Raw genomic sequence first — 72,089 nt, forward strand, 5'->3', positions numbered from 1 at the left:
CAAATCATCTCAGGATGAAACCAAAGAGGATATCTACCTCATCTCGTAGTGCTCTAATTTCTCCCAGAAAAAAGTGAGGCCCAAGGTGTGGATGTCCATCTGCTGCTCTGACCTGGTTCTGGCCTTGGTTCAGAAAGGACGTTGGCATGTTCCAGACTTCCACACTGAAGCTCCTCAGAGACCATTGGGACCGATGTGAGATGAGACTTGGGCTGAGGACATTAACTGCACATGCAAAAAACAGTGACTGAAAAATTATGATAAAATGTGATGACTGTGATAATATGATACAATTATGATAAAGTGATCTTAAAAAGCAGTTATAAATGCTGTCCTTCAAGAGTGAAACAAACGGTTCAGTCACAATTCATCAGCTATTCCTAGGAGACATCTTAAACTGGATGTTGACAAAATATCAGTAATATGGTTATTCTCAGTGACTAGCAGAGACCCTGACAGAAGATTATTTTTGGCCATCTGGTTTGTCTATTGGAAAAAAATTAGGAGATAATTTTATCTCTATTACTTTGACAGACCACTGGTTTGTTTTTTATATAATTAATATTGGCTCAGCACCAGTGAAGCTTTATTAAATTTTGGGGAAAAAAATTCTTCTGGCTTAAGACCCTGAAAACCAGTTAAGAATCAGGACCTACAGTTATTATATTGGGATTTTCTATCATTGGCTACAAGCACAGAATAGAATAAAAATATTTATACATATGGATTCCAGTGTGTAGTGAAATTCAAACCAGAAGAATTCCTGAGTGTCTTCCCCTGCCTTTTAAATACTTAATTCAGAGCATCTGAGCAAAAAGAATGCTTTTATAAAAACAAAAGCCCTCTAAAAAGAATAGGAAGAAGCAAACTGTGGGCATTCTCACCATATAAGTTAGTTTAGTTTTAAAAAGGTAATTTAAAATGGAGGCTGTTTGTCCAAGGTTTTCTACGTTGTGAGTGGGAAAGACTCCTCCAAAGAGTGAGTCCAAATATTTAATGTAAGTTTCTGCCTGGAAGTACCTCCACAGTGGCTTCACTCTCCTCTTTGGCTATGGAGGAAACCAAAGGATATTCACCTTGTTAAACTTCATGTGTACCCCTCTCTTTCTCTCTTTTACCTTTATAGGAAGCTGAGGTAGAATAGCCTTTACAATGTTAGAATTCAAGAATCTGCTGCTATAAGTACTTCCCAAGAATTCCACGAGTCTTCCAAGTAATTACTTGCAAATAGCCAACTTTTATTTGGTGTTCCGCAGACAGAACTCCTACTAGCCTTCCCATGGGAAGAACTTGTGGGAATAGAAATCCTGTCTTTTTTTTTTTTGTTGTTGTTGTTGCAAGACTCTGAACTCAAGGAATTTTGTAGCAAAGTCAGATTCTTAGATTGCTGACTTAAAGTGTCAGTTGAAATTTTGATTGCGCAAGAAATATGTTTTTCCCTTCATTCTACTGCTGTTATCTCCTTCTCCTTTGGCAATATTAAGCTCATATCAGAAAATTTGATATGAAGAGTAAATGAAAATTATGATTAGTTACAAAAGGCTAAACCAGCTGTCAGGAAGAGCAAGAAACTATGAGCAAAGATAGTCTAGGGATTACCAAAGTAATGATCAAGGTTCCCAACCTGCAAAAATCCCATCAAACTAAGTGGGCTACCTAGGAAAAGGCCTGTGTATGTTGGTAAAAAGAGAGACTGGGGCCCATATCCTGCCAAATACCAAGTGGAGTGTAAGTCACAGCTCATCTGGAAGAAAAAACAAAACTGGTTCCAGTCTTCAGAGACAACTAAACTATTAGTTGGAGCTGCAAGCTCCCAGTTGACAAGGAATAAATTTTTGATTTAGATTCAGATGTATGAATTTTGTGAATTTCATAATGCTAATTACTAATTACTGACACTGATTCCTTTAATTACACAGATTGTTAAGGATTAGAGTTTAGAAAGAAATGGAAGATTTTTCCTGGCCATCTAACACACACAATGATGCCACATTACTGTGCTCTTGAAAGACCTGTACTGTTATTACTACAGCTAGCTACTGCTTGCTTCCACGGGCTATTTTATAGCGATATAATAGTATCTGTTGGCAGTAGGTGCGTGTGTATCAATGGAACAAGGATGAGAAACAGATACTTCTAGCTAGCTGCTGTAAATATAAATTCTAAATAAAAAGAAATTCAAGTGGGAATGCAATTAAATTACCTTTATTATTAAATGACATGTATGAATCTGTTCTTCTAATTATGTTCAGGCTCACATAGATGAAAGGATAACAGCAGGGATGATTGTGAACGAAGAAAACTGATTTCACACTAGACTGGGGAAAAATTCTGAGAAGGAATCGTAAAGAAGGTCTTGACACATCCTTATAAGTGAGAATTTTCACTGAGGAGAAGAGTTTTACCTGCAATATTAAAAAAACCTCGAGGGTTCTTCACTGAGCAGCTCACCTGATTTTGCCCTAGGTAGTTTAAACTGCTGTTATAAAATGATGTCTCCTTACTCACATGAGATCTGCTGTCCCTCTACATTCTCAACAGAAATGGTTTAATTAATTGCTAGAAAGATGACATTTTAATTAAAGATGGAAATTCTGGGATTGGGTTTTCTAGAAAAATTTTAATCTTCTTTGTGATAGGCTTTATGAAAAAATTACAGCTAGAATAACAAATGAATAAAAACCACTGGAATGAGGAAGGACAATATAAACATATCTGAGGCCTGGATTTTTTTTTTTCCCCACAGGCACAAAGCAGAGCTCATCTTCAAACAGAAAAAAGAAACATTTCTGGACAAATCTTAGAGGTAAAGCCTGCTGTCACATCACCTTTGTTACATAAATCATGGTCAACTATCTGAGCTTTCCATGTCCTTCACAGTCAGTTTCCATCCTACTTTCCATCCTCAGCAGTAAGATGATGACTTTTGTCTCGAGTCAAACAATAAGGCCTTACCCACCATTTAGTCTTTTTGGAAACAAGCATTTGCGCTTTCTCCTTCACGCACACTATGGTGAGGAAGAAATTCTCATTCCTTGCTTTTCAATATCTCTATGGAGTGTTCTTGTGCTAGAATCCAGGTTTTCTCCTGCCCATGTCCTTTATATGTTCTTTGGGGCAGGGAGCATCTTTTCCTGGGTGTAGGCGAAGTGCAGAGCACATCAGGAGCCTGTGTCTGAAAACGTACCTTTCTGTTTCAGATTTTGGTTTCATGATCCTTTTGACAAAACAAGTTCAAGAGGCTTCTGCTGCCTGAAGGACTACAGCTATATGGTTCTGGTATTGAAAGTTTTTTACTTACAGCCGCCTCAGCCATAAGTACAGGCATGGTTTTAGATAGCAGCATGGACATACTTCAAGACAAACAATTATATACAGTAATAGCTGAATGCATCAACAGTAAAAACCTTGCTGCTGTAGAAGGCCTCAGTAGCTTTTATTGATGGTGTTTCGTTTCAGGGGTGTGGGAAAATAAATGAAAATCTCTAAACATCAAAAACGAGGGAAGGAACTGGAAAGAACAAGAGGAAGTAATGCTCATATTGGTTTTCACAGACACCAGCAGACACTGCCTAAATGCCTAAAGATCTATTTTAATTATTTTTATATTTCTAGCAGTTTCCTGTTTCTAAAAAGCTGTTATTACAATGATATCTTTTATGTAGCTACAGCTACAGTTGATTTCCAACAAGCTGAAAGCCCCTGAGCTTAACGTTACTGACTTAAAGGCAATGACACCAGTTCATGAAATAGAGATATGAATTAGCTGCAGACAGATATTGATAAGTAGATATGCATATGCCTGTAGAAAACCCAGAGATTATTTTCTCAGTGCATTCTTCTCAGATAGTATAAATCTATTTTCATCCTTTAATGTTTTACTCACTTAAGTACATGCACACTGGTGACTTTTGCATTATCATGAGATATTCCATGGCTATCTTGGGAGCTGCAAGTAATGCTAAGTGAACCCTTTCAAATTCCTCAACAGCTTACTCAAGCTGTTTGAGAATGAAAACAAGTGTTCTTTCTGTATTGCAAAAATACTGTCACATTGCCCTACATTCAACCTAACTTTGGCATTTCCTGACTTTCAGAGCCAAAATCTGTTGGTGTAATTCAACTGGTTTCAGTGGGATTGTGTCAGCAGAAAATATGGTCCTCAGTGCTTCGTGCTGCAACTTCCACCTTGTTTTAAAATACTCTGTTACATTTAACTTCTTAGATATTTTAAAGGCAAGAAAGAGAGTAAAACACATCAGCACTGCATGGCTGAAATGCTTTGTGACTTCTGTCCGCAACTTCAATCCTCCAAAGTTTTCAGAGGTGTTTGCCATACCAGTGGTTCACTGTTTTCTGTATACTGGGCCAGCTTTGCCACATCATACCTTTGACCCCTCATTTAATCGGGTTTACCTTCCATGCTACAAAATATTCTCAAAACTTTTTATCCATCAGTATACTCTCAAAACTTTGTCCTTTGTTTTTTGCTTTTTTAGAGTCAACCTTTCTATATAAATAAACCTCATTCAGTATGGCATAGCACCATTTAGCCATCCCTAGATGTTCAGACATTAAGGGCTGGAGCCTGTTCCACTGCGCTCCCCTTTCCCTTCTCCTATCTTCAGAACTGAAGTTTGAGAAAGCTCATATTACCAGAAATGTACTAATTATTAACTAATACTGCTTTCATTTTATTTTTTAAATTGCATTGATTTGTATCCAAACCTCCTTCTGTGGGGTCAGAAATGAATGACAATACATAGATCTTGACTTTAATTTCTTTTTTTTTTTTTTTTGGATGAGGACAGCATTGGTATTTTTAAGGGTTCATGTCATCATGAAAAAAAAATCTCAGCTTTAACCTAGTTTGAGATTTTCTTGCTTTCTCTTGGTCCAAAAAATGTCAAATCTTTTTTTTTTTTTTTTTCCTTCTATGTCCACCTCCCCTCCCCCAGCTAAAGCCTGATTTGGACAAGACCTAAAAGAAAGTCTCTGAATTCTTACTACTTCCTTGAGGCAACATGTTTTCTAAGCTGAAGTGTTCTATTAGATCAGAAGATTTCTCCAAGCCTTTTGATTACAACGACATTCAGCACTTAGGATGCTATAGCATATGCCGAGGTGAAGAGCAGGTAAGCTGATTGCTGTAACTACACAGTCCGCAAAATAAAAATTGGACAATTTGCTGTAATTTAGAAAGATGAATGTGATGCACAAAATTATATATTTTATTTGAAGGCCAGATTGCACGACTCTAATCAGGATTTAAAATCTGAATGAGAAGAAATTGTACCATAATTACTTTCCCATAAGAGAACAAAGAGGTTGTAAAAGCACCTAATATATCTCTTTGAAGATTTTGAGAAACTCCAAGTAAATAGCTGCAGACTAGCAAGGGAAAGCTACTGCTCTACTGCTACCATTCACCTCAGTCTTGTTAAAATAAAAATAATTATACAGTTCACTGAATGCTTTTTTCTCGCAAAAATAAAAGAAGCCAAATGTTTCCATATGCAAATGTTTCGGGTGCAATTTACCTTCAGTATATGTCTTAGGGCTTCAGTGAAGTTGGAACTAGATGATCTTTGAGGTCCCTTCCAACTCAAACCATTCTATGATTCTAGAACGTTGTCCTTAGTCTTTTCAGTTTCTACACACGTCCTTTTATCAACTTTAATTTCAAGCTTTTAATTAAAAGAAATTTTATTAGTTTTATGTATCAATGGGAGACAAGCCGTTACAAACCAATACTCATAGGCCTAGGTGGCATTAATGAAGCATATATAAAAAGAATGAAATGTGTACTGTGTGGAGCTTTCTGCTTTATCTGCCAAAGACTCCGACAATGCTCTGAATTGATTCACAGAGAAAGAAAAGGAATTTTTTCTTCTCGCTCCAACTGTCATTGTGTTATTGGAGAACTCACTTCTCTGTTTTCCTTTCTCTTCTGACTTTTTTTCTGACTTTTCCTATTTGATTGAAATATAATTGCTTATCTTCATTATTTCTTTTCTTGCCACATGCAATACATTTGCACATTGAACTAGTGGAAGACCAACACATAAAAATGTTACCATTTGAGTCAGAGTCCAGCAACAACTCATTCAGACAGGCAAGATCTTCAAGTAGTCCTTGATCATTTTATGCATTGGATTAGCCTGCAGCACACTGGGACTCTTACAGCTATTACAGTAAAATATAATCATGAATAACAAATAAAATACAATAACAATTATGAAAAAGCTTGTTTGACACGTCATCAAGATCCTTTGCCTTTTTTTTTCTTTCTTTCTTTTTCCTACATTGTGATAAACTGTTGAGTACTGGGAAGTGCCAGCTGGTGCTGTTGTTTGTGTTTGGAGCAGTCCTTGGTAGGAGTTATTTGATGAAAGCATTTTTTTTTCCTCTGCTCTTTCATTAGAACAGTCCTCGTAGCAGCCTTGCTCTCTGATCTCAGGAGTCCTAAGGAAAACATGATAGACTGGAATGATCTTCGTGACTTTTATTTTGTTCTTGGACTGATGCTTATAGGTATATGAGTCAATTTCCTCTTACATATGCGCAGTGAGATCACATTGCTAAGTTCATGCTTGGCTTATATGTGACATCTTCCATCACTGATCTTCTCCTTTGGAAAACTGAACTGCAAGCTCCTGATAGTCCTTGCCAGAGCTGTTTTTAGGAAGATTAAATGTCTGTAATAATTTATCTGGCAGAGAAGTCTAGCTAGTCCAGAAGTTCATTATTGTTTCTCTTCCTTTAAAAGGCAGAATGCCAGTTTTGGAGAGGAGCAGGACTCTAAGAGAGGAACACTCCATACAACTCTCCCCCTGCACTCCTCTTTAACACACTTACAGAGCTGGAGAGAACAAATTCTCCTCCATGGCCTGACCTTGTGAAACCGCCATGAAATGCACATGTATAATCCTTAAACAGAATTCTATGGACATACATTATTGGCCTGCAGACAGGATCCATTGAGGCAAAATTCTCCTTACTCAAACCACTTCAGGGACAGTAGGGACCTTCCTGTTTGCAGGAGGAGAACCCTGAGGTATTTTATACTTGCATTGAGTCTCTGCAGTTTTCCTATTCAAAGGAAAAAATGCATATACCCTGCAGCCCAGATGAAGGCAATGTCGATGTATCTTTTTCTGTGAGAAAGCAGACAGAGGCCTTGAAAATTTAATTTTGAGAGAAAACCTTACCTTCTGACTATTTTCACAAAGTAAGTCCTATTTAATCATCCTGCAAACATTTGAAAGGGAAAAAAAATGTCTTTAAGGTTATTGTGACATTTTCCACATCACTTTATAAATAGATGGTGGCACTTGTTCAAAAACAGTATCTCTGACTTTAAGCAAATCAAATCTGATTGACTTCATCAGCCACTGAGGTGCTTAAGCTGGGGATGTGCTAAAAGCCTTGCAGAAAGGATATTATCATTAGAAAGAAAATCATTTAGAAAAAATCTTGCATAGTGAAAATGGGGAGACAAAAAGATGGAAAGAAAATAGATGCATTATTTCTTTCTAGTTCTCCCTTCTGAGATTTATTTTTTTAACAAGAGAAAAAAATGTTTATATGAATGTTTTTGACACATGCATCCTTTTACAATAAGTTATTCTGTGAGGAACTGCAGACATACAGAGCCTTGTTCATACTCCTTTGTTGTTTCATACTTCTTTACAAGATGTTAATTTTCAGGAAGGAGTTATATGCACAGGGAGAGGGAAAAGAGCTGGAAATGTACATATGAGGCAATATCCAGTTGTCAGTGATATGACTGCGTCTCACAGAAGTGGACTCAGATTGGATGTAAATTTGAGTGTCTGAACTCCTGCCTCAATGCAGTGACTCCAGCAATGAGCTTGGGAGGGACCTGTCCACCAGGCACATATCAAGGCTGCCCTGCTACACATGCCAACTACTTTAAGCTGGCATGAGTTAATCTCTACAAGTTGTGCTGTGCTCTCAACTTCAGAAAGTTTTCTTCTTAGTGACATAATAAATAATATATTATAATGAAAGGAAAAAGGAATGTAGAGTCAGATTCCCTTTCAATTGCCAGGCACAAACCACTGCCAAATTTTCAGCTGAAAATTCATGAAAAATAAGAAGATATTCATTGGACGAAGTTAGTCAACCAGACTCTACATCAGCTGTCTGTCCCTCACCAGAAGATAAGGCACTATGATGGGGGTACAATGTGACAGAGCAAATCCCATAGAAATAAAATAGCAAAATCTAGGACAAGCCCCAAATCACTTTAGGAATTTATGACATTGACAATGGGCAGAACATGGCACCATGAGAAGAGAGAGATTTTCCTCATTGCTTGGCAGTCTCCACATCCTTCAGCAGTAAGTAGATTTCGAGTGAGAATCAAGGTCAAAACTTATTAAAAATATAACTCTTGGAAGTTACAAGCTGGACCAAAAAATAATGCACGAGTGATTGTTTTCAGATACAGCCATTTATATTGTTAGTGACAGGTCAGCATGTATATTGAGAACAAAAGACTAAACGAAAAATCAAATCAGTGTTTCATTCTTTTTCCACTGAGAATCTAAAGTTCAATTTTTGTTTTAACAAACTTATACTAATTATAAACAGTCTATTTAGAGTGTGACGCTAAGTGAATATCAAAATCATATAATTTCCTAAAGGAGGAAACTAGAGCAAATTGTAAGTACTGAAAAATCAAAAGGCGTTGAGTGATATATAAGACCTGATCCATCCTCCTCCCTGGTAAATGGGCCCAAAGGACAGATATTAACCAGTCGCAAGGGAGGTTTATCATCTCCAGTCTGCAAAGCACCCAGTGCCAAAAGAATCGCGGGGGGACCAATGAAAAAGACAAAACCAAACCAGATCAGAAATTGAGTGTTTATACTTCCTTGTCCCCTCCCCTTCCAGCTCCACAGTTGTCACAATGCAGGTTATCAAACCATCAAATATCACCTCTTCATCCCTCATTATTTCTGTGCTAGAATTGGTCATAAAACTCCCTTTTTTTCTGTTTTTATATTCTGAACTACTTAAGCCTAAGAAGCCATAGAACGTCCATTTCAGAAGGTGCCACACTTCAGTGTTTCTGCTTAAGCTTTTTGTAAACTAACTGAAATTGAAAATTGATCTTTTTCTATATGTATCTGTAACTTCTATTTTTCTTAATTTGACCGTTTTGGTTGAATTGTAATACTGGAGAGCCCTTACTCATTTGTCTTTTTGCTCAGTCTTCCAGAAAATGTCATGTCCTGCAAAAAATTATTTCATCAGTTCAAATAGTGAAAGCTCAGCAGCAAGAGGTGGATTTTCTCCCACCGGGTGCCGGAAAGCCTGTACAAGGTGTCACCTCCAGCATGAGGAACCATTTAATCAAGGTAGACTTTTAACTTAGGTGTGGAATACTTGATAATGAGGCTGAAATCATAATGGCGAATCATCTCAGAAAGACCATCTATGGAAATTGTCTCAGAAGGAGGATTTCTTTATGAAGGTTTGGAGAACGTGAGATTGAGACTGAGACTAAGCGTGCTGAGAAAGAGAAATATCTTGGAATCACTGAAAAGACACTTAAAACTCATAAACTGTTATCTGAACAGAGTAGAAACTTAAGCAAGAGTTCTAGGGCTGGTTTTGGTTTTCTCCACCCTTCCCCAGCAGATCTAAGGGTTTCTTCAGTTATTGAAGTCCGCCCTGTGTATGTCTGTGTGCACACACCATACTTGTCATCAAGAAGCAGCTAAGAGACAGCAACAATGGTCAGCAACTTTGATGTAAATCAGATGCAAAAAAGCCTACCATATTGCCTTTTTCTTTGGCAGCAAGTGTGCCAAGTACGTGGTTTGCTGCGCTAACAGGTCCAGATCCTCCCAGCCAGTACCTAAAATCTACCAGAGTCCAGCAAAGCCAAAGGCAACAAAAGAGTTTCAGTTTGAGTTTAGGGTAGCAGCTTGGGGTGGAAACTGGTTAAAGTTTGCAATAATAACCATTACACAGTTTTTCTTCAGCCATTTCTTCTACTATGGTAAAGTATAATTAAAATATTAGACAAATATGCTACATTTTTGACACAAATTCTGGAACTGTCGTAGTGCTTTTTCATTATCGTGGTTTTTTTTTTTTTTAATTAGCTTTGTCTACTAGATCTTTCTGAGTTGTTTTTTTTCTAAGTTCCATTAGATGTCAACTCTAACATTTTTCTATCTCGCTATTAAAAGAATGGAGTCTCTGTCACAATTGTTTTTCAGGCATGTTGGAAAAACAATATATCTGTTTTTTAAATTAATAATAAAAATACAATGACTTGTATATTCTGTAGTTGGGATGGAAATGTTGCTTGGGTTTCTAAACTCTGAGGAAAACCTATGTTTAATCATGAATAAAGATTGCTTTTTTGGGCATTAAAGGTGAATAGAAAAGCGAGGTCAACAGGATAGTGTTTTATTTAAAGAATTTTTTCCATTAAAGGAGAAAAGGAACTGACAAAAAATAATCCATTAAAGTTAACATTGAAATATTAAATTAATAAATTGAAATGATTGTAGCCAATTATATTTTTTTTCTCTACTGCATTTTACTTGGAATTCTGTAGACCTAAAGGAGTATCCATTTGAACATAGGCTAGGAGAACTTGAGTGTAATAAATTCAAGAGGCTGTAGAGTGAGTTACTACAAACAGAGCTTTTATGTATGGAGGATGAATCTATGAAGAAGATCACTGTCAGGATCTAAGATCGTTACTGGCAGCAAGCCTTTTAATAGATACTTAACATATGTATGAGAATTGCGAAGGCAAAGAAAATCCAAATTATATCCGTGAACAAAATTAAGTCAACAAAGGTTTACCTCAAAGAAAATGTCTTTCTTTCCTGTGTTTCACTAGGCTTCCTTAAAATTCAGTTGATACATTGGATTTATTTAATCGGTGTTAAAATGTATATTCTCAGTGCATGTACTGAAAATTATACGGATCTTTGGTTCCGATATGCTGCAGGAAAGGTAAAAAAAACCCTCTCTCTCTTCTACATTGCAGTGTATCTAGTCCTTAAGCATCTCTTTTTATGTAAGCTGGGACAGTATCAACCAGTGAGCAATTAAAAACTCCAAGAACATGAGTGTACAAACAAAGAAAAAGATCTGAGTCAAACTCAATTAGATTCTAAAGCAAAGGTTAAAGTGATATTTCTGGTAACTCACAGCTTGCATTTCACTATTTCTAATTTAGCTATTACTGTAGCAGTCATTCAAATTCTGTGAAAACTAGTGACTTGTGCCTGACCCGATTTTTCAACGCTAACTATGTAACCGTGTGAGATGATCAGTCAGGTGTGACTCTTTCTACTTTACGGTTGCTCAGACTGAGATGAATCACACCCTGCAAGCACTCTGCAGAGAGAGATGGGGGTGACCAGCGGAGATTCAGGCATCTCCACTGCAGTTACTGAAATGAATGACACCCCACATTGTGTTACACAAAAGGAGCAGGCAAAAGACATTGCTAAAATCTTCCAGGCTTCTACCATCAGTCAAAGGAATTTAAATCTTACTCTTCTGAAGTGAAGGTGCAGTGAGATTTTATGGCGTTTGAGGATAGTAATGTGCAAAATGGAGCAATTTTAGAGAAAATTTCTGTGCTTAATGGGCATTATGTAGCAGCCTGTGTTTACTGGGAACTCCGTTCAATGAGAGCAGACTCTTGCAGTATTGCACTTACGTACTCCTCTGAATAAAAAGATATTCTGCAGAACAAATCAAAATTATTTCTAGTTGCTCTGTAGGAAATGGTGAAGGAAGGGAAATGTGATGTAAAGGCAGCGATTTCCATCATACTCCTGCACTGATCACAGAGCTGGCAAGTTCTGGAAAGGAAAATACTGTCGCGTGTTGGGATATAACTTATTGAATTTGTTGAGTACAACTGTCTTCCCTTACGCACAGAAGAATCTGTTAAGCTTCCCTTCACTGTCCAGAAGATGAAAGAACAGCAGATTCACACAGAAGAGGGGTATACAAAACCGGCAACTCCCCTTTAAACTAGAGGGACCTGTGGAGGAGGTCAGCTTTCTGAAAAAAAAAAGGAGAACAAGCAGATATGGAGAAAAGAACTGATCCTTCATTGAGCCAGCAAGAAAAAGGGAAGAACAGGATTAATTCAGGAATAAAATCGTCTAGACCTTAACTTGACTAGAGAGAGATGGAGAGCAGAACAAAGTGAAGTATTCACTAAAATAAAAACAATGTTTAAAAAAAAGTAATTTAAAATCCAAATAGAAAAACTATTTTGTCCAGACTCAAAAGGCCATGACTTAAGAATCATTGGTATTTGTTTCTGCATACCACAAGACATTTATTTAATTAGAGAAACATGCTTTCATTGCATTCTGAGTCAATTAAATGGAAAAAAAACATGTTTTTGATATAATTTTGAGGGTTTTTAAAACCTCAACTCTCTCTGGATTCTCTGATCCTTAACCTTACTAATTATGTGCTTTGTTTTCATTACAAATACCATTTAAATTTCACAAACTCCCTTTACTCCTTCATTTCCAATGTCATGTGGCGCATGTGTGCAAATGTCCCACTGTTAGGAGTTCTTCAAAGCATCCCCTGCTCCGACTTCTGTCACATTAAGCCAGTAACTTTCTCTTGCACTCATCAGATAAATGAAGCCTTGTTGAATCAGGAAGAAAACCACAGTGGGCTGACTGTCTGCGAGGGGACATAGGCACCCCTTCTCATTGTTTTTCCTGCTTGACGTGGGGATGACCAAAGCTTCAGGCTGCCGCAGTACCTGCCTTGTGTCTTTTCTAGCAGAAACACCGCCAGCCCTCCCGAGCTTTGCAGGAAATGAAGGAACTAACTATACAGCCAATTTGCATGCGCCCATGCAGCATGAAGTCTTTCGAGCTTACAGGATAATTTAGTGAAACAAATGCCTGCCATTTTCTGTATCATAAATATAATATTTAATCTGCACTAGTTGCTCAAGACGGGTTTTATTATGTACTTTTCTTATACAAGGTTTTAATAGGCTATGGTGGAGAGTTGTACACAGTACTTAATGCATGCTCTGATGTGCGTAAAATCTAAGATCAGGGAACACAGTGTATATTTATAGCAGCGTCTGGGAGATTATATGTAATGAATATATTATACCACATATGCACCAGAGGCAGAGTTAAGGATGCACATGAATCCTGCAGTGTGGCATTTCCTAACTTCTGTGTGCTTAACCGTACAACCTTAACGTTCCCTGAACGTTCTCCGACGGAATATCTATCAGCCCACATAATCAGCTTGCAAGTTACTCCCACAGAGAAAGATATTTCAGATTGTCCTCTTCCAAGAGACATTAATTAATGCATTTTCATTTTGAAATGCACTACTTTCCAGCCAACACGTCCTGCTGAACGTATAAAGCTTTAAATCTTCGTGGAGAAAGGCTCCCCAGGAAGGTTAAAAAAAATACTATCTGCAGCCCTTTTTCTAGGGGCTTCTCTGTTTTGCCCTTGCACTGAAGCTATTATGCACAGCTTGAATTCTGGGAAGACATGATGCTGTGGAAATACAAGTAATTATACTATTCTCTCTCATTTCTACCAAATATTATTTCCATTTTTGCTCTTTCTTTCTTTCTCTTTTTTCCAGCTGTTTTTATCTGCTGCAAACATCACTTGCGGGTTATTACTTGCAGAGAAAATGCGAGCTGAAAATTGGTGATAGATTGGTGAGATGTAAATGATTGCATATTGGGAGCCCCAAATTACAAAATAGCTATTTGAGTAACCTATTTACTCTGAATTCTTGCATGCTGGGCAATTCCCAAGTATTTTAAAGGTTTTGTGCAAATCCCCTCTATGAAATTACACCTATAGTGCACCGTTCTTTATTAAAAGCAAAAGAATGTAAAGATGTAAAAAAATGTAGCGTCCTTGGTAAAGCTAGCAAGCGATTTTGGATGGCACCACAGACCTTGTAATAAAAGCTTACGATTGAGGAATTACAGTTAGAAGCTAGTTACCGGGTCAAATACAGCTGTGGAATAACCAAAGACAGATCCATTAGTTTTTAACACCTAGTCCACAAACCAGACCAAGAAGGCTCGCATATACGTTTATATAGTTGTATTTTATGTTATGAATGAATCTGGTTTTGTAGAATTATTTATGAGCATGTAGTTCTTCGAAACAGACAAATCAGTTTCCAGTGTAGTTTAGATTTTAGCTAAGCAATAAAAATCATAAAAGAACATTGTGTTGCCTTTTAATTGTTCTTTATCTAATAAAGGGAGTGCATAGCTGAAACCCTCTGTTTTCAGAAAAATGGCACTGGGGAGGATATAGTAGATGAAATGATGAACTAGCTTTATTTTTATGTTCAGTATTTATAGGTAAAAATGGCTCCAGCAAAAGAAGTTCAGCTGAGAAACTGTAATGTACACAAGTTTGCGGGCCAAATAGGGATCCAGGGAGTTACACAACAGATGAATTTGGCCACCTGTGTTCATAAAGCTTCCAAACCCTAACAAATACAAGTAGGTAATAAAATAAAGATTGACTATTGCAAGTCATAATGGCCTTAAGAGCAGCTCTCGAGGCTCGATGTAGCAAGCAACGTTGCTGCCTGTAGTAAGTCTCCATGCTGCTTTGACTGTGCAAAGGTACCCATGATGCCCAGCTGGGCAGAGATGAATGCCATCACTTATCCTGCAAGGGATGTGTGCCTCAGCCATGGTACCTCAAACAAACATCATCTGCTGTCACAGATGACATGATGTCAGTCTTCTAGCACGAGACCATCAGAGCTCATTGTTAGCAGTGTGGCTGTGCTTAAGATATTGTCTTAAAGGTGGACAATGATCAGTTAAGCTATTCGACAGCACTTGTGGGACCATTGAATAAAATGGGGCTGGCACAGACCAAGTGCAGAGGGGCAGGAACTGGGCAGATAAGGTTTCTGCCCTTTTCTGTCACAAGATCTGCCGTAATGTCTGGTATTATTATTTATCTTGAAGGCCACATTATTTCTCTTGCTTAGGGTGTTGGGTGTTCTTGGTGGGAAGTACAGGTTGATAGGACACCTCCTGTAATTGCCAAGAGACACTCCTCAGGGAAAAAATGTTTTGAGCATGTTCACATTTTCCTTTAAAGATGAATGTGTGTGATTGTTTTAAAAGGATTAAATTGATACCCTTTGATGTATCTTTACCAGGTTTTATGAATGCTTTGACCAAACAGTGCGGGTGATAAATTCATTATGGGTGATAAACTCATTATAGTGATAAACCTGGTATGGGTGATAAACTTGTTACAGAAGAGGCCCAGTATGATGAGGCTGACACAAGGCTTTCTATCACTGTCAGCAAAATTGCAAGCTATAAAACTTCTGCTCACATAAATGACGATCTTGGCACACACCCCTCTTCCATCTCCCCCTTTCAAAGGGTGAGCTTAGACACTTGCATAGTTTCAACTATTATCTTCGGCCCCACAACTCACAAATCCCTACCTATTCTTGTTAACCAGTCCAGGTTCTCAGCTGGTTTCTGACATTTCCTTGTTATCACCTAAATTCCAGAGTATGAGCAGGAATTCCTGTTTTCCCTTCCTACCCCAACCCTGCCCTTCCCACAGATATCCCCACCAGTCCCCCCTAGGTGCACAGTCTGAGTGAAAGAGTTTTCCTTCCTCCAGCCTTGCTTTTGAAAGTGCTGTTTTGTCCCACCTCATTCCGCCCAACGTCCTGTTGCTCCTGTTAATACAGTCTTCTGTATTAACCTTTGCTTAGAAAACAATCACACTCTTTCTTGACATACTTTACTCAAGATACGCTTTTCCACTAGCCTGGCAAGAAATTGCCACCTGTAATGATCCAGCTGAATGCTAAAATGAATTTCTTGCAACATAGCTTTGGCTATATGGGCTTCAAAAATTCCTCACCTGCTAGCGATGAAGATCTTTCCTTCCATATCTCCAGCACATGTAGGATGACATGAGAAGGACACATGCTGCAAGGAAGATCATATGAAGAAGTGTGAAGTCATATGAAGTCTTGACATAAATCTACATCTAGAAAAATTATTACTGAAAAGAACTCCTTTGAAAATATGGCCTTTCTAGATGGGACACTTACTGCAGACTGCATAGTTAAGTGACCTCCTGACTAATGAGTCAAGCATTTGTAGCTGGTGTCTTCAGCCAAGTCTCGTGTTCACTTCTATTCTCAATGTCTTTGCTCATCTGAGGCCTAGATGCTTCCTTGATCCCTGTCTTCAGGACTTCAGACCAGATATTTACTACAATGTACAGGCAATTGAATCATGAAGAAACCCTACTGTCAACTAAGAGCTAAGCCTTTTTAGCAGCTGCAGAATGCTTTATCTCTCTAACAAAGATAACAGAAGATACTCAGACAAGTAGATGAACCATCATATTTTTTAGCAAACATACACCATGTGGCAACTTTATCACTTGGTAATATAACAGAAGTATATTTGAACATGATTAAGGAGGTAAGATCGTGATGATTTTATTTCAGTGCCAAGGTGAGTTTTCTGAGGGAGAGTTCAGTGACTCTTGAATGACTGTGCCACAGAAAAATGTTCCCTGGTTCTGCTCATTGAGCTGTTTTCTGCTAAATTAGTTAATTGAATTGACTCAGTAAAAGGTCTCTCAGCAGAACTGTCACAAAGAAGGGATGGGACCCCACCTTTCCATCATAAGAGCAAGACAAGGAAGGCTACATGCACAGAGTAATGGAGAGCAGGCAGCCCCTTTCAACAGCTCTCTGTAGTGTTGAATCAGGCACCAAGGTACTCTATCGTAATGTGGAAATTTACATAGAAAAATTTAAAGAGAAAAACATTCAGAGTCAACAAGGTCTCATTATGGGGCAATATTTGGTCTCAAGGTGTTCTGTTTCTAAATGTTTTCACCTTAATTATTACTTTTGTGGTCATATTGCAACGATATTCACAATGATCCTGTTATGCAATATACTGTATAAATTCAGAAGGCTATTTCTGCTGTAGATGTCCTCAGCCCAAAGCCCTGAGTATGCAAATTACATATATGGGAGTGCAGTATCCATATATCTTTATATGCATCACTACAAGCTCTGAGTTGAATCCTTACTTACAAAAAATTAGAATTTCAAAAAGGAAGAGAAAATAGCACTTGCAATGGTATGGCCAGCTGGTGACTGTTTCATAACAAGGCCTTTTTTTCCCCTCCTTTAAATATAATTTACTGGAACTTTACTTAGAGATGCAACAAATTAGCAACTATTCATTTTATAATGAAGAAGGCCTCATGTAAATCTAAGCTGTGAATAGGCAATCAGAATTTATTTGGACATAAAGGGTTATTTGCCAGGCTAATATTTCAATATTGAACTGCATACTGCTATCAGTACCATTATAGACCATTTTATGAAGTTATTTTAAGTTCTTATGTCATTACATTGCCTCTGTTTGATTCCGCACGGTACCTGTAGCTATTACTAACCCCTGCATGAAAGACCAACAGAAAAAGACAAAATAGTTCTTGTTTGGATAATATATACATTTAACTCATCTCCTCCCAGGTCTGAACAAGCATTATAATGGAAGCTTTTGTTCTCTTGGAACAAAGTCAGTTCTGGGGATTCAACAATATGATTACATGCAAGCTTTACATAAGTTCAAACAACAGCAATTAAAAACACCAAATAATCCAGCATCGGTTTATTTAAAATAACTACAAAATGTGCACAGCTACATCAGTTCAAACTCCTAATCTGTGTGCCTTCTAACACCCAAATAATTTTACGCTTCAGTTCTGTCAGCTAATTTTCAGATGGGCCACCAATAGCTCATTGCAGTGATGTTTTCCAGTATGCCCAGCAAATGATTCCCATCTGGCAGAGTACAGATGATATTGGTAAAACAAAGTGCTAAGGGTGATGGATTGCAGGTTCTTGTTGCTACTGTGCCTCTCTTTTGCCCCTGAACTTCTTTCCCTGTGCAAGTTACCCCATTGTCTTGAAGAAATGGTGTCCGATTGGATGGGAAATTGGTTTGCGGTGACTGAGGTTTTCACAGTGGTTTTGGATGAAATGCATGTGACTGCAGAACACAGTGCATGTGGGCAGCAGGGACAGAAGGTCTGCTGTACTCATGGGCAGCCTGAGCACACACACCCAATCTGCTGGGAAAGCAGGTGTCCAGAATCCTGGACAATGGTATAAAACCTTCAAAATCCAGAAGGGAGCTTTTAATTACAATCTTTCTCTTGTTTCATAAAGAGGTGTCTGGAAAAATTTAGATGCATGAGAGCTCAAGAGCCTTTATGGTGTCTGTGTACATTCCTTCCTCTCTGAGGGTCATCTGTGCTTAATAAATTAGTGACTTTGTCTGCAAAGGTACTTAGCTGCCTAGTTTTGGATAAGCAAGATTTGAATTCCAAAATCTCAATTTGTATTAGGTCCCTAAAGGGGACCTATAACCAATGTAGGCATCTAAAAATTAGATATCTAGGTGTGAACTAATCACACAAAGCTCACTTAAGTCATTGTAGAAAAACTGATATTCCTCAGGGTTAGGAAACAGCTGTCCAACTAAATCTGGCAAATCTCTGGAAGTAAGCTTTTCTCTCCAATGCCTATAAATAAAGCCTTTGGTTACTAGTGCAATGGGGAAAGAAAGAAGTTATGTCCCTTTTCCCCTCTGTGCAACGTAGTCCAATGCACCTTAGTGCAAGAGAAAGAGCCGTGGTGCTCTGCAGCATTAGTCTGGCTGGGAAAAGCACAACTGGGTCAGCACAGAGCTCCAGTGGGTGATGAATTTTTCCCCAACATGTATTTTTATAAGTCTGAATAGCTCTGCATTTGCCTCCTTCTGTTTGTCTCCCGGCTGTAGTCGTAGCTTGTGATTCTCTATACTGATCTTTCATGGCAGAATGATTATTATGACTGTGCTGGAGTCATGAGGAAGAACCTACGTGGGTATTAGGTCATGCATTTTCTTAGCAAGTTGTACATGTTACGTGGGAATGTAACACATCCCCATGAGCATCAGCCTTACTTCTTACTTGTTTTAATTACTTAATAAATTAACTGTGAAAACAAAGCAATATCTTCAAGCAGTCAACATACCAGATCAGAGAAAATGTTCAGCAAGTATGAAGGAAGTGAAAATAAGTTGAGCATGTGCTTAAGTGTTTTGCCACTTTTGCTGAGATTGCTTTTCACAGCTACGTGTGTATATCACTCTTAATTCATCACCCTGCCCTCGCCCAGGGACTCAGGGTCCTCCACAATAAGAATAAAAGCCTTAAATCCCTGTCAGCCAGCCGAAGCTGTGCACCATATAACAAATTTCTTACGTCCCCAAAGGTGGCCTCAAACAATTTTAATAAATCTTTAGCGATGTATCTTCTGTATCTCAGATACATAAAGGTCAGACAGTGCTATTCTGACTGACCCTGACCTGTAGCTATTCCCTCCATGCCTGCAGCAGGACTGCTTGGGGCAAAATAGACAGCAGCTGTGACCGGGAGAGGCGTAGCCTGGATGTTGAAGACCAAGCAGTCCTTCTGCTGGTGCCAGGCAATGGCTGCTGCCTCCCCAGTCGCGCTGCATTTGTGGTGCCGGAGCCGGGGGAGAGGAGGCACCTTGCTCGCAGGCTGCAGCCCAGCCCTGCCTGAGCACGCTGCTGGCACCGGCTGTCTGCAGGTTTAATGGAGCTGCCTCTGTTTTATCCAGAGCTTCTTTAGTCCACTGCTTCCCCGCTCCCCCTCAGTGATTTCCTTGTTTGGTTTTAACATTTTAATTTTGCCAAAATGTTAAGGCAGCGCTTCACCTGCTGACCGGGTGTAACGGTGCTGCAGTGAACAGGGAAAAATAAAAAAGGTGCTTAGCTCAGCTGAACTCTCTCTCTCGCTGCCGTAAAATTAATTGTTATCATTATCTAGCTGCTTTCTGGAGACCATCATCTTACCTGCTACACAAACTGTAGCGGCAGTAACAGCAGCTGGACCTGACATACAGCCTTGCCCTTGGCGTATTAAATCATTCTGATGTAATGTCTAACAAACCACATGACTCACCTATTAAACCTTTTCAGGGGCATGTGCTCTGGCAGTAGGAGAGAGCTTGTAATGAGGCCAAACTCACAGAGGATAAAAGGAACATATTATGAAAACAAGCTATTGAAGGCGTGCATGCTAATTCGAGAGAATGCATTTGTACATGGAAGAGCTTTGCTGTTCCTGTGTAAAATGTTTCCAATTTCTTATTTCCCGTTGCAAAGCTGATTGAGTCAGCAGCAGCTTGCCGCTTGCGTTCCAGGTGGCGTGATATGTCTCCTCGTGCACTAACTCATATAGGTCATTAATATGCTAAATAAGTTGTAGCCAATTGGCTCCCATGGTGACAGCTCCAAAAGCTTCATGAATAATCAATGGAGCACCTGGAGGCATGAAATTTTCATACAAAGAGTTTCTAGACTTTTGCATTAAGCTCTGAGCAGGGACAGACAAGTGATAGACATGACTGGCACTTTGAGGAGTTTCAAAAATAAGAAGTGTTATTTTAAAAGAAAATAGCAATCTTATTAAAATAAGAACGAATCTGAAACTCCGTCTCCTGGAGCATTTCTAAGAAAGGCTCTTAAATTGATTCCCTTGCCATCTTTTGGACAGAAGCATGTTTTAGAGTTGGTGAGGGCGAGTGGGAATACTTCAGCTACTCTGTATGATCTCCAGTAAATTCATCACAGAATAGGAAGGATTCACTTATAGAATTAAATAGTTCCTTCTTTAGAAAATTAATAAACAGTTACTGTTTTTACCTGTTTTGTCTGCAAAAATGGATGTGCCTGTAGATTTTAGGAGTAAAAATCATGTGGTCTGAGTGACACTGGCAAGTATTAGGAGCAGGACGTCTGTTCACTGTCTTAAAAGCAGGTGCCTTTCTGACATTGTTTCCTTTTTAAGTACTGATGTATTATCTCATAGATCCTTTCAGACAACTTCATTACTGAAACAAGCAGACCACAGGCAGGAGATGTTTCACTATTTGATAGAGCAGACCAGAAGATTAGTTAGCCTCCCATAGGGACTACGAGGATCATCAGTGTGGTCCTGCCTCATGCTTTCCCCAAATAAGCTTGTGCCTCACATGTTCCCAGTGCTGGGAAAGAACAAACTGGAGATATGCTGGTCAGTCAGTATGTGTATAGCAATAATTGTAAGAAATGAGGCAGCTCCAGTATCTCCTCTTCCATGTCGAGCTGTTCTGTACGGGAGACTCTTGCAGAAGTATTAGTACCGGAGGAGTTGTGGAACCCTGCACCTCCAAAGCTTTGCCCACTGTCCAGTTCTCTGTTGTGAGCACTGATTTCTCATGTAGATGCGCCAGGAGGAGCAAGGAAAAGTGCCAGTACTTCATTCCTGCTTGACATAATTTTCACACAACTACTGAGAAGACAGCAGTGGCCCCAGCCGCTCCTTCTGGCATTACTATGGGCAGTTCTCCAATCCTTTTCTATAGAGCCTGCAAATTAAATGAACTTCATCTCAGCTGTGTTTGGGGTGTTTTGGATGAGATCCTTGGCAAAATATCTGTGCCCTTTGCCATCTAATCTGACATGTCATTCTGGGTCATCAATAAAAGCATTAGAGGGTTCAGGCTGTGGAAACACCACAAGCACCATCATGAAGACCTCATGTACCAAGAGTTTTGCTGGTGAGGAAAATGCACAGATGTTGGAGCTAATCAGAATTGGCATAGAATAAGTTAGAAATCTCCTTTTTTCCGCCTTGAACACTTCTATAAGCAGAAAAAAGGATGTAAATATATTACCAACATGGTTCCACATGAGCAGGGACAGCCCTTACTTTGAGATTAGTGGAGTCTATCAACACTAGAACTTTACAAAACTTGTTATAATCTTTCTTTGCTGTCTGTTTTAGCAACGACTTACAGTAACGGTGTAACACTAGAGAGGTAACCTATAGGTTTACTAGAAGGTAACATGTGAGAATTTATAATGAGTTTCCACAGTCATTTTTTTTCCCCTGCTGAGGTTTTACTGAATGCTCTACCGAGCTCCGGTTCGTTTGTGTGCCCACACGGCAGCGCTCTGCATTAATTGTGCTGACTGACCCAGGAATGGAGCAGTAGGTAAGGGTTGACTTAGGTCATCCATTAAAAAGGGATACATAAGAGAAAGTTCAAGGTCCTTTACAAGGTATTGGCAGTTTTTTAATGTTTTCTAGAGTAATAGCACTACATATTCTCATTTTTTAGTATTATCTTGATAATTAATAACTTACACTGTTCTTGATTTGTACAATGTTGCTCCCTTAAACACATTGCATTGTATGCTCTGGCATACAGAAAAAAGTCCCCCCACAAAAGCGCTCACAAACACCCTCACAAACACACACATACCAGTCTACCACACGATTTTATTTTGAGATCCACCAGCAGTTAAAAAGCGTTGAAGGTGTCCTGGCAAGTGTCTTGGCTTGTTCACAAATATCCTGATATTCTCTAGCACTTTCATTCACAAAGGAACAAAGCAGGGATTTTCCCTACCAATCCCTTAAGCAGAAAGTTAAAACATCTACCATCAGTAGAGTAATGACATTGACTTCTGAGGTGAAATGCGTCTTTTATTGGAGGGAGAGAAATTGCCATCAAAAAGCCGTAAAGCAAAGAATACTCTTTATAGACTACAACAATAATAATAAAAAAAATACATTCTTACTCTTGGATGGTGGGGTGAGAGGTGTGCTTTCCACCAAAGTGTGTTAGAAAGGTGGACGTCCACAGCTCAGCTCTCTAGGCTGTGAGAGTTTGCTCAAGTCCTCCAGAGAGAGGGATTTCCAAAGCAGAGCCCTCCTGCCGGGCTGATAAATCCTATTCTTAGTTAAGTGAAATTGTCTGATGAAGGGTACTAATTTGACTGGTGCCCACATTATGTTATTTCAAACTTCCTCCACACAGTGTTGTACTGTACTGTAGATAAAATTTGTGTCTACAGAATCACAGAATGTTAGGGATTGGAAGGGACCTCAAAGGATCATCTAGTCCAATCCCCCTGCCGGAGCAGGAGCACCTAGATCAGATCGTACAAGAATGTGTCCAGGCAGGTTTTGAACATCTCCATAGAAGGAGACTCCACAACCTCTCTGGGCAGCCTGTTCCAGTGTTCTGTTACCCTTACTGTGAATAAGTTCTTCATCATGTTTAAGCGGAACCTCCTATGTTCCAGCTTATATCCATTTCCCCTTGTCGTATCATGGGGTGCCACTGAGAAGAGACTGGCTCCATCATCATGACAGTCACCCTTTACATATTTATAAACATTAATGAGGTCCTCCCTCAGTCTCCTCTTCTCCAAGCTAAAGAGACCCTACGTCTTGGGTGAACAGAGTTTGAGGAAGGTGGGGACTGGGCAGGATCATGTCATCTCCCATTTGGCTTCACAAAAAGTGTGGCAAGTGTTAATTGTCCTCATTGAATGCCTCATGAGAGCTAGGGAATATGGCTGGTAAGTCACAGGGTCTCTATGCCTGTATTGGTTTTGGTTGGGATGGAGCTGATCTTCTACACATTAGCTAGTATGGGGCCGTGCTTTGGATTTGTGCTGGAAACAGTGTTGATAACACAGGGATGTTTTAGTTATTGCTGAGCAGTGCTCACACAGCATCAAGGCCTTTTCTGTTTCTCACACTGCCCTGACAGCAAGTAGGGGATGCTCAAGGAGTTGACAGGGGACCCAGCTGGGACAGCTGACCGCAACAGACCAAAGGGATATTCCAACCATATGATGTTGTGCTCAGCAATAAAAGCTTTGGGAAGAAGGAGGAAGGGGAGATGTTCAGACTTACGGTGTTTATCTTCCCAAGCAACCATTATGCATGATGGAGCCCTGCTTTCCTGGAGATGGCTGAACACCTGCCTGCCTGCCGATGGGAAGTGAATGAATTCCTTATGTTGCTTTGGTTGTGCGCATGGCTTTTGCTTTAACTTAAACTGTCTTTAACTCAATCCACAAGTTTTTGCAGTTTTGTCCTTCTGATTCTCTCCTCCATCCAGCTGTGGAGGGGGTCAGCAAATGGCTGTGTGGGCCTGAGCTGCCCACCAGGATTAAACCACAACACCACCATAGCTCAGGAACATCATAGGTGGCATTGGAAACCCGTGGTTCTGCAGATGGTTCAAGATTTTTGCCTCCTGGATTACAGTCCCCAGTTTTCCAGAGATCGGTGTTGAGGAGATAATCTTTAGAAAGATTTCTTCTCTCACATTTGCTTCCTCCACGTTTGTCTACATAAGATTTTCCTTTCTCCAGTTGGCTTTCAGAGTTCCGCACCCCAGATTTATTAAGCTTTGCAGCTTTGTTACCACATCCAGAATATACATTCGGAATCACACATTGATTGTCTGTTGAAGAAATGAAATGCCACACTGCATATAAATAACTTTCCATTTGAAAATAAAGTGCATGACTTAAAAGTAGGGGCAATCAATACTTGTGCTGACTGATGGAAAATTAGGGAAGTGGTGAAATTCGTGCATGGCTTGTTATGACTTCTGTACACGTTAAGCCTTACAAATACGTTACATGGAACAACATTCATAAAGTGTATTTACTTCTGTTTAAACTTAAACTCTATCTAGACTGTGGGAAAGAATTTCACATGAGATAATTATTAACAGGGATAAAAGCATGACTTTGACATTTTGAACATGCGTCTTTCTAAATTCTGTTAGAGTAATTTGTAGTATCTAAGCAGCTATAAAACAGATTGGTGGCATCTCTTCTGACATATTTTATGTGCACAAGTCCTCTATGCTATACAAATATCGCAGCTACTTGTGGTGTTTTAATGCCTCCCTGGATCACAGCTGAAAACTTGCCCTCATCAAAAAGGACAGAAATGCCATTGAATTTAGTTAGACCAGAATTTGTTCTCATATACTTGTAAAATCTCCTCTGATCGAGGGTTCAGTGGAAGTCTGAAGATAACCAGTGGTGATTAATCTGTCGATTTGACTGATATTTTAAAAATATGTCTGAGTTGAAGAATTTTCTTCCACACAAGAACAACAGAGAATATTAAATCAGGATCTCCTGTGCTCCGCTAAGCTTCAGTGCTGGGGTTGCCTTGGATTACAGAAGATGCAGTTACTGACTTGTACGCTGGAGATGGGACTTGCAACTGCAGCAGGATGAGGCCCAGCCATTCCCACCCAGGAGCCAGGAAGCACTCCAGCAAGTTCACCCACCTAAATGAGCAGAGGATCAAGACAGCACAACAGTGTAGAAGTAAGCAATATGGATCAACAATTTTGAAGATTAAGGTACTGCTGCTGACCCTGTCACTAAATCTGTGACTCATTTTCCCTACTATAAACCAAAAATTGCTTTGTCCCTTTCAGAGCTTTGAGAATTTTTGGATAAAAAGCACAGGAGAGTTAAAAAAAATTTTCTTTATAGTTTATACTGGAGAAATGCTTTTTTATCCTGAGGGCAATACGCCGTGTCCACTGGGTTTCACTGTCCTCATTGTTCCTTTTGGATCACTATTTAGACAGAAGCATATAAGTAAAAGAAGTGTGAAAAACCTCTAAGTGCTTTGTCTAAATTTCATTGTAAATTAATTGAAAGAGAATCTGTTAGTGAATAAAACATATCTGGCAGTCACAGGGGGCTTGCACTGCACAGTTACATTGTGTTTCATCATGAGGCTACTAAACACTGCAGCTACCACAGAGGATTGGAAGACTTTTCCTCCTTTTTTGTTGAAGATAATCTTCCCAGGGTGTAAATTAGGGGTTCTGGGGTCTTCCTGTGGCCAAAAGCTTCAGACATCCCTACCCACTTCCTGCAACAGAAGTTTCGTAGATCCGTAGATGTTTTCACTAATTACTTAGCTGACATTGTAGGTTCAGCTAATAAGAAAACCCACAGGCATATTTTATGTTATGAAAGTTGAGACATTACAAAACTGGCGAAACCATGTAGTCTCTATTCTCAAGTAGCCCTCAACCCATCATGCACCTTAGTTCACTGGATGGTATTGAGCTTTGACATGTTTCATTTTGATTAGAACCTCTCCTGGCTTGGAACAGGTTTCTACTTTGAGCTAGTACGATCATTGCTGCTGGTATAATGTCTGCCAAGTACTGCTTTTGTGAGTGTCACTAAGTAAATATTGCATTTTACATTCATTTGCACATTGTAAAGCATGTTTTTGTAGATATCTCACAGACCCAGTCCCACAAACAACTGTGAACTTTCATAGAACTTACAACCATGAACCACATTGTTATGGAAGTACACGAGATTGGATAAGTATTGGCTGTTTTCACATGGTCACTGTCTGCTGTACACATGCGGCATATATGTTGACATTTGAGCTATATTTCCTAGGCTCCTTTTAAATTCATGGAAGAAAAATAAGTATTTTGGGGGACCAATTAATTTGGTCTACCGCAGATACACGCTTAAGGACAAGATCAGTCATTCTTTAATTCATTTCCATTGCCTCAAAAGTGGCCAAGGGTGAATCGTTAAGATGTAGATGTCTACCCTATAAATGTCTACACATGAAGAGATGAATCCTCACTGTGGAGTCCAGCACACCTTGTTAATCAAATTCACGTAAAAATAGCTGTGAGATATGTGTACTGAGATGATATATGTACGTTATTTACAAGGTGGTTTCAAAACATCATCTTTCTTAATTGCTTAGATAATCATAGTAATGTTATGCTTTATTGTGATCTTTCCAAACATCACTGTAAATTATTGTGAAGCAATATCTGAGCTTCTCATAGCTATAGCAATTAAGTCAAGAAGAATTCTAAATTATAGAGGTACATTTACAAAAATTGACAAGAATATTTACTGCTTTGTCTACATCACGGGTTATTCCTAGATGTCAGCTTATCCAATGGCATAAATACTGTTTTACAACTGTCATTTGAAAAATCTTAGATATGCTTATCTAAGACTAAGTATTGTGTCAGATGTTTGTTTATCATCATTGACTGTTACAGTAAATGCTATTTAAAATCTACGAATTCTGGAAAATATTTATTCTCCTAAGCTTCAAAGGATAAATAATGTCCAATAAGAGGCATTAGAGATCCCGACCTTGGTAGTAGCTTCTCACAGAATCTCTCACTTCATTTTTTTTAACACCCATATCTGAAACAGGAAGAAATGGCCTGGATTAGTGGAAAGACCCTGAATAAGACATTGAACTGGTTTGATTCAGTCTGGTAGTTTGCATGTAGAACTTCAGCGTGTCATAAGCTTCAGAAATCAAAGCAATCACAGCCTGCTGTCTAATTTGGCCAAACTACCACCTGCATTTAGAATGATCTAATGTCACTATTCATCTTTAAGACACATGATAGTTCAGGAAGACATTTTTCAGTACTATCTTTCCCAAATTTGGTTCTTCCATTTATTAGTGGTTTTTGCTGCCTCTAAGCAGTAGTCATGGTTCTGCTCTGCACAGGTTGCTTTTTTTGCACATGGAAATGGAGGCCACCACAAACCCCTCTGCAGAAGGCCAGTTCACTGTCAGCTGCCTGCAGACAGATGGTCCCTCTATTCTCTCACTGGAGGAAGAGCCGTGTGTCAACTTCAAATAGACTGGCGCGGTGTGTGGCCACAGCTGGAGGAGCTGTTGGAAACAGCTTAGGTGCCAGGAGCTGCCTTTGCGCGAGGGCTGGGGGTCTGCTGCGTTGGTGTCCAGCCTGGGAGAGCAGCTGTGGGGGCTGTTTCACAGCCCCACCGTCTGCTCCCCCCCTGCCTGCATGTGAATACTTGGTCCTTCAACCTGTGTTTAGCTGCCTTGAAGTCTTTTCATTACATCTTGTGTTTCAAATGGTAATTTTTTACCTGTATGAATAACTGGGGCCATTTCATCAACATTTCCAAAAACGTGTACATTTTTCATAGATAGATTTCTAGGTTGGAAAAGACCTTAGAGATCATCGAGTCCAACCATCCCTAATCCCCATTAAACCATATCGCTAAGCAGATCATCCAGCCTATTCTTAAACACATCCAGGGATGGGGACTCAACCACCTCCCTGGGCAGCCTATTCCAGTGGCTGACAACCCTTTCAGAGAAGAAATACTTCCTAACATCCAACCTGAATCTCCCCTGACTAAGCTTATACCCATTTCCTCTTGTTCTATCACCCAACACCAATGTAAAGAGCCCTTCCCCTACCTCCCCACTATCTTTTCTCAAGTATTTGTAGGCTGTAATCAGGTCTCCCCTCAGCCTCCTCTTCTCCAGGCTAAACAGCCCCAACTCCCTCAGCTGCTCCTCATAAGTTTTATTTTCCAGCCCCTTGACCAGTTTAGTCGCCCTTCTTTGGACTCGCTCCAGGAGCTCAATATCTCTCTTAAAGTGAGGGGCCCAAAACTGGACACAATATTCCAGGTGCGGCCTCACCAGTGCCGAGTACAGGGGCAGGATCACTTCCCTATTCCTGCTGGTCACACTATTCTTGATACACGCCAGTATCCCATTGGCCTTTTTGGCCACCTGGGCACACTGCTGGCTCATATCAAGCCGGTAGTCAACCAACACCCCCAGGTCCTTCTCCGCCAGGCAGCTCTCCAGCCACTCTTCCCCGAGCCTATAGCGATGCTTGGGGTTTTTATACCCCAAGTGAAGGACTCTGCACTTGGCCTTATTAAAGGTCATGCCATTGGCCTCAGCCCAGTGATCCAGTCTGTTCAAATCCCTCTGAAGGGCCTCCCTACCCTCGAGCAGATCGACACAGCCTCCCAGCTTGGTGTCGTCCGCAAATTTACTGAGGGTACATTCAATCCCCTCATCCAGGTCATTGATAAAGATGTTAAACAGAACTGGACCCAGCACTGAGCCCTGGGGAACCCCACTGGTGACCGGCCTCCAGCCGGATTTAGCCCCATTTACCACCACTCTTTGGGCCCGGCCATCCAGCCAGTTTTTAACCCAAAGGAGGGTGTGCCTATCCAGGCCAGCAGTTATCAGTTTCTCAACCAGAATACTATGAGAAACTGTATCAAAGGCTTTACTGAGGTCAAGGAAAATTCTAAAATTGTAAAATCTTTTGTCAAAATGTTATCAATATGTTATTCAGATCACTGTCTCATCCTTCGGTGTGCAATGACTCTATATAATATTGTTGTGCATTCTCCAGACCCAGCTGTGAATTTAGGCCTTCCTTATTTTCTCCCAAGATTTCCAAAAGCGTAAAGTTATTGCTACCCTATGCAATCTGAGAGTGCCATGGTAGCTGTTGAGTTGTGCAGTAAAGGATGTTATTAGTCTCATTTTACAGAATGAGGAAGTGAGTCGTAGAGATTGGAGCACAAGGTTTACATTAATTTTGGTGTCCAGAGATGATGAGGACGTGAGGTTTCTTCCCAGTAGGTTTAGCATGGGATAGCAGCACTTGAGATGTTCAAAGCACAGCTTCGGCTGACTTTAATTCCAGGTCTGAAAGCACACTAGCCCACAAATCTGGGACCCAGGAGGAAAACACAGTTGTGATCACCTTTATGATCACTATGAGTTATGAGATGAAGACTACACACACAATGTTTCTTCCATTATGATGTATCAAGGGAGGAGAAAGCTGGGGCAGTGGATCCTTGTTTTGCACAGGACAACCATTACAGCAACAGGCAAGCCAAAAGCAATGGTCAATATGATTTGAACCAGTGATGATATCAGTACCAAAATAAATTTAGCACAACACCATCAACTGACACCTTTACTGCTCAGCCTCCTAGGCAAGGACCTACAAAGCCCACTAGAGAACCAGAGACTGGAAGGGGTTTATCGCCACACCAAGCACCTGTGCCCCACATAATTTACTCTCCCTGGAGTCTTGCCTATGGTCCTGGAAGATGAGATCTCATCCATAGAGGACCCGGCAATGCAAAATTATTGTGGGGCCTCTGGAACCCTCTTCTTCTCTGTTCTGCAGCACGCAACGCCTGCTCTCACTGCAGACCCTCTCTTGCCTACTTGCCCCCCAGGACTCTCTGATTTCCTCATATATGGCCTTGATTAGCTGGGAAGATGCTGCCAGTCAGGGGAGAAGGGTCACAGCCCGATTGCAGACCTCTGCACCTTCTGTACCTGGAGAGGAGAGACCAGTAGTGTTGTCCTTCCTGCACCAGAGAGAGACAAGTAAGCTGGAGGTCAAAGTAAAACAGGCCTTGACTCCCATGCAGTGAGTCAGTTCTATTGAGCTCTGCAAAATGGTTAGATTAAAAAAAAAATAGATAATGGCAAAGCTTTTTTTTCTGCATTTTCCTATCCAGCCATGCTTGTAGCTCTTGGTTAGAAGGGGAATATATTCCACCTTTCAGTAAGGAGGACACATAGACAGCCTATTCTCAACAAGAGCTGTGGGATGGTACACGTGCATAGCACACACTTGTGCAGGGGGAGCCCATGTTCACATGGTGACACTTTCCGGTCACCACTAAAGCAGCCTGGTCAAGCATGCTGAATTAAGGTATAATTTTCAGAAATATTTAGTTCCAGATTGTAACTGACCCGAGAGTTTTGCAGCCTTTTAGGATTTGCAAATATCTGATTGGCTTCCCATGGTGACAGTAAAGGTCACTTCTGTTTTACAAAGGTGGCCTCTTTGTCAAATCTCTGAATCGCAGTGGTGCAAGAGATGCTCACCAGTGATGTTCAGCGTGGGGAGCACAAGGTATTTCCCCCAGCCTTGTTCTCAAAAATGACTAAGGTCTGCTCTGACATTCACTCCTCCCTCACCCCGCTCCCTTCCAATGAAATGACCTACTGGAGTTTACCATTTTCTGCACTTGATGGGAACTGTCAAACAACCCTAAAATAGGCATTATTATTGAGAGTCATTATATCCACAGCAGCTTATTCCAGTAATGAATAAGTATCCATCCTCCTTCCACCCACAGATACACAGCTGCCATTAGTGACTATCACAACCCATGCGACATGTTCCTGTGGGCAGCACCGTAATTATCTCCCTCAGTTTCCCCTCATATCTGCTTAGAAAACTTGCCAGTATAATCAGTTATGGTTGAGTTGGAAGTCTGCTGATTTGGAAGGAAAGAGCTTGTTAAGGAGTCTGTTAAGAGATCGGGTGAGCTGCAGGTGTAGAGTTAAAATTAATGGCATCTACGCTGAGAGGTGCAGTAGCTGTGATAGCTGTGACAGATGTAGCGTGGCTGCATATTACACGGCGGTACAGTCACCCCATGTCACGTGTCCGGGGTGTGTGTCATCCTCAGCATGCTTCATCTGCGGAGAGAAAAAGGGCTGACAGTAAGCCAGTCCCAGCAGTCGCTTGAGGCAGATAGGATTGAGAGCCACCCTAAGGTAATACAGTTTTCTAGCAAAGTCTAGTTTACATTACAAGGAAGGAGAAAAAAAAAGCATTTCTTTAATATTTAGCAGTTCCCTTGAACTTGTCTAAGCACAGTGACTTCAGTGATTTTCTGGAGTGAGAAAGTATATTTTCTCTGGAGCTCATTACAGAGCTGGGCTATGTCAGAAACAAAGAAGTGGCTTTGTGTAAAGACTTGAAAGAAGAGAGGGCAGAGGGTTTGCAAGCCAGCTCAAGAAAGGCATTCAGGGCGAAGGGGCTGCTGAAGAAGAAGCTGCAGAGACAGTTGCAGGAGAATTTAGCACATGAAAATGTGTACGACGCTACACAGAGCATGTCTATGCAATATTCATAAGACTGTCTTTTAGATGCACTCTTCCTCTAGATTTTGAAGCTGTCTGAAATCTGCAGACTTTCAAACCACTTAAATATAATAAAGCCTGCACTGATTATATCATGATTGCTGACATTCGGTGTCTGTCAGTCTGAAATAACTTTTCCTCCTTGCTATAATTTCCTCTAAAAAGCAAAGCAGAGTCAGTGATTTTCCACAAAGCTTTCTCCAAACAACTCCTGCCTGAATGCCTTGGTGGCTTCTTTCTGAGGTCAAACACTATTGCCCAAAAGCTTTTATTTTCTCCCCAATTTTACTGCATTTGTTTGTCTGGTGTTTCTGTGTCTGATGCTCTTGACTGACAAACTGGAGTGCTACCTGTGTATAAAAGAATGTTATTAAAAAAATCTTAAAAAGATCCTATTAATATTTTATTAGCATTTCTTTTCTTCCTGAGACTGAATGACAGCTTACCCAAGATAGCTGATTTTAATTATTTTTTTCAACCTGTATTCCTCTTGTCACTGTCTCTTCCAGCATCAATCCAGTCAGATGTTGTTCTTTATTATTACCATAAGGCCTCAGCAGCCTATAATTACTCTAAAGAATTTCTTATCTTTTATTTCTGAAACTTAGATTTTTCCCTTCTTTTCATTTTCTTTTTTTCCTTTTTTATTTTTTTTTTAATATATTTTGGTAAGATCTGTAATTAACCTTGCAGCTGTTGATAGTCTGCTCGAGTCTATAACTATTACACTTTGTGTAGCTTCTTTCTGTCCCCACCCCCTCTTTTTCTGCTCGACTGTTCATGAAGGGCTGGGTGCAGTAATGATATTCCTGTCTTCAAAGAGATGAACAAAACATACACAACAAATTCCCTTTGGGATTGCTTTGCAGAATCCATTTTTAATGCTAAGATGATTAAAAGTCCCGCTCTTAATAGCACAGAGTGCACATTTCCAGACTTTTCCAACCTGCAGTTTCCTAGGATTTGCCGAGGATGGGCGATGCAGAGGAGATGGCTGCGTGGTGGTCTGCGTGCAGCAGCCTCTGCTGCCCTAGAAGGGAAGCAGCAGGAGCCCTGCACCGGCTTCTGTCTGGGAGGGCACCGTGCCTAAGCTGACAGAAATCAAATGCAGGTAATTGCATGGGTTACACAACTATACTGCTTTCCCTGGAAATGAGTCTGTGCCTTCCACTCGAGAGCTGGAATTACAGAAATAGGAGAGAAAATGTTTCACATCTGTGGTGAAAAATATATAATAAGGCTACTCTCGAGGTACATTGCCATGTCATTAGATATAAAAGGCTTCTTCCAGGATGCTGCATTATTTTCCCAGAGTTTTGACTTGTGAGTAGAGCTAAAGGCAGATGCAATGTTTCAATGATAATGGTCCTTATATTTTTACAGAGATACATCTGCCTTGAGTGGACTTATTGACATCACTGTGCTTGTAACATCTCTAAGAGCTTTCCTTTTGAAAAAAAGAAAACTACACCCAAACAGAATACATGAGAAATATATTTAATGAAGGTATTGTTTCAGCATTTTAAGACTTCGATTTAGCCTTTTCCATGGACTACTGAGGGAAAGTCGATCCCCTAGTGACTGAGAAACCAGATAGAGGTTGTTATAGACAGAACTATATTGTCAGTACTCTCTTTGAAGGCTTCTACAATTACCCCCACCATGACATGCAGAGGTCACTTATTTTATGAGTCAAAGATCATTCAGACCGCACTTCAGGTGTGAAATCCTGAGAAGATTATGGATTTTGAATGTCATGATTTTAAGCTGTGTCCCACAACACAAGGGCAGAACCAAAACTCCACTGCTTGTTTAATGTCTCCTTGTGTAACATGCAGAATAAATCAGTACCCAGTTCCTTGTCTGTGGATGGATTCCTAACCTTTAGAGCTTATGATAAAAAGGACACTTAACATAAAAGACATTCTTAAAGGCAGTTGGCATGGGACTTGTATACTAACCTAATTTGTTATTTGTTTCACTGGTTTGGTTTCAACATCTCATCTTCTAAGAGTCCTTGGAAAGTCATCTTAACTACCTTGAGCTGTTTAACTGCAGCCAAAACTGGTGGCCTGGGTTCACCAGACTGCTGGTGAAGAGAAAAGGACCCTTTCAAAGAGCAGCTCATCTCATCCTAGGAAACATATCTAAAAGAAATGAGTGAATATGCTTCTAAAGATGCCTGTCTTTCTCCAGGGAATACTGTGTGCATCTTGAATAAGAAGCACAGATTAAACACTGAACTTTTCAGCAGGTAATTTTGCATGTGATGAGCCTTTCTCATGCAACTAAGCAAGAAGCAGTGTTGAAATTTAGCTGGCCTGTCTGTACACAAGTGCTCATATCACTGACATTTATATGTTCCTGAGACAATAATAAGCATAAAGATCTCTCAGTGAACATCTGTGAAGTCCTTTGAAAAGTATCCCAAACAGAAAAAGCAAAATAAAAAATAACCAAATGTTGCAAAAAATTTCTTTTCAAAATTATTTTAAAAAGCAGACTGAGCAAAATCCAAGAGCTCTGTTTTAAACAGAACAGCTCTCTGAGCAGCATTTGCTGTGCTCAGCAGTTCGTTTCAATACACGCAGTCTTCGGGGCTATAAAAGAAAAGAGTAAGTATGAAAAATCCTGTCATATGTTACATCTCAACATGTGTCAGGCAGCAAATTCATTAGAGTCTGGTACTTCTTCCTTACAGTATCTCAGGAAAGAGGAGTCAGCAGAAAGTCTAACTGTATTCAGGTTCATGGCAATCCACAGTGGAGATAAAAATTTCCTCTATCACAATACAGATGTAAGTTTACACTACACTTCATTGCATGTTGACAGTCAAAACATTTGAATTCTCTCCTTGAGACTGGACCCATATCGATGTGAAACCATGGTGTTCAGTCCTTGTGTTTTCTGGTATAAGATGACTCTTCAGAAGTCTGTTGCAATGGTACACAGTCAATGCACAGTGTCCTTGAAATTAAAGGACATTGTTCATGTCAACTAACAAGAATTGACTTCTTAAAGAAAAATACAACAAGATGAGGGATTCTAAAAGGCAACTGGAATGCATTTCTGTCTGGCCAAATTCCTTCAATACTATCCTGGTTATTAGTCCAGGTACCTCTGGCTCTCCTCTCCCTTCATCCCCCAAATTCTTATGTGTCCGAAAAAGCACTTTTTCTAATTCATTCAGGATTTTTTTCTGTGTCTGTATTGAAACACCTTTCCTGCCCAGGTCCAAATTAGTTTTGAGAACAGCTGTCATCAGCGAAAAAATTATCAAAGCTAATAGTTTTGGCATTATCAAAAAAACAGATACAGTCAATGAAATTATCAAGTAGCAGGTTGAAAAGAAAATAAAGAGGGTCTAAAAGAAAGCTGGAGAGGGACTTTTGACAAAGGCAGGTAGTGATAGGACAAGGGAGAATGGCTTTAAACTGAAAGAGGATAGATTTTGATTAGATATAAGGAAGAAATTCTTCACTCAGAGGGTGGTGAGGCCCTTCCACAGGCTGCCCAGAGAATTGGATGCCTCATCCCTGGAAGTGTTCAAGGCCAAGTTAGATGAAGCTTCGAGCAACCTGGTGTAGCGGAAGGTGTCCCTGCCCATGGCAGGGGGGTTGGAACTAGATGATCTTTAAGGTCCCTTCTAACCCTAACCATTCTATGATTATAGAAAACACATTGCCAGAGAATGTGGTGAAAGCCCAATGAATAAATGTTTTTAAGAAGGAACTAGGCAAATTTAGGGAGAACACATTCATCAGTGGCTACTGAATGCAAGGATCAGATGTGATCTTTCCCCGAGCACTACCAACGACAGTCAACAGTAGCTTCCTGGAATGGATAGTTTTTGTCCTAGCTCAGTGTGGTCAGTCTTATTTGCTTGAGTCTCTTAAGTGTTTAATGAAATATGGCTATCCTGAGCCATTCTTTTCTTTTCCATCTGTTTTTCCAGACAGACCCTAGTGGGTTTAAACCTGTCCAGAAAACACCTCATATGTGCAATATGTATCAGTTTTATTCCAGTCCACCAGTTCCCCCTTTATTGTCATTTTACAGTCTATTCATTGCAGTCTTTACATACAAGCTCTAGCATAAACTGATTGGAAAGATTGTTTGCTAGGTATGTCAGAACAGATATAAACAATACTTTGAGGTATCATGCTTGGAAGAAAGATGCACCTCCTCTATTACTATGATTGTAGAAATTACATTAATATTAATTGCAAGGAAAATCACAGATTGCACTTAAACAGTGCCAAGTTTCAAAGAATCAGAAATGGAAAAGACCAATTACAGTTTTGGCTGCAAAGCAGGCTTAGTGTAGAATTGCTTTGATGTTCATTTTCCATTGTTTCGACTGTTTCTCCTGGTGAACTACTCTGCATGCAGAAAGTGAAATGTGAAAGAGAAAAATAAAGCGCTTGAATCTGTTGCTACACTTACGTGAAAACATTAATTGTTAGTGGTTTTAGAAATATTAGTTTTATCTTACCTATTTGGCAGGAGAATTCTTTGGAAAATCGGAGAAGCGGATGGAGACAAAGACAGCTCAGTCTGCTGAACCATGAACTTCATTTTCCTGACTCTAATTTTCAAAGCCATAAGGAGACATAGTCTGCTGTCTGAAAGATCAACCTTGTTCAATTTTGCCATCATAAGAGCTGCAATGAAAGTAAAAAGTATATTAATTACTGACTGATTACAATATGTCCACTTTCCTAAGTATTCTTCTATGTGGCTTTTGGGAATATACGTCATTACACTGTTTCATGTTTCCTAACTGTTTTAGTTTTTCTTTTAAAAGGAAGCACCAGAAAAAGAGTTCAACTTCCTTCCAAGGCAGTTCCTGTAACTTAGATATTATTATTACTAATGCTGTTGTTAACCACAAAAGCCCTATCAGAGTGACAGTTTACGGGATTTTTAATCCATCTCAGCAAACACAAAAGCACAATCTCTGTCCCAAGGACGTTGCATACTGATGTGAAATGCAAAAGTGCAGAACAGACAGGCTCCATAAAAGGAAGGTGAGATAGATAGGTATTAGAGAAGGAGAACACTAAAGTGAGATAGATAGATAGATAGATAGATAGATAGATAGATAGATAGATAGATAGATAGATAGATATTAGAGAAGGAGAACAGCAAAAATATAGTCCTGTGATTAGATACATTCATTTTGTATGTAACTTGATGGTTCAAATAATGTTAGATTTTTGGGTTTGGTTTTGATTTTGGTTGAGTTTTGTTTCAATTTTGTTCGTTAGTTTGTTTGTTTTAATAAATAAGTACATGGTTGTTATTCCTACGTATTGTTCTTCTGTGGTGTGCCTGGGGTAGACACTGCAGATGAACTGTGTACTGGAGGAATCTGAATAGAGTGGTGGACTTATGGATTAGATCTGTGGTTAGATCTTTTCTTTAAAATAAAGCTACATTTGTGCAGTTTTGCTCATCCACCTGGATAACCTGAAAATAACTGCTTCTGCTTCTAAGTGTCTTAAGTGCCTCAGAATTGCAGTCCTGTTTTAAGCCTTTTAAAAATGAATTTAGTGTTCATTAAAGCCTTCCTCTTCATAGTCTCTGTAGTGAAATGATATTGTTTGGTTGCTTTTGGAAAGACAGAGCTCTTGCACTTCCTTCTGGAATTTCAACCACTCTACCTAATAGTGAGAAAAGAAATAAGAGATCAGATGTTACAGTTTTTCTTTTCTAATCTGTATTTTTACGGATATAGGGAGATAGGCTTTGTTTTCATACACTTAGATTGAGATCCAACATGACTTGTGATAAAACAATTATTCTAGTTTTACCTTGGTTTAAACAAAACCAGAATGTGGAGAGATAGATGTTATTTTAGTTTGTGTTTGCTTTTTACAAGCTACCATGGGTTCCAGTCACAGGCCTACTACTGTTTTATTATTGTTTGTTCACCTGACTTTAAGATTTCAAGTTTATCATCTCATTTCTGCAAAATAATAATTTTTTTCTTGCCTCTTTCACAGAATAGTTCCACTAAAATGTTCTCTATGCCAGGGAGACATTTCTTGCCACCAGAACCAGACACATCAGAATATGAAGAGAAATTTGAGCAAAGACTTCATTTCAGTGCATCACAATAGCAGTACTTCATCTACTCTATGATTTTCTTTTCTGAGTAGCAGTCATTTTCTGCCGTCTTCAACTAACACACCCTTTTATTGAAGCATGAATCCCTGAAAAACAAATACAGGCTTTCTGATAATGTCCTTTTCTTTCTTAGTTACTTTTCACATTTCTCAAGAAATCACTCCCAGACTGTAGTAGTAGTAGTCCACATGTAGTAGTCCACATGTTGAAAACTACTTTGGTGTAAGATGAAGATGCTTCAACAGCATTGTGTTGCTGTTTGAGAATATCTTGAAGTCATCCTCTAATCCCAGTTCCACACATGCTTGGTATTTTAATGGAACTTTACCTTGGCTTCGCAGACGCTTCTGCTTGTACTAATTGTCATTTGAAAGTGAGTGAGTTCCCAGGTACAAACTCTTTGTCACAGGGGTGCTGGTGGGTGACACGACGTGGGCAGAAGTTGTATGCTTACTGTGCTGGACTGAAAAGCAGCAGTGAACGAAGTCAAAGGAGGATGGAGTTGAAGTATAAACACTCAAGTACCATTATGTACTTTCAGCTCAAGCATTTCAGCTAGACTCCTTAATGATATGTCCACAGTTCACTTCAGGGCTCATTCAGTCTTATATTTCCTCAGTATGGCAATTATGGTGATGGTGGGATTTTTTTAACATGGATCTTTGCCTGCTTAGACCTGGACTGAAATGCCATTTATTTTCATCTGAAGGCCTTGCATCTACATTTTCAGTGTTTTGAGGACTCCAGTTAATTCCGTTTTTTTCTTTTCTCCCAAGAAGCCATTAAAAGATTAAAAAAACGCAACAAAACAACAAAAAGCCAGGAGAGAAAAAAAAACACTCCACTGAAAGGACTTTAAACATGTGTTATACATGATAGTAACAGCTGCAGCCCTGTTGACAATATAATACCACTGCAATCCCCAGGATATAACTGAGATACTGAATTTCAGACTGCAGAAAAATGGTGCTTGAAGATTCTTGAAAAGAATTATATTTGGGCCCACTGGAAGGGGAAAGAAAGTTTAAGTAAAACAAAGAGGAAGTATGTTGGTGGTCCAGTGCAGAAACCACAAATACAGACTGGTAAAATAAAGGAAAGTTAATACACCCACAATAAACACATTCAGCTGATAGGCACACTTTCTCTGCTATTATCTTAAGTTTGCAAGGTTTATTTGGTTTTAGTGCTATTAGGGACTAGAGCACATGGTGAAGGCTGTAGCTTTTGCAGTGATGTGCTGTTAACAAGTAATGAACCCACGCTCATGTCAGGACAATAGTAGGAAGAAAAATAGTATCAATGATGTAACTAAAGGATATTAAGAGAACAAGACCTTTCTTTTCTTCTTCTCTTCCTTTAAAATGAGCAAATGTCAAGAGCAGTTGCAAGGCAACTTTTCATAGAATCATAGAATCACAGAATGGTTTGAGTTGGAAGAGACCTTAAAGATAGTCTCGTTCCAACTCCTCTGCCATGGGCAGGGACACCCTCCACTACACCAGGTTGCTCAAAGCCAGAGCCCAACTGGCCTTGAACACTTCCAGGGATGGAGCATCCATAACTTCTCTAGGCAACCTGTTCCAGTGCCTCACCACCCTTAACATAAAACTTTTCTTCCTTATATCTAATCTAAATCTACCCTCTCTCAGTTTAAAGTCATTGCCACTTGTCCTATGACCACATGCCGCTGTCAGAAGCCCTTCTCCAGCTTTCCTGTAGGCTCCTTTTGAGTACTGGAAGGCTGCTGTAAGGTGTCCCCAGCTCCTTCTCTTCTCCGGGTTGAACAGTCCCAACTCTCTCAGCCTGTCTTCATAGGAGAGTTGCTCAAACCCTCGGATCATTTCTGTGGCCCTCCTCTGGATTCGCTCCAACAGCTTCATGTCCTTCTTGTTTTGGGGGTCCCAAAGATGAAAGCAGTACTCCAGGCAGGGTCTCATGAGAGCAGAGCAGAGGGGCAAAATCACCTCCTTTGACCTACTGGCCACGCTTCTTTGGGTGCAGCCCAGGATATGGTTGGCTTTCTGGGCTGCAAGAGCACATTGCCAGTTCATGTTGAGCTTCTTATCAACCAGCACCTCCAAGCCCTTCTCCTTGCGGCTGCTCTCAATCCATTCTCCACCCAGCCTGTACTTGTGCTTGGGATTGCCCTGACCCATGTGCAGGACCTTGCACTTGGCCTTGTTGAACTTCATGAATTTTGCACGGGCTGACCTCTCTAGCCTGTCAAGGTCTCTCTGAGTGGCATCCCTTCCCTCCAATGTGTTGACCACACCACACAGCTTGGTGTCATCAGCAAGCTTGCTGAGGGTACACTCAATCCCACTGTCCATGTTGCTGACAAAGATGTTAAACAGCAACATGGACAGTGGGATTGAGTGCAACCTCAATTAGCATTTTTAAATTCTTCAAATTTTTAATCTTTTTCCTCTTCTTTAATTACAGTGATGTTTGCTTTCAGAAAGAATTAATCCTAAAACATACCTGCTTCAAGAAATAAAACCGTAGACCTTGTTCCAGTTTCTACTTTGAATGAAAGTTTTCACTCTGTTATACTAGCTCCCAAAATTTTCTAGAGTAAATTAAACCAATTTGTTTACAGTATGATATCTGCTTCTTGACTTCTGCTAAACCTGTTAGTTTTATGGGATAAACAGTTCTTAGAAAAGATAAGAAACTCTGCATTAACCCCTTATCCCTAGCAATGTCCACTGTGTTCAATCTGGAAGTGTTCAAGGCCGGGCTGGATGAGGCTTTGAGCAAGCTGGTGTAGTGGAGAGTGTCCCTGCCCATGGCAGGGGGGTTGGAACTAGATGATCTTTAAGGTCCCTTCCAACCCTAACCATTCTATGATTCTATGATTATGCTTGCATAGGAAGAACCTACACAAGGGCAGAGCCCTGCCTGGGAGCAACACCCAGGTCCACACTTCTGAGCAAAGGCCAACTGGAGACTCTTCACATTACCTACCTCCTGGGACAACCCCAAGGCTGACCATGAAGGCTGATTCAGAGTTCTAAGAGAAAGATTCATGTGCAGTCTGTCCCCTGTAGAACACTTGGAACAACATCCACTTAATCTGTGAGTGCACCCTGCTATTCTGTGCCTGATCTGATGGCAACTCTATCATCTGCTCGTCACAAGTTGGTCTGAATTCCCCCTTAGAAAGGTCCCAGTTACCTACCAAAGGACGGGCAGAGTTTCTGGACATATTTGTTCAGCCTTCCTGCTCAGAGATGAAAACACATCTTGTGGGATTTGTATGAGCCTAACGTTGAACTCTTGCAAAGAGAATGAATTCGTACAGAACTCTCTTGTTTCAGCAGTGGAGAGAAACAACCAGTTGTAGTTGACTCACCTGACCTGTTTTAGATGTCTAGTTTAAGATGAAGTGAATCACACCATGGAAATAATATACTCTGAAGGCATTGTAAGGAGGTTTGTCCAGACAGTAATATCATGATTGTAGATTTTTATCACTGGTCCTACACAAGAAGCTGGCCTTTAGGGGGAACCTAGAATTCATATCTTCACCAAATGCAGATGTAACCAATTCCAGAGATTTACCTCCTAGTTTAAGCAACAGAAGTAAACACAGACTGAGAGGTTTAGAAATGTAATGTCTCTGTGCATGGTTTGTTGCTGTCCCATGAGTGATGCTAGTCATTACAGAGCAGATTACTTTACAGATCCAGAATGCTCCCAGATAAGAAAACAAATGATTGGTGTTCAACTGTGCTGATGAAAATGATAAAATAAGATTGTATATAACAGAAAATCAGGACCCGAGTCAAGTACTAGGCTCAGTGCATCCCAGATCCCACTGACAGTCAGAATATCCCATATTTGAAAATAATCTTAATATGTCGTTACACATAGTTCTACATTGCCGCTTACTTGAGTTACATGGAACAATCAGAAGTGTGAAAGGGGACAAAAGGAAGGAGAAAATTTGCTGAAGGTTTCTACTGCTCAGGAAAGACATAGTATGAAAAGCTGGGTCAGTTTGCCTCTAAAACAAGAGTATCAGAGTAAGAAAGGAACACCCATAGATACCCACAATCAGCCCTGCAGCAGTGGTTGAACAAAGTCTGCCTTATTTAACAGAGTAATGGAGTATCAACACATCACTGGTTCCTACATTTTAACTGAAGGATCGCTGTGAACTGGTGAATTGTGGTAACTCAACCTGCTATAGAAAGCTATTTCGGATGATGTTGACCTGTCCTTTCTTTAGAGATAGTTGGGCTGCAGGAAAGACCAGAGAAAACAGACAAGATCCTAATGGGCAAAGCCCCTAGGTATTCAGAGAAATTGGTAAACATTTGTATTTATTTGCATAGAGAGTGTCCCCAGCACCATTTACTCTTTCTATAAGGGGAGATTGCTTTACAGTTGGAGGAGGTTTTCAGCATATAATAAACCTGTGGGAGTGTCCATGGTCTTTGTGGTGAGCAACGCTGCTCAGAGACATTTTCAGAATAGATTGAGGTTCCTAAATGGTTGTAATAAAATTTGGCAATAATTGTTATCTGTTTTAGTAAATGATCATTTTAGTTATTTACCTTTTTTTCTCCAGGTTTAAAAGTTGCTCCTGACTGAGCACATAGTTACACACAAAATGTGTACCTCTGCATGCAGAACTGCAGGTACTATCGCCATAGAGGAGACACGGCCACTGCAAGAAAAAAGGCACCTGTCTGATCCTAACTTCTTCCTGATTGGTGAAATGAATAAATTGTACCAGTATAATCTTATACATACAAAGCAACAAATTCTCAGCTCCTGAGGCGCAGATCTGGGCAATTCTATAGGTAACCACACTGACTCTGAAAGATTCAGAAAATATTTGGTCAGTACTTGGAGATATATTACAAAGGAAATTTCTCTTAAAAACAGGGTTGGGTTGATTTTTTGTTTGTCTGTTTGTTTGGGGTTTAATTTATTTTTCTCTCCTAACTATTATTCTTTTCCCTCTGATCCAGAGAGTGGTGGTGAACATTTTCACTGAGTCACATTTGCTGCCCTGCTGGCCCACAAGGAGCAATTTCTATGGAAAATAAAATACCTAACACGTACTTCTTCACATCCCAGCTAGGTCAAGCAACCCAGACAGTCATAATAAACCAAATTATTCTCTTAATCCTCAGAACTGTCAGATATTTGAAGCTATGTAGCCTCCTTTTGTGCATGCCAGCTGTAAAAATGGATACTTTTAATCTAAATGATCAGCAAGTGTAAGCAAAAATAATAATTATACAACAAATAATTACATAACAAATTCGCTCTTATTCTTTTATACTACTTTGACCTCCGGTAAATATTACCCTGCAGTATTTATTTTGCTTTCATTGGTAGTTGAGCCTGAGCTTGGGCTGAATGGACTGCAAACTCTTGCCAGCACACAGTAAATTCAAACATAAATCATGGTTGGGGAAATGCTCAGGCAAGCTTAAGCTTGTCTTTCAGGGAAGAAGCTTTACAAGATTGAACTTGCTGGCAGCAATAATGTTCATCCCTTCTTGGATTGTATTTCCACCTTTTTTTTCCTTGTTTTCTTTTTTTTCCTTGTTTTCTTTTTTTTTTTTTTTCCTCCCAGAGAATAGTTAAATTGCAATTTTAATGCCTTTAGTGAGCTTCTGGAAATCAGTATCAAAACATTATTTACATCTTGAAGCCAAGTTGTGTCTGGAGAATTTCAATCACATCATTTTTATGAGATTCTGCAAACCGAATGCTGGAAAGTCTTCTGTGGCAGGGAACAGAGGGGAGGAGAAAACTAAGAAAAAGAGAAACTTTGCACTACAAATGCATGTTTCACTTTTCAGTATTAATAATTCCTCAGTGCATCTCTATTAACATGATACCCTTGCTGTAGATTCAATTTAGGATAGCTTTATATATAAGCTATGCTCTGATATTGAATTTTATTTCACAGAATCCATGCTTAATCTGGCCTTAATGAAAAAGAAATGTTAGTAAGTGACTAGTAAGATGTACAGGCTATTCTCCAGAGCTGTAGAGGGTGTTTCATGCCTCATATACAGCACAAAGGAGAACAAAAATTCGTATACGTATATAGCAAGCATGCAAATCATGAATCTGAACTAGAAGAAATGTGGCAACAATCTCAAGAATTGAATTTAAGAGGGGCAATCGGCAGTATCATGTTGACAGATATAAAAAAGATGCAATAAAAACCATCATTAAATTGTTGGTTTAATGTAAAGGGATAATTCTAATATGAACAAGTTAGTCGTAGACATGGCAGAGCATGAGAGCACAGACTGTGCCACATTCATCGCATTTTCATTCGTATCATTTGCGTGAAGAGAATGGCTAACATATCAGCCAGGCAGAGAAAACAGTTTGAGAATGTCCAGGTGCTTTGCCATTTCTGAAGATCTTTCATTCTACGTTTTATTGAAGTCATATGGCCTGCTGATGGAAGCAAGGTAAAGTTACAAACCACATTGTCTTCTTAAGTAATCTTTCCAATCCTATTAAAACCAATGGAACTGCATGGAGCAACAAAAAGCAAAATTTGTCCTTATATATCCCTCCAGCAGCAGAGATGAAGTACCCACAGAAATTAAAACTGTGTGTCTTTTCCAGGTAGGGCCTGATTGGATGGATTCAAATAAAATCTTTCTTCTACTACTTTTTTCTGTTAAGCTGCTTGATTTTGAGGTAATTGATGAAACTGGCAGCAGTATCTCAGAATGGATTATCTTGAAGACTGATAAAAACTAATCACTGTAAGTGGGTGTGGGTAAAGACTAGAACAATGGGATTCTCAACATATCCTGACAACAACAATGCTTGATATTGTACATCTTCAGTCAAAGCATTGCACAAATATAAACTAGTTAACTATTGCAGTGATGCTACAGCTTGGTAAGTACTATATATTTAATTTTCAACTATATTTGTCCTTTTATAGCTGAGAAAAGCAAAATATGAACAAACCATATATTATGCCCATCATTGCATCACCCAAGTGTTTCTACCATTTCTGGATGAAAGTTCTTCATATCATTCACTCTAATGCCCCAAAAATGGTTTTCAGGCTGGATTTGCTGCAAGTTCATCTGGAGCACAGAGGAGAGAAAATCATACAGCTACACCTCAGTCCTGTCTACCTTCCCATGTTGGTGTTTGAGACCATCGTAAGGTGGATTGGTGACATTATTGTCCTCTAACTTTGTTGTCTAATGTGAAGTCTGTAGATTTCTTAGTTTTCTGACTTATGAAACTTCATGGGTATTGGTCTCTCCTACCAAGTAACAAGTGATAGGACAAGAGGAAATGGCCTCAAGTTGCACAAGGGCAGGTTAAGATTGGATACGAGGAAAAATTTTTTCACCAAAAGGGTTGTCAAACATTGGAACAGGCTGCTCAGCAAAGTGGTGGTCACGATCCCTGGAGAGATTTAAAAAACATGTAGGTGTGACACTTAGGGACATCGTTTAGTGGTGGACTTAGCAGTGTTAGGTTAACAGTTGGACTCAATGATCTTAAAGGATTTTTCCAACTTAAAAGATTATTTGATTCTACGACTCACCAGGTTCATGAAGTCCTGCCCCCATGTCCATACAAACCATAATGCTGCCAAACAGATCATTCAGTATCAGGTTCTTCTCTGTCTGTGTTGCCTGGGAGGATTTGCCTGGGATTGCCAAATAAATAATCTAATTCAGGTACCCATGCCCAAAGTTGCAAGGTTTTGCTGTGGATCCAAGGGAAGATCTAGCCATCATATTTGAGAGGTCCTGGCAGTCTGGTGAGGTTCCTACAGATTGGAAAAGGGCAAACATAACCCCCATATTTAAAAAAGGGACCAAGGACAACCAGGGAAACTACAGACCAGTCAGCCTTACCTCTGTGCCAGGTAAAATCATGGAACAGATTCTCCTGGTAGCTGTACTAAGGCACATAAAAAATAACCAAGTGATTGGTGACAGCCAGCATGACTTCACTAGGGGCAAGTCGTGCCTGACTAATTTAGTGGCCTTCTACGACAAAGCTACAGCGCTGGTTGACATGGGTAAAGCAACGGATGTCATTTTCCTGGACTTGTGCAAGGTGTTTGACACTGTCTCACATGACATCCTTGTCTCTAAAATGGAGAGACACAGATTTGACCGATGGACCACTTGGTGGATAAAGAACTGGCTGGATGGTCACACTCAAAGAGTTGTGGTCAATGGCTCAATGTCTACATGGAGACCAGTGTCAAGTGGTGTCCCTCAGGGGTCTGTTCTTGGTCCAGTGCTGTTCAACGTCTTTGTCAGCGACATGGATGATGGCATTGAGTGCACCCTCAGTAAGTTTGCCGATGACACCGAGTTGTGTGGTGCTGTGGACTCACTTGAGGGAAGAGATGCCATCCAGAGGGACCTTAATAGGCTTGAGAAATGGGCCAGTGCAAACTGCATGAGCTTCAACAAGTCAAAATGCAAGGTCCTTCACCTGAGTTGGGCCAATCCTAGGCACAAATACAAACTGGGCACAGAGTAGGTTGAGAGTAGCCCTGAAGAGAAGGATTTGGGGGTGTTTATAGATGAGAAGCTCAACATGAGCCGGCAGTGCGCTCATGCGGCCCAGAGAGCCAACCACATCCTGCGATGTACCAAGAGAAGCGTGGTCAGCAGGTCAAGAGAGGTGATTCTTCCCTTTTACTCTGCTCTTGTGAGATCCCACCTTGAATACTGTGTCCAGTTCTCGTGTCCCCACCATAAGAGAGACATAGATTTGTTGGAGCATGTTCAGAGGAGGGCCACAAAGATGATCCAGGGGCTGGAGCACCTCTGCTACGAGGACAGGTTGCGGGAGCTGGGATTGTTCAGCCTTGAAAAGAGAAGACTTCGGGGGGACCTAATATCTGCCTTCCAATACCTGAAGGGAACTTACAGGAAGGCTGGGGAGGGACTTTTTACAAGAGTGTCCACTGATAGGAGAAGGGGGAATGGGTTTAAGTTGAAGGAGAACAGATTTAGATTAGATCTTAGGAAGAAATTCTTCAATACGAGGGTGGTAAGACTTTGGAATAAGTTTTCCGGAGAAGTTGCGGATGTCCCCTCCCTGGAAGTGTTCAAGGCCAGGTTGGACGGAGCCTTGAGTAGCCTGGTCTAGTTGAGAGGCGTCCCTGCCCATGACAGGGAGGTTGGATTAGATGATGTCTAAGGTCCTTTCCAGCCTACGCCATTCTATGATTCTATGAAGAAACTGCTGGGAGGCAGAGTATGGACAACACTGCAAGATCTTGTGTATCTCTAGGTGCTGATGTACTTGCTTTTAGTGATTTCACTGGTACATCTGAAAGTGAGATCCTGACCCTTGCTGCCATTTTCTACCACTGTTATTTGCTACCCAGCCCCCCGCTGCATGGCCACCATCATCCAGACAAATTCTTTCAGAGGATGTACTCCACAAAACACGTGGACCACAAAAGCGCATCAACGCACATTTCAGATGCCAGAACACAAGTTGTGCAAGGAGGATTCCCATTTTACAAGAAGCAGAAGCAGAAGAGAATGGAGTGGAAGTTGGTGTTGGTAGTCCATGGTCTTCCTTTCCTATTAGTTTTTTCTGCAACTTGAGTAGAAAGTTACAGAAGGAACAAACAGCCTTTCTTATGATGGGTCCTTCTTTTCCCAGTCCTTGCTTTCCTCAAAGAGTTCTCTTCAACCACTGCTACCCCCCAAAGAAGGTTCTGCCTTTACCCCATAGATCAATGACCAGAGCAAGTAGAGGCATATGTACCTTTTTTTTTTCACTCTTCTTTTGTGTCAACAAGATGCCTCTTCAGCACAGTGGTGAGCAGGAGAAGGCTTTTCTTTAAACTATGGTCAGGCTGATCATATATCTATATCTACATCAGACTGGTCTCTCATTTAAATTTTTCCGCATATACATATTTTTAAATATATGTATGTTTAATGATAGATTGTTGTTGTGGTTTAGCCCAGCCAGCTACTAAACATCACACAGATGCTTGCTTGCTGTCTCCCACGCACGAGGAATGGTGAAGAGACTTAAAGGGGAAGGGAAGGAGACTCATGGATTGAGAGAACAATTTAACAACAACAACAACAACAGCAACAGCAACAACAATAACAACAACAATAATAATAGAATATATATATACATATAATAATATAATATATACAAAAAAGTTACACACAATGTATTTGCTCACCACTTGGTAAATGATTCTGAAACAGTTAAGTCGTGACACCACAATCCTGGATGAGTGAGAGGCCCAAAAAGAGAGTGAGATGAGATAGTACTCTGAGAGACTGAGAGTCCAAGAGAGCCCTCGGAAGAAGAGTTCCCAACTTCTCAGTCCACCCTCTATACTGGGCATGATGCTGCATGATATGGAATACTCCATTGGCCAATTTGGTCCTCAATCCTAAATCTAAATTCAAATCATAAGGGGAGTTGTGGACCCTCTGTCCCGGTCACGCTCCCCCCAAGCCTGTTGTGCTCCTGCACACTGGCCAAACATGAGAAGCCGAAAGATCCTTGGTGTCTCAGCACCAACTATAAACATCAGTGCACTATCAACATTCTTCTCATAACAAATCCCAGGCTAAAACCAAAACACAGAGCTCTTCTAGCTGCTAAAAAAGAAAAACTAACTCTGTTCCAGTTAAATTGAGGACAACTGGTCATTCTAAATTATGTGCTCATCAGAGGCTGGGGTCCTTGCATATTTTTCTCTCTCTCACAGGCACAGTGTGTAGGACACTGACTGTTTTAGTGTCTCATATCTAGGTAACAAAGGTATGGTGGGGGAGCAACTGCTGAAAGGTACTGGCTGCCTGCACAGGGAATTTAACTGTTTGGCCTTATAGAGGGTTTTCATTTTGCATGCCTGACCCTGTTGTAACCCCACAGATATAAATGAGAAATACTGGGCTCACAAGAAAAATGGGTGCTTTAATGAGATATCATGGTTTATTGCATAGGTGTGTGAGGGAAGAGAGATGTGAATTCATATATTTATTTTTTAATAGCTGTGAGTATCGAGACAACTAATTTACAGTTTATCTTTGTGGTATTTTATAATAGGGAGATGTGAGAGGTGGAATCAGGAGAAATGTAATTTCTATTTCTGCATTTTTTATGGAGGAGGAGTTGGAAGGTAAAGAAGTCTGTCAATATTTTAGACTGTCTCTGTGAAGAAGATTTCAGAAGGGCTTGTTTGTATCTTATATGTCATATTTGTGTACATTGTGTTTAGCAGCTGATTTGTTGGCCATGAGGGCTCAAGAAATGTGTGTCTGGCTATGCTTTACTGACCTGTACTAAAGTCATACTTTAGCACTGAAGAGCACTAAAGAAAGCCTTTCACCATGTGTGGCATTAAGTGCTCTAATATAGAACATTCCAACTTGGAACATGTACATGGGACACCACACCACCACACACTGCAGAAGGATACAAGTGTGGAAAATGATGTGAGCTGGGAAGGCTCATGTGCAAAGAGACAAAAGGTCTGTGCTACAGCCATCGGCCAAAGATTTGTGTCATTAATACACCACATGAACAAAGTTAGTCCTTTCCAGAAAGTAATGTCATTGAACAATATGGACATGAGACACTCTGATTGCCCTGGTGTCGTGGTTTAACCCCAGCTGGCAACTAAACCCCACCCAGCCACTCGCTCACTGCCCCGCTGGTGGGATGGAGGAGGGAAACGGAGAGTAAACGTGAGAAAAATTGTGGGTTGAGATAAAGACAGTTTAATAGTTAAAGCAAAAGGCCACACGCAAGCAAAGCAAAACAAGGAATTCATTCAGTACTTCCCATCAGCAGGCAGGTGTTCAGCCATCTCCAGGAAAGCAGGGCTCCATCACGCTTAATGGTTACTTGGGAAGACAAACACTGTAAATATCCCCCCCCTTCCTTCTTCTTCCCCCAGCTTTATATGCTGAGCATGACATCACATGGTATGGAATATCCCTTTGGTCAGTCGGAGTCAGCTGTCCCAGCTGTGTCCCCTCCCAACTTCTTGTACACCCCCAGCCTACTCGCTGGTGGGGTGGGGTGAGAAGCAGAAAAGGCTTTGACTCTTGTGTCACTACTGCTGAGAAGTGACTAAAACATCCCTGTATTATCAACACTGTTTCCAGCACAAATCCAAAACTTAGCCCCATACTAGCTACTACAACAAAAACTAACTCTACCCTGAACAAAACCAGCACTCCTGGGGACCGGGGCTTCCTTCCTGGTGTGATAGTGAAAGTATACCCTAAATGCCTTCTATGCAATGTAGGTATACATGTTACGGATGTATGAAATGCTTTGTACAGGTCTGTGTCTCAGTGACTCACTCAGCATCACACAGAGGTCCTTGAGAAACATGAACTGCTCCAGACACAAAGAGTGTAAATTAGCATGAGAAGCACTAGGCTTCCCTCTTTTTTCCCCATTTCACATATATAACCCTAAGTCAAAGAGTGGGGAACCTCAGTAGAGGCAGAAACCCTCAACTGACTTTAAGTCCAGATTTCATTTATTTTCTGTAAATTAGTTATTTCATCTGTCTTAGTAATACGAGCTGAGAGAAGCTATAGAAATCCATGAGGAGAAGCTCTTCCAAAAATGCTTTATTGCTTCAGCCTTCTAAACAGCTGCCTTCTTTCTGAGGAAAAGCTGACAACTACACCAGACTCTGTTGAATTATGTATTGTACATTTGGGGAGTAAGCTGCAATATGCAATGCAGTGACCAAAGTTTTCCGTATGCATTTGTCTAAGGATAAGACACAAACACAAGTCCAAGAGGTGATAAACCCAGTGGTTTGTGTTCCAATCAGTTATAGCTGTGCTCAGAAATAATACCTTGTAAGTGCACATTAGGGGCAATGAAGCACAAAATTACACATGCAAATATAAGCCAAGACACTGAGCCTTGTTGTTGGAAAAGGATTCCTCTCTTTTGTAAAAGAGCACTGAAGAGTAGTGCTGTTTGCAGGGTTATTTTGCATTCTTCCGTCTAAATTATGACCCTTGCAGTCAAAGAGAGCAGGTGTAAGACAGATTTCACTCGGGTACAACAGTGTTGTAGGACAACATTGAATCATAAATTCTTTGGTTATGAGAAATCTTCCTAATTATGAGGTTCTGTAGCTGGAGAAAAAGTGAAGATTGTGCCTTGACATTAGCAGTCATGTTCCTGAATATCAATACCAGCCACTCTTCTAGTAAGATAAATATTATACAGGTGATAGGTTCAGTGTCTTCATTCAATGTCAAAACTTCAAGAAATGACAAAAAAAGAAATGTCTTTGTCAACATCCCCCATATAGAGTCACTTCACCTGAATGACAACCCAAACACTCAACAAATTGCAAAGCTAAGGACGATGGATTCACCTTTGTTGCTGGGAGAGCAGACCACCTCTACGAGCCTCAGGATCCTTCCATTTACACAGATTCGCAGCACATAGCTCCCATACCTTACCATGTACACAGCACGATTCCCTGCCATGAAGCATCTGCCCCTGAACTTCCTGACTCTAATTAACATTCTGTTTCCCCAAACTATTTTCCCTCACCCAGGGCATTTCTGAAATAATTTGCTACTTCTCAGTAGTAAATGTAGGTACTTAATACCTATAAAGATGCTGGGTAAATTCAGCCTCTGGATATTCCCTTGGAAGGCGTAGTTCAGGTTAAGCATCTGCTCTGTATGTGGTTAATTAGCAATAAACAAGTTGTCTTCTGCATGCTAACGGCAGTAATATGTGAACACCTTTCCAGAAAAGAAAAAAAACAGCCTCCTCCTTCATAGAAATTACTTGATATTCGGAGTTTATTATTATTAATCCCTCAGATGGTTGTATGCTCATGACTCAGGGAGGCTGCAGGCTCTGCCCTGAGGAGCAGATCACAAGCCCAGGTTTTTTCTCATTGACAGAGGCTCTGTGTGTTCATTGAATTAAGAACACAGCTGACTCTCTTAAGACAGGTGAAAAAAGAGTGGATGATTGACAGAAAGATGGGGAAAATGGTCCAAAACATGGGTGCAATGTGAACAAAAGTGTTAAAATGAAAGGAAGAAAGACTGACAACAGAAGAAGAAGGAGGTGAGATACTAACAGCATCAGGGAGGAGATGGAGACTATGAGACTACTGGTCTAAGGGGATTCTGCTCTGTATCAAAGATGAGCTGTTGACCTACAAATATTAAAATGGCAATAGGAATGACTCCACTCTCTAGTCTTATACTTTCGTTAGCATTACATTTGGAAATGGATATCTACTAATTCGAAAGAGTTTGGACATAAGGGCAAAAAAGATTTGAAAGTCTGGCAGCCTCAGACAGCACGTTTAAACTCTGCAGAAAGATAAGAGTGACCGGTAGGAAGGCAATTCCTGGTTTTAATCACCTCTACTACCATTCGGCTGTTACTTGGATGGGGTATAACATGTGAAGATAAAGGTCACAAAATCTGACAAATATCAAAACAACAAATATATAAATCTATATTTTTTCTCATTTTTGCCTTACAGAGACAAAAAGTTGGAAGGGTTTAGCCTAGAAACTATGGGACGGCGTGTGCAGATTGAGCAGAATGTATGGGATTATACAATCGAAATCTCACCTTGAAGCACTAGCACATGAATAACAAGTAATCCTCACTGGGTTAATGATATTCAGTTTGGAGAAGACAATAGAGGTAAAATTCCGCTAGATGGAATAGTTGAAGCAGATATTAACAAGCCATGTATGGAAACATAAGTTTTGGACCAATACATTCTATTATCTACTTGGAAGAGGAACAGAAACAGTCAAAATACACATTTTCGCTCATGCTTGGGAACAAGCTGAAGCAGTACTCTTATGAGGTCTTCTTGTGTAGGACCCAAGTAAAAGCCAATATTCTTACCTAGGACCCTCCAGATTTAGGACCAAGTAACTAAAAATAATTTTAGTTATTATTAATACAGTAGTCTTAGTATTAATAGCAATAGTTTTATAGTTGTTGTAGATATATTTAGTGACTAAAATGAAAAATAATCTCATTTTTTCTTCAGATTGAGTAACTGTTTCATTTGTGAATTATTTAAAGTTCTTTATTCTATTTTGAAAGCTCTTCAGTTTCAAAATGCAAACACTGTTTTCAATATTTGTGAAAAGCTGAAACAAATTGTCACCCAAAGGAGAGCTTTCTCTTGAAAACATTTATACAAAACATTCCAACATTTTCAAAACTTTATTCTGTTCTTTTTTTTTCTTAAAAATATTTACAAAAACAGAAAGAAAATTTTGAATGTCTGGTTGTTAGCTTTTGATGGGCAGCTACTAATTACTCTGACAGTACTTTTTTCCTTCTTTTATTATATTTGAAAACATTTTATCCTGCTCTAGGGCAAAGTTCAGATGAGAGCTGTGGTGGGGGCTTGACTCTCAGGGAATAGCTTCAGCTGAAGGAAAAGATAATATCTTGATCAATATAGGACTGCCTGGGAAAAGACAGAGAACTCCTTTCACCAGCTCTTGCTCCTCCTGAAAGCCTCCTGCTTTTCACCTTTTGTTGCTGGCATTTTTGACACAACACCATTCTGGAAATTGGAAACCAAGGCTACCATGGTCAAGCAATATGTCTCGCTCCTTTGTGCACCTGGTCAATAGTCTCTTGTATTGTTGAACTTGGGGCACAGATGGTTTACATAGCTGAAAGACCTACCACACTCTTACTGCAATATGATCCACCACCAGGATTTGATTCCTTAGGCAGAAGATATTAATTGTAATTTGACTGGATGACTGAAACACTCTAATGAATTTCAAAGGTCCATTAAAATCTACTTAGAGAACATAAAAATTTCTGCATCTTTGTTATAATAAAAAACCCTTTAGAAATACTAATGCATATGTGTTCCATAACATTTATAGAAGGAGGGTTTGTTACCTCACAGCAGTTTTTCTCAGTCTGCATTTCCTGGATATTATTAGAATTTTAGAGTCAATAAAAGATGTCATGAGATTTACTGCAAAGCATTAAGCCACATTTATTCTGCTGTTCTTAGAAGTTGAACTGGTGGAGAGGCACTTCCAATAACACTCTAATCTGAACCCAACTCCCAGTTTCATCACTGAAAGTCGTAGAAGTATATTAGATGCATAAATGTCTTCCTGACCCAATTACTCCTAATGGGATATACATAGCAAAAATCAATGTCACCATCTTTTAAGTGATGCATTCAGAATCCTTGAGAATTGACCTCTATTGCATTCATTTATTTCCAAAAAATTTTTCTACTTCTGTAATATTTTCCTTTGTGAATGGCAGCAATCTATTATCAGTGAGTACGCAACATTCTCCTGCAATGTATAAGTGACTGTTAAGGAGCTAGGACGATTTACAGTACAATGTCATATCAACTTCAGGAACTGGTCTGAAATTGTTCACTTGATGCTTGCCAGAGCTGGAGATTGCTTAGAGGAAGGAGAATTGCCTTGAAGAAGCTGAAAAATGAGCTCTGACGACTTGTTTTAGATGTTTCTGTCCATCCTACCTGTGTATCAGAGCTTATCTCAGGTTTTTGAGGCATAGCAGCACTAGCCACACCGACTACCAAGCTACTATCTGAATTTACGTTGCCTGGGAATATCAATCTGGACAAAGATGCAGAATACAAACAGGACTTTCAAATGTGAACTCAAATTATAGAATCACAGAATGGTTTGAGTCCGAAGAGAACTTAAAGATCATTTAGTTCCAAACCCCCTGTCATGAGCAGGGACACCTTCCACTAGCCCAGCTTGCTCAAAGTCTCATCCAACCTGACCTGGAACACTTCCAGGGATGGGACATCCACACTTCTCTGTGAAACCTGTTCCAGTGCCTCACCACCCTCAGAAGGAAGAATTTCTTCCTTTGATCTAATTAAAATCTACCCTTTTTTCATTATAAGCCATGACTCTGTGTCCTATCACTACATGCCTTTGTCAAAAGTCTCTGTCCAGCTTTCTTGTAGGCCCCTTTAGACACTGGGAGACTGCTATAAGGTCTCCCTGGCTCCTTCTCTTCTCCAGGTTAAACAGCCCCAACTCTCTCAGCCTGTCTTCATAGGAGAGGTGCTCCAGCCCTCGGGTATCTTTGTGGCCCCCCCTCTGGATCCATTCCAACAGGTCCATGTCCTTCTTACTGCTGAGGGCCCCAGAGCCAAGCACAGTGTCCTGCAAATCCTCCTATGCTCCCGTTGCAACAAGGATGGTAACTTTTGGCAAGCAAGTGAAATAATCAGACAGAGATATAAACCACTGCAGGGAAATTCACAGCAGCCCATCTATCAGAGCCCCGAACTCTTTATCTTTGTGTAGGAAACTCTGCTGGTTCGCAGCTGGAAAAGAACACTTCAAACTTCTTGGGCTACAAACAGCAACAGTGCTGCGAGCTCAGCTCCTGTCCTGCCTGCCCTTGGCAGTTCACCCTGCCCGAGCACGGCAGCGAGAGCTCCATCCAAGGGACTGCAGCCCTATGCCTTTAGTTGGAGACACATCCTTTCTCTGTGTTTATTTCACAATCACTTTTTTCTGATATGTATACCTTTACAGTTAACTCAGGGAATATCGTCCTTCCCACGAAAAAAGTTTTCTGAATGAGTAAATAATCATGATTTGTTATTATATAACGATTTCATTGCTTTTATATATTATCATAAATTAATTAAAAGTCATTTTCATTTCAAGTTATTGATGCTGGAGTTTTCTTGGAGAAGCAGGATCTGATTTTATTTACAATCAATCAGTGTATGGTTTAATCCACTTAAGTATTTTGAGATATTGCAGGGAAACTTGCAGGACAGAATTTTGGTGCTTGAATTCTTTTCTCAGTTTTGCTTTCTTTTTCACCTCTTTCTTTCCCTCCCAGTTTTGATATTCAGCAATCAGATCTCATCAAAAGCTTCAGAACATTTACACACCGAAAGATATACAGATGTTGATACTGGTGTCTCTGTAGTCTGGATTCAAATTTACTCGTGGGAACCATTCTCAAAGCTGAAGAGTATTGCAGTTTTTGCAGAAACTTTCCATGATTTGCTCTTCATCTCAGGTAATTATCATAATCTTCTACTTCCCTTACAGGTGTTTCATCTTTTTCAAATAATAAGATGGATTGAATACAACATACGCTGATGTTTTTCAAGTAATTCACATAATTCGTGACCCTAATTGTGACCTGCTTTTGCTATGTGTAGCCAACATTTGGTAACAGTTAAGAGTATGTTTATAAATACAGGAGATCACATCCCTTGTTACAGCATATTTTCCTAACCATAAAGTGTGTGTAAATCTAGATCTGAGCACTCATCATCTCTCATCCAGAAGCTGAGCTTTTGGACTAGGAATGGAAAATTAATGGGTGCAGAAAAATAAGGCAATAAAAGCCAGCCTAGCTCCACAGATTAGTAGCAAGATTACTGAGCTGGAAGGAGACCTGAATCTCCAAATCCTACTCCTTGAAGTATTTCCATTTGTTAGTTGTTGATTGTGTAGTGAGAAGGCACTGCTCAGGCAACAACAGATAGAGCTTTGTCTCTGCTCTACTCACCAATTAAAGCCTTAAAAGCTGTTTCAGTGCCTGGCAAAATATATAGACTACCATGATACGAAGAAACTCTGCCCTAGGAAGTGGTGTTTGAAAAAGACATGAAGGTGTTGGTAAGGAGTCGGCTGTGAGTCATCACATCAGCTCCCTGTGTGACGCCGCATGACAAGCAGCCCCTGAAGATGTAGAGAAAGGTACCTGAAGAAAACTTCTATATGGAAGTGCTGGCTAAAACTGGAATAAACTATGGGAATACTGGCTAAAACTGAATGACACCTTGACAAATGGAGAAGATTCAGAGAAGAACAAGAATGATCAGACAACTGGGCTTGTAATGAAGAATTTAATGAATTTAGTCTTAATAAGAAAGGTTGTTCACTCTAAGAAATACTGTGTGGAAAAAGAGACATTTTGATTGTATTTGCTGTCAATTTCAGATTCAAGATCATTAGTTTTTCCAAAATAAGTTTCATTCATTCTTCAGCATCTTTTATTCATGAACAACAGTGCTCCTCATGGTCCTTTCAGACTTTACAGTCAGTGGATTTACAATCAGCATCAAGGGTGTGTACAGTGGAAATATTGAGAAGCTACCTCTATTCTTCATTGTAGCTGTGAAACACGTGTGAAAAGGGTTTAAAAAATATGTGAGCTTTTTCAGAAAAAGAAACTTCTTAGCTTTTTCAGATAAGATTGCTCTCTGCATTAACTACTAGTCAAGAAAATTTATCCTCTTGTAGAAGTCTAAGCCCGAGGGCTCTTTGCTTTCTCTGTCTTAAGCATTTTAAAGTAATTATTAACACTGCTTGATCGATTGACTCTTAATTTCAGTACCATTGCAGAATCCTCAGATTCTGTCCAAGGATAAGATGCTATAAAAGTGTAAAATATTGCTTCTAAGAAGAGTAAAAAAGTGCACTCCAGAACCTGCTACTTTTCAATTTCTGATATGGCACCGTGTGCTTTTTTTTTAAGAATATGATTAATTAATAACAAACTTTGCCACAAGGTTACCCATGCATGAAAACCTCTGAGTAAAAAAGACAACCAAAACAAAACCTCAGGTAGAAACAATCAGCGAAGTCTCAGAGTAAGAGGAACACAGTCTTCAAAATCCTGATAGATCTTTAGATAAAATGGAAATGAGTAAAACCAACAAACTAAAAAACGGTGATGCAGAAAAGTAGAGAAGGTAGCTGAGTGGGATTTTATGCATGGGCACAAGCATGGTATAGATGGCAGCAGTGTTTTGCAGCAGTGACAAGGAATCCGTTAAGTATACGTAGCTTTTGTTTCATCCCCTACAAAGGAAGTAGGATTAACATGAATATGCATCGCCCTAAATATTAACTAAACTGTTGTTGCTCATGGTGGCGCTGGTTGTAAAGCATATGATATGCAATCGTCAGTGCCTGAGCAGCATAATTAAGAGCACATCTCAGCCATTGCTCCTGCAGAAACTTCCTTTACTTTTCCTTTTCTGCTGCTGAAGCAAAGGATGTATTTTTACCAGCAGTTATACATTTATCAGCAGATATATTTTACCAAGTAGTTATATCTGACTGTCTGATTAATTAAAGTCTTCTGTTGCTCTAAATCTCTTAATTTTAAGCACATTTTAGTCAATTTCTTAATCTCAAGCACATCATTGCACTTTCCATAGCTTTGTTTTATTTTTCTCTCTTTGACTATTTGGTTAATTTCCAGGATAAACTCTATGGAACAGGAACTCGCTTATTGTACATGTTTGTTCAGAGGCATCTGAATTTTGAAAGGGGTACTTGAATTCTGACTGTGACCTCTAGGTACTGCCACAACACAAACCCACTGCTGTTGCTTCTTTCTGAAACGGGAAATGACATTAAAAAACATTCTTCCATTTTTGCTTAAATAAAAATTTGCAAATTCATGTTTTCACTTTTCCCCTATCCGTTTCAATACAAAGTGATCAAAAATAAAAGGAAAATATAACAGTAGACTTCCTTATTCCTGATTTATTGGAGTTAATCAACAAACCAAGAGATCTTACTCCGGACTTGCACTGCAATTTCATGTGCTACCAAAGTGCCAGGGCTAAAGCAGATGAAACTCTGTGTCCGAGCAGTAGATATCCCCAAGAGAAAGATCTGTGTGACACAATTTAGGCACTACAGCCCCTCTGGGGGGAGTTCAAAGCACTTGCCCCCATTGATTACATAGGATGTACTTGGCTGCGGAGGGTGGGTTCTCAGGCCTGTATATGTACCAGTTTATTAGATTTGTTTGTGACAATTCTCTGTGACTGAGGCTGACTGATGGAGCACAGCCTGTGTGCATGCTGCCGGCAGCTCTCTCACCCTCCAAAATGGGGTAGCTTCCTTTAAAACACTGATGGCAAGGGTTTCTCTCACCTAGGCTGTGCTGTCACGCAAAGTCTTCCTGAGAGCTGTTAGGAAAAGTGCTTTCTTATTGGAGGAAAACATTTCTAGCATCGTTCCAGCAATTAAACTCTATAAATAATAAAGTCACCAGTGCTTAGTTCCTGTCCCTGACTTTTTAACTTACTAGCACAGATGTAGCCTATCTTCAAAAACCAGGAGCAAGTTAGGCAAACTGGATCTTATGCGGAAGGTCTAACCCAGGTGCAGACCTAACCACTAATGGATACTCTCCTTTTGGCAACTGAGAGAAGACCCGAGTAAGATGTGTAGGCTGCAACCTGAAAATGAGGGGAGAGCTTTCTTTTTTATAATTCTTGCCTGTGGTATTCTGAACACGGAGAAGTGGCTGCTTGGACAAAACTTGATTAGCTCAGGTCATTGCAAAGTAGAGTAATAAATATGGAATATTCCTCAAAACTAAGTGGATATTTAATGTATTGCTAAAAATTCCACAAAAAAAAAATTAGGTTTAGCAGGTTTCAAACAAGGATTTGACTATCCAGTTATACTAGTTAACACTTAAATGGAAGTATAGGAGTAATGGAATTGGGAGTAATATAAAACCTGATGTTTCAAGTTGTAAAATATTCTTAAATTTTAAGGATTAGCATGAGATCTTCCTGGCAAGGAGATGGGGACAGATTATCCCCATGTGCCTGCTGTGGAATTTCCTACATGTTTTTCCGAAGCATCTGGTGCTGGCTGCCATCTGAAATAGGCGGGACTGAATAAGCCAAGGTTTTCTGTCCCTCTGTCCTCCCCAAATGGCACTTTCTGGGCTTCCAAATAGAGATGGAGTTGATGATTGGCTTTTTGCTGATTATTTTTTCCACACCATTCCGCGCACACACTGAGATTTATGATTTCTGGGGCTCTTTTGGTTGTTATTTTCTCTGGTTTTATTAAAGTGCTAGCTCAGGGACCGTTGCGTATGGGTTACAATCAATAAATCTTCAGCCGTTTGCACTTACTTTATCGGAAAAGTTGTGTTTCTATACTTCAGTCCCCCGACTCCTAGAAGTTTGCTTATTTTTCCATTGTTCCCTCTCACTCCTCAACCAGCCGACGTGAGTTTCTGCCAAAGTATGAGCGGTCAACACGGGGTTAACAGCAGCCTCGCTTGCTGCAGCACCACTTCTGCTGCTTTAAGGAAACACATGCTCAGGTAGTTTGCAGTAGAAACCTCCTTTTTTCCTCATAAACAGTCCCGCGATCTCTCAGCAATTTGCTGACAGATATGAGGATCTGCAGCTCCGATAGGTAAATATTCAAAAGATCTGTTGCATTCCCAGATTACCACCATAGCTTCCTGATTATGTTGCAAAGAAGCAATTAAATGATCCACCATGTGACTGAAATTTTTACACTAGTATTTGCAATAGCTGCTTCGGGCTTCCTGTACCTGCACATTCTCAACTTACATGCATAGACTAGAATACATAGACCAGTTGAGGATTAAAGACAGAAGTGTTGCAGGAGCTGTCACTTGGGACATTTAATTAGTTTGAAGTTCAGAGAAAGTGGAAGAAAGGTCTCTGAGTTAAAAAACGAAATGCTGGAGACTTGACAGCAATACTGGAAATCCCACCTCCTGACACATTCACCCAGTCGCATCTGCAGCTTTCATATTCAATCACCAACTTCAGCAGTTAGTACAGCTTCTTTTCAATGGATGATATCTAATTAAACACTTTTGAAACATATTGGGATTCTGGGAGAATTTTAATATAAGAGCTAAAATTCCAGTTTGCACCTCCTTGTACTTTAATGGCAGTAACGTGATGGGTTTTTTTTTGATATTTCTGCTTATTAGATTATTCTAATACATCCACATGCATGCTCTTCCTTTTTAAGTAAGTGAAACAGAAAATAAAAAAAAAAGAGAAGATAAACCCAACCAACTCATTTTTTTCAGGTGAGATTTCAGCTCATGATGAAGACACAAAGCTTCTGTCATGTATTCAAGTTCCACACAGGAGTGTTACACTCTCTGTTTTGAGGGGGATTAATCTTGGCTGTTGCAACCTCAGCTTCTCAAAACGCATCATATTCCCAAGTGCCAAATGTAATTGCCAGTGTTTGCCAGTTTTCCAGATTTATAACAAAAGAAAGGGCAGCAGCCTGCTGACCTGTTTTCTGAAGGAGAAATTAGAAAGCACCACCTGGTGTCAGAAGACATACACCTATGAGGCTGAGAACCTGGGGAAGTCTTGAATAAAAGAGTTATCTGAACAGTTGAGGGTTTTACAAATCGGAGCTGATTCACAAAGGACCATCTTAAAATTAATCATCTGGTTTACAAGGCATTTGTGACCAACAAAGGCCTGTGCCTGCTCACCGTAAAATGCGCTGAATGAATAAGCTGCAAGTGCATGGCACTAGCAGAACTGAGACCTACATATACCACAATGTAACGATGTTATTTGTAGGACGTCGGCAAAAAAAATTATGTTAATAATTAAGTAATAACTAAGTTTCTAGCAGGCCTGTAGGACTTTGTCTCGAATCTGAGTTGCATTTAATTTATTATTATTACTGAAGTGTCTAAAGATATGATATGTGCAAATAGTTAAGTAAAAGGCTATGAAAATGGAACAGAATTCGTAATGCTACAGATAGAATGGTTCTCAACCATGTTAAGTACTTAAGTTGTCCAAGTCTAAGGTAAATTCCAAAGGTAGGGAAAATGTTATCCTCTGCGGACACCTACCTCTTTTTGTCCATGATGAAAGGAAGCCCTGTGTGACTAAGTTTAACGATTAACCTGTAGGCAGCTAAATTAGATTAAGAAAATCCCACTTTACATGATCAGGCTTGTGAAGTAAAATTAGCATCTGTTGGACTGTGGGGAACTGTTGTAAAAACAAGAGGGAAGAAAACTATTTCACACAGAAGTGCTCAGAAAACCCACTCAAAAAAAGCACCTTCAGTAACACTCTTACCTCCCATTTCCAACAGATTACAAGCCTCATCGCTAAAGCTGGGAGCTAGAAGCAGTCAGGGTAATAAAACAGTGACTTTGTCTTGGCAAAGAAAGTATGAACACGATAAAAAGACGGTGACCCTTAGAAGCCTCATCCTTAGATGCTGAAAGTAAGAATAGATTCATGAGTTGAAAGAATAGCAATATCAGCTGAGATTTCAAGGGCCTTTAAACCTCAGCACTACCAGCATCTCCCTGGAATATAATTAGATATCTGACAAGTTAGATTTTTATTATTTTAACACTTTTTTCTTTTTCAAAATGTTCTGTTCCAATATGTTGCTTTAAGGAGATTGTTTCATCTCTGGCTATAATTGCTATTGCTTCCAGCATGAGGAGACATCTAGATGATGGATATGCCAGAGGTGCTGGGGTAATTGCTGTCAGTGCACATAGGATTTCAAGCTTCAGGTCTGGTCTGAAAATGGGAGAACCGTGTGCAGCTGAAGTGATGATCAGACCTCAGAACAGGTTACACTGCTTGACACCCAAATGATGATCAAATGTTAAAACCCTCCAGTCTCAACTGGAACCTCAGTAATTCAAGCATGCAAAGAGATTACGGAATGGTTCTGAGCTGTAAGGAGGTTCTTGCAGCTTATTGTTAGAACTAGTCACCTTGCAAAATCTTCAGTATGTTTGAAGGTCAGCACAAGCACTTCATGCCGCAGAATTGGATTTTGGATGTCTTAAAGGTGCATCAGGAAACAGCCCTTTTGAGATCTCATCAGACTGTCACAGTGCTTGTTGATAGCAACTATTTTGAAGGACACTTCCAGCTGCATTTTCACTTCTACATGAGACCTTTCCCTGTCACCATGTATCCCTCTTCTGTCACCCACCATGGTGAAACCAATGTGAAGCACATGGAACCACTGCTTTTTTTCCCATGTACTTTTTTCCTTGTTCCTTTGATATACTTTCCAAGGCTTTTACTTTAATGATAGTTCCAAAGCGTTTCCTGTACTTTCGTTAATCTTTCAGTACAGATCTACTCTCAGCAGACGGCTTCTCTTATTTGCATGCCAGCACAACGTTAAGCCCTTTCAGCCTGATTTGAGTGATTGACAATTTTAGTTCCTTTTAGCAGTCTGGAACAACTGATTTACCGCTGTGGGTGTAACTGCTTTCCTTCTGACACTGCTAATTTACCAAATGAATTGTGTTCTTGCACATTACTGAGATTAACAGAAATTGGAAGTTAAAATTATATAAGTCAGTTTCAAACTTATTCTGAGTATTTCACTTAAACAGTTTTTCGTCTTTGCAAAAGTAGGCTCCATGTGCTAACATTAACTGAGGTATAATTGATACAGATGGGTATCACATTTTTATGTCTAAGTAAATAAAAAAAGCTACCTCTGACATATAGCTAATGTTCATGGAAAAATCAATAATATAGCAATAACTTCCTGCGTATGTCTTTCATGATTGCTTTTCTCATCCTTCTTCATTCTGTGCAACTACAAATGAAACTGAATTAAAACCAAAGTATTTGCAGTGAGTCCAGGATTAATTTCAAATTCAGGATTTAACTGAATTTACATTGATGAAAAACAGGAGAAATGCAGAGGTACTTAATTACTTTCTTATGCTTTATTTCAGGTTGCTTTGTATTTTGTCAGGAACAAGGAAGGTATGGCAAAGAATATAGCGATATTTTGAAGTGTGTGAACAAACGTTACATTAAGTACTTTATAGCTTTACAGAGCTGCTCTCTGTGGCTTTGCTATGCCAAACCTGAGCTCTGTGTTTCTAAGGCAGCAGGACATGGCATCCTTGCTTTGCAGTGTGGCTGATCTGAAATTAAACAAACACTATTTGGGGTAGGGCTGAAAATTCCCACTCATCAAAACCAAAACTGTTTTCGTAATGGGCTGAGTTTCCAGATTTTTCAGTCTTAAAGAAAAAGCATAATAGGGTTTTATTTTTTTTCACATTTGTTAAAATCCTGATCATTTGATAAAGACGTTCTGTTTTATAATTTCAGATTGACTCGTTATGTATTTACACTCAGTTATAGAAAAAAAATACTCATTTTGACATGAGATTGAAATCAGTTACGTAAAAGTCATTTCTCTTCCTAAGTGCTATATGTTGAAGTTACTCAAAATAAGTTTTGATTAGTATAACTTTAATTTCCTTGCTATTGTACTGTGGAAACATTCCTCTACCCACCCCTCCCTCCATTTTTTTTAAATCTTAATTTAGATTGAAATTTATTTTCATTTCATATATTTTTCATGTCCATCCATGTCTCACTTGAAAGATACTGTGAAGGGAACAAGTGCATTTACAATAAGAAATCTCAGAAAATGTTAGCAGAGGGATTTAATACATAACTGCCTGCAAGGAAAGAACCATAAAATAACTTCTTTTGGGTTCTTTTCTTTTTTTGAATGTTGTCAAGGTGTGATAAACCTACAAAACTGCTGAGGAACATTAAAGGCAGAAATACCATGCTCCTGCTAATATTGCTGTACTTAAGGTCCATTGATGCAAGTCAGCAGGGAATTGTGTCCAACACATCTGTCACTCTCAGGAAGATCCTCTAGCCACATCTACCAACCACAGTGTTTGCAAGGATGATGCCATGCTGGAGAGCACACACCTAAAGGCGTGCACCAAGCGGCGGCAAACCTGTTGAAGCCTTGACATTGGTGTCTGCTATGGGCCAGGAGGGCACACATGGCAGCAGCAGTTTAAGGAGCCAGAAGAAAAGTGCCCAGGGCAACAGGCTCACTAGAAAACACAGCTCAGTTGAGAAGTAGCTCTACAGCACAAGAAAGGATGCAATTGTAGGGACCCCTCAAGCATCCCATGTTGGGAGTTTGCATTGCCATGTGTTTGCTGTTACTGTCAGCCGGCTCGCCAGATAAAACTGACAATTTGGTTTACTCTGGGCTGCAATCGCCCTTCTGAGTGAGACGTAGACCCATCTCCTCTAAGGAGTTGCTTTTGCTCCTCCTAATCTCTGTGGTACTGAGGATGGTCTCCCCCAATGCTTGCTGGCTGGCAGCCCACTGCTAAGTGAGCAATATTTCCAGAGTAATGGATATGGGCAGTTGCATCTTGGTGTAGGGTCAGTTAAAAGGCACACAGCAGAATGTTTTGAATGGACATCTGGCATGCAGTAAATGCATTTAGGAAGCAATAAACAGCTCATTTTGAATGACTTCTGCAATTGGTTTCAACACAAGCAGTTGGTGGAAAAGCAAGCTTTTAGAAAGGTCATTTAGTGCCATATATAACCCATCTCTCCCAGTTTAAACTGCTTAGTAGTGTATGGAGTGAATCCCAGCCCATTTCTGGTCTGATAATTAACAGAGTCTTCTACTCTAGCTGGAGCGGTACAAAGAAAGTGAATGTTGTCCTTGTTATCCAGACCTAATAATTCACCATTTGAATTGCTGGGGTGTCTTTGAAAGAAGCTGATTGTTAAAATCCAAGCAGTAGATGTGAAATATTGTATATTGTGTCTTCAAGATGAACACGGAATTCATATGCTTTTAGTCAGTAATAGATTACTGACAAGCCCTTGGAAATGAGAAAAGGTTTTTGATCATAAGACGTAATACTGCAATTTTCTTGCTGATATTCAGTTCAAAGAGTCTAAATAAAATATGAATACTAAAGTATTTAATTTTTTAACACTTAAAAATTAAAGATATTTTTTCCCCCTTTATTTATCGTTGGATTTGATAGAAGAGCAACTCGAGTATTACAAACGTAGGTTTCCAGTAATAAATAAAAGGATCAGATTTCTAAACTGTCCAGACAAGTTGACACTGATACATGACAAATACAATGTCATTACCCTGAGAGAGGCTATTAGTTAGTTCCTAAAATAAAATATTTGAGGTACTAAGCTGTCGCTTCTAGACAACATTGACTCCACATGCTCCAGATTAAAAACCAATCATCTTTACTCCTGATAATGATTGGTTTTAGTTTGATTTAGACACATCAAGTCTTCACTCATGTAAATGAATGCAAGGAAATCTCATTTCAAGGTGTGTACAAAATTGCAATGCCCCAGGACAGGTTACTCTGAATTTTTTGTGCTTGTAAAATGTCATGAAGAGAGCTCGGTGTTTCAGATTACTGTTGTATTAACTGAAAGTATGATAGTATCAGCAACTGTTCATGAATCTACGGTGAGTGGAAAAACTAAAAAGGGGAAGAGAATTTTGGAAAAGTTTCATTTTAGCATTTTATTTTAGCATATCATATTGAAATATTCTAAATGAAAGCTTCTTTTAAGAATAAACTGTAATTCAGAAATCAAGCTGCTTTTTTTCTTTTTTTCCAGAGCATTACTTCCTAATTTTTCTGTTGATCACCACTTGAAAAAAATAGTTTATGCCATTTTAACCAGAAGTCTCTCCCACAATGTATGGCTCTTTTCTAAGAACAAATATGTCTCCTTTGCTAAGTATTTTTCTTAATTATGGTTAAGAATCAAGTGGCATATAACTTACATTTCATGGCACAGGGCAGAAATGTAAAGTCTCAGATTAGCCTTGTGTTAACTGTGCATCCTCCTGCCCAGGCCTGGCTCAGAAACAAGAATTTAATTTTGCCAAAAATGTCAACATTTCAGACTTTGTTTTCATTTGTAGAGTAAGGCAAAGAGTGTTAAACCTTTTCATTAAAAAGCCAGGAGAGCAGTGATCAATCAGCGTGCCACCAGCTTGGGCAGTCAGGTGGCATAAGCAGGACCGCGGTGCCCCGGGCAGCCTGGCCCTGCAGCCAGCAGATGTCTGCCATGCTCCAGCCGAATTCGTACTCATAAAGCCATCACTTCCTCTAACCCGGCATCTGTAGTGGGCACTGAGTGATCTGCCTTACATTAGTTCTAGGTTAATGTTTGGCTATGAAGCAGTATCTCTTTGGATGATGTAAATTTGTAATGATAAGCCATAAGAAGAAGAAAGAAAAAACTAATCCTGTCTGTGCCCTTCCCACGTCCCCCAAATTACAGGATATTTCTGCTGAAAGAACCTGCAAAAAGGTAGTTAACACTGACCTTAATGGTCATAATTAGGTCTGTAAGTTATTGAGCTATTGAAGCCAAACAATTCCAGCCGCATTTCTTCAAAAATTGCTATTCAAAGTCATCTATCTCTGGACCTTGGCACAACCTCACATGAGGTATGTCTGTTCTCGTAGCTTTTGCAGATATAGCCTATCTGAATCTCTCCAATTTACTGCAAATAACATCAGAGAGTTCAGCGTGGGCCAGTCAGTCAGGCATTCACCAAAGACTTGAGGTGGGCACTTCAGACAATGCTTTAGCGATGCCACAGCCAGCCTCCGTGGCCTCCTAAGCCAGCTAAGTCAGGTCAGGACTGTTAAATGGAGACACTGCCTCTAGTTCAGAAATTCTGAGTCTCACATTGCTGAGTGATGGGTAAATACTCTGGGCAAGAGTTTATCTGTGCTAACTGGGGCTTCATGGTCCTTTCGGCCACAGCTGGTGGTGAGGGACTGCATTAGCCAGAGCTTCCATCTGACCTTCTGCATAGTTTCCTCTGTAATTTCTGTAGCAGATACATCTATAAAAGTGTCCAGCTTTGGACAGAAATATGAACCTAGCATCAGAGCATTTAATTTTCTGATGAAGCCCACCAAGGGCTTCAGTGGGCCAACAACAGTATTTACACCAGTACAGTTCAAACCATAATAATCAAGCCCACATACAAAACCCACAAGCTCACAAGTGTACACACAAACAGTGTGTATCCTTTTTCCTTTTTCCTTTGCTTACTTAACACCATGGCTTTGTCTTTAATATTCACTGCCTGCCGTGCAGGCTGACGAGACAAAGCAGCAGAGACGGAGAGTTCATGCTGAACCCTTTACAAGGGATTAGTGCTGTTCAAGGGCTGGAGGCTGCCAGCCAGGGGAAGGTCACCTGTCTTGTTGGAAAAGTTAAGCATTTCATTGAACATGGAGATTTGACAGTGGCACATGAGGCACCGGTGACTTTATCGCACCTAGCTGGAAGTTTATAGGCATCAAATCATCCTGAACTTTCCCAGGATCAGGTTGGGCTGAACACCTTTCAAAGTGAAGCCACTCTAAGCAGAACAGATATTTGTGACAGTAGCTCAAGATTGTTCCATCTGGACAAATCAAAAATTGAAGCATCAGGAGTGCAATAATTAAATAAGGGCACAGCTCTGAATCACATCTGGCTTTTCCAGCACCTTTGAAAGTTTATGGGATATTTAAATTCTTTTGATGCATGATTTGAGTTGTTGATCAACATTTTTGGGCAAATATAAAATAAGTTATTAAAAAAATGTTGTGTGTCTATATAAAACTGAGCAATATTAGAAACATAGCTGTAATAGAAGCTATAGAAGAATATAATTGTAAGAAGAATGTGTGTTTTTATTGAGCAGTTTTGCTTCTTGCAGCTCATTGTTTGGGAGAGCAGCACCTTATTGACAAATTAATTATCTGTTAAAAATCAGTTTAAAAAATTCATTGGATTTGAGGTGAAGGTAAGGGAGATTGTAAATAAATAATTACCCAGTACTTTTAACTGACTGTTTGGAACCAGGGAATTTTGGGGGAAGGTGGGAACTGGCTGACTTTTATGCTTATCTAGAGAAGGGACTGCATATATGCAGAGAGGCTGTATTCCTTTTCCAGATATAAATATCAACCTCAGGTATTAATAGACTAGATAATCTGAAGAAATTATCAGCATGTCTTCTTGTCTGTAAAAAAACATTGTGATGATTCTGTGCCAAACATTTTCTTGGCACAACTATGATAATTTCAGAAAGCATTTTGGTTGGAGGAATGCCTTTTTCCGATCATACAGACACTCATGGAAATGGATGCTGGTAAGCTGGGAGTGGAATAGATCTAAGTACAGTAGGTGAAGAAAATTGAGATGGGGTTCTCACACAGCAGGTCCTCACACTAATTAAGAAGTGGGAAAATGAGTGTGAGGATGGATGACTTTTGAAAAAAAGCAGCTCTATTCCTTCTGCTGCTTTAATTCATTCACAATTATGTCAACTCATCTATATCCAAGCATAAATATTCCCTTCTACACTTTGAAAAATCAAAATCTTATCAGCTTGGTTCCGGTAGACACTAGTGTTACCTGACCATATCTTAGCACCCAGACAGCCAATAAATGCTTCTTATTCATAAAAAGTCAAGCTTTCAAAATCCATCTTGATCATTTGGGGGGAAATTTTCCTCTGGAAACTAGCATCATTCCTCACCTTTAAGAATGGAGTCAAGAGGCATCTAGCCATTATCAGAACTACAAGCAGCCTAAGCAGACCTTCTGCACACAACAAGGACACATAGGAATAAATGTTGTCCCTGGGCTGCGATGCATCTCTCTCTCTTCAGCCACTTCCCCTGAAATTCTGAGCAGAAAGATGGAGACAAAACCTTACAGACCTGACAGGAGGGACGAGGTGAAACTGTAGCTCTGCACTGTCTTCAGAAATGAAATTAAGGAACCTGATTGTATCCATAAATCTCCTTGTCAAACCTCACTTTTTTATAAATGCTCTAAGCAGAGACTGAACTTAGAACAAACATTCAGCTCGGGAGATGGGCACACAGGGGCACAGGCTTCTGCAAGAAGCAAAGCGCAGGACAGGGAGAGAGGGCTTTGTCCTCAGTTCGATCTTCACAAAGTTGTCTTCCCTCAAGAAACAACACTCTGCATGGAACTGACCCCTGATCTCACTCTGACCCTTCAGTCAGATGTCACGGTGGTCAGCATACTGAAAACAACTGCTCAGTGTGAGAGAAACAGAGGATGTGGCAAGAGTGTGAGAGAGGACACCATCGGTAACATCGTAACACTAGGCAGTGAACTGATGGTACTCACTGCTGCTACAAATGTTTAAATCTTACACCATATGGATAGCCCAGGGTGCTGGGTACATTAGCCTGTGGAGGGACACTCAGATATGCCTGAAGTTCATGGACAAGGCATGAGATGCTTCTGGCCTGCTGTGGACATGCGTAGTATAAGATACCAGTGTCTCAAGGTAGGCATCTGAGGCTCACTTCACCATCAAAGAGTAAAAATGAGCATGTTTAGCATTCAATCAAAAATAGACATCGAACATTGATCAGACAAATTACTGTAAAAGTAGACCAGAGGTATTAGCTCCTACATTTCCTATATTGCAGCATCCTTGACTCAGACACAGTGAGTCATACCATCAGTGCCTGTGTGCCTCGGTTTCCCGAGAGCATCTGATCAGGCAGATCTATTCAGAATGTATTAACTCATGTGGAAAGCGCTCACCTGGCCACAAGGAACAGCAACTGTGGTCACTCTCCATTAAAAAATAGGCCAAAGGTTGCAATAGTGTCTACATTTGGAAAAAGATACAGCGGGGAATTCAGTGAGGAAGAAAGTGGCGGATGTGTGTACCCCAGACAATACTGGAGCCTGATTCTGCATAGGCATTGGCCTTGTGCTGCATAAGTGTGAAGTGTTACTGCTTGCCTTTTTGTCTGATTGTCCTCTTTTCTTAGAAGAGACATTTGCAATGCTGTGAGCCCAAGTATTCCAACTCCTGATCACCTTCGAGAACTGTAAGCAATGAGACCACTTCTAAGCCGATTTCTGGAGAGAACGGGGCTTAGTGCAATGGTGGAGATTACCAGCGTTCCCTTTCCCCACATCTCCAGCGATAACCTTTGAAACCATCAGTTAGTCACAGCTGTGCAGCGTGTTGCCACTGTCGGCAGCTGCTATCATGTGAGCTTTGGTGCTTTAATGAATTAAGACACTGCTTCAAATATTGCTCCTGCTGCAAATCCAACCCCAAATTTATTTTTTTTTTTTTATGAGGGATTCTCATTTCTCTTACTTGAAAGCATCTTTTGTTTTATTTTGTTTTTTAACTGGCGCCACAGGTCACAGAGGAATTTTTCTGTTCCTCCTTCAGTCTTTAGGAAGGGCACAGAAACAGTGGGTCTTCAGTTCCTCTGCTGAGAGTTTCTGGAGGAAAGATAGAAGGAGAAGAGAAGCAGAGAGAATAGTAATTAACATTAACTGCCGGCATACATGATTAATGTTATTTGTATAATAGCATTTAACCAACAGCAGCACCCTCATAACAATAGGTGGTTTAAGGGAATGTTGTGGCAAATGTAAGGAGCTGCTGTTGGTGGATAATAATGTGCTTCTGCAAAAAGGCTTTCTTCATGATTCATGCATTAGAGTTGCAAAAATAACAGTAAGGGGGAATAAATAGCTCCTGGGTACAAATACCAGACTGCAGCTGAACCTAGCCAGCACCTTTATGAATATTACAAGGGCACTGACTTATCACCAGTGTATTTTCTACACAGCCTTCAAGTTGTTAATAGGACTAAATGAAACTAGCTGCAAGCCTTGTTTCTCTATCCATATCCTACTCTAGTATCTACACCTTATAAAAATCAATGAATTAGTGTTTTAAATGTTTAAATCTATGGATATTTTTGTGAGAATTATCCTTCGGTACTACCTCTTCCAGTAAAAAATGCAAAGAAAATAAAAGAAAATTGTTCCAAACTTTTTCCAAAGGCCAGGGAAACAGATAGCTTTTATTCCAAGTGCTTGCACTGCTGTTCATCTGCAGCCTACAGGAAATCAGGTCTGTGAGGGTCACATCCTTAAGTCATTTTTCTGCGGCCGTCTAATGGTTCGTTCAAGTCACTTTTCCATGCTAGTCCTGGGGAACATTAGGAATGTTCTGTTATACAAGCTGTGGCTCCAGCTCTACAGAGGCATGTGTGATATGCTAAATTTAACCCCCTCCAAGTCTCGCTGGCTTCAATGAGATTATTCATTTGAGCAGAATTGTTCACCAGCTATAAAAATAAGCATGGCTGAGCTATGCATTCAGGATCCCTAATTATACTTATTGTGAGCTACTACTATCTATGTATTTGTTAAGCATCTACAATTGCTTAGCACTAGACATCACTAGACACATTAAAAGAATGTGAGGGTTAAATCTAGGTGCCATTAAGTCAAAGACAAAATTCTTCTAGGCTCCAATGGGGTCATTATTTCAGCTTTGCAATCTGTAAGATGGATCTGAGAATAAAACGCCCCAGAAACTGTAACTATACTTTATCAAATAATGAAAAAGAAAGAGGTGTTTAAATCATTTGCTGAATGACAGAAAAAGTTACTCATAATTGAATCTGACATTATTT

Source organism: Tauraco erythrolophus, chromosome 2 (genome assembly GCF_009769465.1).
Source record: "Tauraco erythrolophus isolate bTauEry1 chromosome 2, bTauEry1.pri, whole genome shotgun sequence".
NCBI classification, from domain to species: Eukaryota; Metazoa; Chordata; class Aves; order Musophagiformes; family Musophagidae; genus Tauraco; species Tauraco erythrolophus.